Source organism: Arachis hypogaea, chromosome 6 (genome assembly GCF_003086295.3).
Source record: "Arachis hypogaea cultivar Tifrunner chromosome 6, arahy.Tifrunner.gnm2.J5K5, whole genome shotgun sequence".
Taxonomy (NCBI): Eukaryota; Viridiplantae; Streptophyta; class Magnoliopsida; order Fabales; family Fabaceae; genus Arachis; species Arachis hypogaea.
The window spans coordinates 107,945,013-108,017,101 of record NC_092041.1 but is presented as its reverse complement, the minus strand read 5'-3'; the positions used below and the strand labels follow the sequence as shown (position 1 = coordinate 108,017,101).

General features: G+C 33.7%; 1 protein-coding gene and 5 long non-coding RNA genes across 10 annotated transcripts in view; 5 read left to right on the top strand and 1 right to left on the bottom strand.

The window, feature by feature from the left end:
* The window catches only part of LOC114925534 (uncharacterized), a 12,201-nt gene extending 700 nt beyond the window's left edge, over positions 1–11,501 (top strand). Inside the window, exons 1-6 of one of the 4 annotated variants that reach the window (XR_003814848.2) lie at positions 1–8,696; positions 8,983–9,043; positions 9,579–9,675; positions 10,346–10,480; positions 10,891–10,974; positions 11,192–11,501. The exon at positions 1–8,696 is cut by the window's left edge and continues 700 nt beyond it. This is a non-coding gene — a long non-coding RNA (uncharacterized lncRNA). Of the gene's footprint in view, positions 9,676–10,345; positions 10,481–10,890; positions 10,975–11,191 lie in introns of all 4 variants that reach the window. The other 3 variants (XR_011862649.1, XR_003814847.2, XR_011862648.1) reach the window with 3 other exon arrangements.
* A 17,358-nt stretch (positions 11,502–28,859) lies between these two features.
* On the top strand, positions 28,860–30,324 carry LOC112755523 (uncharacterized). Its single transcript, XR_003179024.3, has 2 exons — positions 28,860–28,987; positions 30,027–30,324. It is a non-coding gene; the product is annotated as an uncharacterized lncRNA (long non-coding RNA).
* Positions 30,325–32,714: 2,390 nt separating this feature from the next.
* LOC112755525 (uncharacterized) lies at positions 32,715–33,639 on the top strand. The gene is made up of 2 exons (XR_003179026.3): positions 32,715–32,799; positions 33,185–33,639. It is a non-coding gene; the product is annotated as an uncharacterized lncRNA (long non-coding RNA).
* A 3,207-nt stretch (positions 33,640–36,846) lies between these two features.
* On the top strand, positions 36,847–38,854 carry LOC140173753 (serine/threonine-protein phosphatase 7 long form homolog). The gene is made up of 5 exons (XM_072198326.1): positions 36,847–36,915; positions 37,433–38,175; positions 38,261–38,348; positions 38,433–38,719; positions 38,815–38,854. The coding sequence occupies exons 1-5, from the start codon at positions 36,847–36,849 to the stop codon at positions 38,852–38,854; spliced, it is 1,227 nt and encodes a 408-aa protein (XP_072054427.1).
* Positions 38,855–56,369: 17,515 nt separating this feature from the next.
* On the top strand, positions 56,370–57,759 carry LOC112755524 (uncharacterized). The gene is made up of 2 exons (XR_003179025.3): positions 56,370–56,519; positions 57,425–57,759. It is a non-coding gene; the product is annotated as an uncharacterized lncRNA (long non-coding RNA).
* A 7,633-nt stretch (positions 57,760–65,392) lies between these two features.
* Positions 65,393–67,498, bottom strand: LOC112755522 (uncharacterized). 2 transcript variants are annotated; one of them, XR_003814575.2, is made up of 3 exons: positions 67,003–67,498; positions 65,894–66,118; positions 65,393–65,629 (listed from the first exon to the last, which is right to left on the bottom strand). It is a non-coding gene; the product is annotated as an uncharacterized lncRNA (long non-coding RNA). The 2 variants fall into 2 exon arrangements; XR_003179023.3 differs by having other exon boundaries at positions 65,894–66,085; positions 67,003–67,431.
* Positions 67,499–72,089: the final 4,591 nt, after the last annotated feature.

Sequence of the window (72,089 nt, the reverse complement as noted above, 5' to 3'; positions counted from 1 at the left end):
TATTCTTTTTCTCGCTTCTAACACAATCAAACATATGCCTTACTATTAAATAAGTAAAAGAAATTTCGATTTTTGTGAGAATGGCATACAAGACTAGAGTATCACAATAAGACACCCTGTGATATGAACCACTTTGAGGAAGGATGATATGGTTCACTATGCGGTGCAACTGAGCACGGGAGTGACCCAGGGCTTTGTGAGTTGGAGTGATGCCATCAATCAAAGAAATACGTTCATATACATAGGCCAGAGCATCATGAAAAGAGAGACCTACCCCTTCATCCCACTTACCAGATGTATAGGCACATGCACCAACATTAGTGTCTTTAAGAGAATCACTGATGGTTTCATTATTTATAATTATATCACGGCCTTTTACATAGGAATGAACAGTCCCCTCATGGTAAGTCATCTTAGCATAAAACTCTTTGACTAAAAATGGGTACACTAGCTTTTTGATGTTAAAAAGATTATTCCAGTTCAGAAATTCCAAATTTTCAATAAAAGAAAAATCTTTCTTTTTCAGATTTGGTAAATCAGCAAGAAAAGAGGGGCACAGGGCACGATACTGAATAACTCCTTCATAAAAATCATTATTCATGAAAAACCTAAATCTGTGAGGGTTATAGTTTGAGTGGGAGGTTATGAAGTGTGATTTGAGTGCAAAGGGATCAATGTCTGGTTCCTTAATAGATTTAAGAGAGATACTTGGTTTACCTCTTTGAGGACGAGTAGGAACAGACCTTGCCTTAGGTTGAGTTGGCTCAGGGGTTGGTTCAGCTGCAGCAGGGCGTTTTCCTTTTGAGGAACTGGGTTTTGAAATGCTTGGTTTCAAAGGAGGCTCCTTTGGTGGTGGCGTCGGCTTGGAAGATGAAGGGTATCTAGGTGTGGTCTTGGTCCGTGCCATATATAGGGTCCATGCGAGGAGGAGAAGGTGAGGGAGTGAACATTTGGTCTCGTGAACGGGTAGACGGAGAAGCTTTTGATTTTGCTGGAAGCTTGAGAAGCTTTTCATGAGGAGGTTTTTAAAGAACAGTTTTCTTCCTCATTAGGGTTAACCCTGATTTTCGAAAGAAGTGTAGCACAAAGGTAGTGGGGGTGAAACCGAAGGGTTAGTGGAAGGCTTTATGAAGAGAGAGGTTTAGTAACTGCCAAAAAGGAGGATTCTTGTTCCCATGCAACTGCATCACTGTGACTTGACACTGAAAAGACTTGACATCACAAAAAAATGATTTGATTTTATTAAAAAATAAACTGAAATTAATTTTAAATTTGAAAACTTTTGACTACAGGTCAAAAAGAATAAAATAAAATAAAACACATGGATGATGTAACACTCATTTGGGTCCAAAGGTGGTTTATTTTAAGGAAACATATTAGACCACCCAGAATCTGAATTTTAAGGTTGGCTCAGATGATTCAGTATGTGCACATCAGCCCAAAACGGTTCAGAGAGATTATTCCTCATTTGTCCAGAATTGTCTCATACTAACGATTGAGACAAAAACCTCAACAAATATATTAGCAATTTTCAAACAATGAATCATAACTTAGAATCCCTAGATTAGTCCTAAGCATGCAGAATCTGTCTTCAGCTAGTGATTTAGTGAAAATATCTGCTAATTGGTCCTCTGATTTAACAAATTGAATGCTAATATTCCATTTTTGAACATGTTCTCTTATTGAGTGAAATCTCACTTCAATATGTTTAGTTCTAGAGTGCAAAACTGGATTATTTGAAATGTTAATGGCACTCATATTGCAACACAATAAGGGAATATTTTCAGCATTTAATTTATAATCAGCAAGCTGTGTTTTTAACCACATAGGCTAAGAACAACAAGAAGAAGCAGCTATATATCCAGCCTTTACAGTGGATAAAGCCACTGTAGACTGCTTCTTACTTGACCATACGTTTAGAGACTTTCCAAGGAAGCAGCAAATGCCTGATGTGCTCTTTCTATCAACTCTATCACCAGCAAAATCTACATCACAATAACCAACTGCAGAAAAATTATCAATCTTAGGATACCATAACTAAAATTGGATATGCCATGAACATATCTAATGATCCTCTTTACTGCTGAAAGATGTGACGCTTTTGGTTTTGATTGGAATCTTGAACACATTCCAATACTTTGCACAATATCAAGTCTAGAGGAAGTTAAGTACATAAGAGAGCCAATCATTCCTCTATACTTAGTCTCATATACATCTTTCTCAGTTTCTTCCTTTTCTAATTTTGAATTAGGGTGCATGGGAGTTCCCATGGGTTTGGCATTTTTCATACCAAATTTCTTAACTAGTTCCTTGGCATACTTCTCTTGATGAATAAAAATACCATTTTCAGTTTGCTTAATTTGAAGCCCAAGGAAAAAATTAAGTTCACCCATCATACTCATGTCAAATTCACTTGTCATGAGTTTTCCAAATTCAGTACAAAAGATTCATTGGCTGATCCAAAAATAATGTCATCATCATAAATTTGGACTAGAATGAAAGAATAATTAGAATTCTTAATAAATAGAGTAGTATCTGTGGTTCCTCTTTGAAAATCATTTTTCAAAAAAAAAAGAGCTAAGTCTTTCATACCAAGCTCTAGGAGCTTGTCTTAAACTATAGAGAGCTTTTGATAGTTTGAAAACATGGTTAGAAAATTCTTTATTTTCAAGTCAGGTGGCTGTGCCACATACATTTCTCTATCTATTATACCATTTAAAAATACACATTTCACATCCATTTGATATAATTTGAAACCACAATAAGCAGCATAAGCTAGAAGAAGTCTTATGGCTTCCATTCGGGCAACAGCAGCAAATGATTCATCAAAATCTATTCTCTCTTCTTGGTCATATCCTTATGCCACCAATCTTGCTTTATTTCTAGCAATGCTTCCATCTTCACCAAACTTGTTCCAAAATATCCACTTGGTGCCGGTCACTTTCTTTCCACTAGGCTTTGGAACTAATATCCACACTTGATTCTTTTCAAACTCATGAAGTTCATCATCCATTGCCTTTACCCAAGAAGGGTCATCAAGGTCTTCCTTGACATTTTGAGACTCCATTTGAGAGAGAAAAGTAATGTTTATTTCTTCATTTATTTTTCTAGTGGAAGAACGAGTTTTGATACCTTGTGACACATCCCCAATGACAAACTCCTGTGGATAGTTCTTCAAGAATCTCCATTCACGAGGTCTTGTGGGCTTAGAAGCAGATTTGGTCACTGAGGGATTCAAGGAGCTGGTGGTTTTATAATTTTCTCCAGATTCATGAGATATGACAGAATTGTCTCGTGTTGGATTTTCAGCAGCTGCAGGTTCTGATTGAGTTTGCTCAGAATTTTCACTTTCATGTTTTTGGCTTTTTCATTATCCTTTTGAACTTGATTTCCTGCATCACAAACTTCCAAAATACTTTGAACCAAGTTAGTCTCACAAAACGTAACATGTATGGACTCCTCAATTATTCTAGCATCTTGATGATAAACTCTATATGCTTTATTAGTTGTGGAATATCCTACAAATAAACACTCATATGCCTTTGGATCAAATTTTCCCAAATTGTCTTTGTTATTTAGAACAAAACATTTACATCCAAAGATATGCAAGTTATTTAAATTTGATGGGTGACCTTTCCAAAGTTCATAAGGTGTTTTCTTCAAAAATTTTCTTATGATAGTTCTATTCAAAATGTGGCAAGCAGTGTTAACAGCCTCAGCCTAAAAGAATTTTAGAACATTGCTCTCACAAAGTATAGCTCTTGTCATTTCTTAAATACTCCTGTTTCTTCTTTCCACAATACCATTTTGTTTTGGTGTTCTAGGACAAGAGAAGTTGTGAGATATTCCAAATTTCTCACAAAAGGATTTAAATAAATAGTTTTTAAATTCAGTTCCATGATTACTTCTTATTGAGGTGATCCTTAAATCCTTTTCATTTTGAACCTTCTTGCTAAAAATTTCAAAGGCAAAAAAGGCTTCATTTTTGTGTGCAAGAAATAAAATCCAACCAAACCTAGAGTAGTCATCCACAATTACTAAACCATAGTGTTTACCAACTAAGCTTTGAGTTCTTGTTGGACCAAATAAGTCAATATGTAGCAATTCAAGTGGTTTTTTAGTAGAGATGTCTTCCTTTGATTTAAATGAATTCTTAGTTTATTTTCCCATTTGACAAACCTCACAAGTGATGTCCTTGTCAAATTTAATCAAAGGTAGACCTCTTACTAAACCTTTCTTGACAAGCTTGTTTATTTGAAACATGCTTGCATGACCCAATCTCTTGTGCCATAGCCACTTCTTAGATTTCTTAGAATGAAAACAAGCTACATTTTGATCTTTTAGTTTATCAAGAGTAAGTCCATGCATATTATTACAATGCTTAGCAATAAATAGTACTTCATTTGTCTTTTCATTCACAACACAGCATTCCAATATTTTGAAAGTCACCAAATAATCCAAATCACGCAATTGACTTATACTCAAAAGATTATGCCTCAAGCCTTTTACCAAAAAGACATCATCAATAAAAGTAGAATGATCATTACCTACTTTTTCAACAGCCACAATTTTACCTTTTTCATCATCTCCAAAGGTCACAAAACCTCCGTCATACTTGTTGAGTTTGATGAAGAAAGTTGACCTTCCAGTCATGTGCCTTGAACATCCATTGTCCAAGTACCACATATCTTTTTTGTTCTTGGATTCTAGGCAAATATACATTAAAACTTCAAGTAACCTTAGATATCCAAATTAATTTGGATCCTTTGAAGTTAATCCACCTTGGTTGCCCAACTCCATTGAAATCACAGACAACATTGTAAATTTGATTTCCTACTATTCTTTTTTCAATGAAGCATTGTAAGTATGAGTGACCGAATTTCTTACAATTAAAACAATGATTTTCTGATGCTTGTTGCTGAAATTGACGTGAGTTATGATGCTGGAAATGATTAAAGGACTGAGATTTTCTGGTTTTAGAAAGAGGTGCATTTCTTTTGACAAAATGCATTTTGTTGTGATTATTCCTTTTTTTAAAAGCATTCAAACCAAAATTTTTTGAATGCATTTGGGCCTTTTGAAGAAGAGGTTCTGTCGTTAAAAGATGGATTTTTGAAAATAAACTCATTGGTTGAAATATAGTCCAGATCCGATTTGTTTGATATAGGTTCAGTTCTTAAAAATGATTCAGTTTCCTCAAAATAAGAATTTTCAAATTCCTCTCCACATGCGGAAACGTGTCCCATACCAGATTTGTTAATGAAGGATTTTTTTTTGAGGAAGAGGCCATTAATTTTGTGGAGGAGTTATCAAAAACTGCATCATCTTTTGTCACATATCCTAAACCAAATTTTTCAAACAATGGTCTTTGATTTGTAAATAGTTTGTCCAAGTTACTAGAACTATGAGAAAACTTAGCTAAATCACTATTCAATCTCTTAATCATTTCATTTAATCTTTTATTTTCAGCAATAAACTCTGAGAAGGATCCACAATGTGCTTTCCTTTTAGTTTCTCAAGTTCAGATTTCAGAAATCTATTTTCCTCAATAATGTCCAAAGCACATTCGGATTCCTTCACCTTCTCTTTCAAAAAATTATTTTCAACTTTCAACATTTCTTTTTCAGATTTACATTTATTATATTTTTCCAGTAGTTTTGAAGAATTTAGTGTGAGATCATCAATTATAACATGTAAATCATCTATGGACAAGTCATAGTAATTTACCTCATCAAGTTGATCATCACCAGCCATGAAGCAGATTTGTGCTTCGTATTTGGAGTCTTCTTCCTCATCCAAATCATTCTCAAGATCTTCCCAAGATGCCATGAGCACTCTTTTCTTTCTTTCTTTCCTTGGTCCTCCTTCTTAAATTTTGGACAATTGAACTTGAAGTGTCTAACCTCCTTGCAATGGTGACCAATCACTTTGCTCATGTTCTTCTTGTATTCCTTTGAACTTGACCCCTTTGTACTTGCCTTTGTTTCTCATTAGCCTTCTGAGTCTCCTAGCAAAAAACACAAGTTCATCATCTGAAAAACCATCACTAGACTCACTCTCTTTTGATTCTATTTTTAACTTAAGGGCTATTCCCTTTTTCTTTGAGTCCGGGTTTGTGTGTGTGGCTTCATAGGCAAGGAGTTTTTCTCTCAACTCATCATAGGTTATGGGACTTAGGTTATTACTCTCAACTAGGACAGTGGCTGTTGTTTCCTATTCCTTTGTGATGCTTCTAAGAAGTTTTTTCACTAGGATTTGTTCTGAGTAGGTTGTACCCATAGCATCGAGGTTGTTGATTATGATTGAAAATCTCTCAAACACTTCATCAATACTTTCTCGATCCTTCATATTAAACATCTCGTACTCTTTTCGCAGCATATCAATCCTCATTTCTTTGACATGTTTAGTGCCTTCATGTGTAACCTGGAGTTTCTCCCAGATTTCTTTGGTTATCTTGCATCTAGACACCTTTCGGTACTCTTCAAAACTGATAGCACAGTGAAAAAGGTTGATGGCTTTAGCATTCAGCTCCACTTTCTTCTTGTCATCATCATTCCATTCAGTTTCTTCTTTTGGGGTCAATACTCCATCAGTACTTGTTTTTGTTGGAATCTTAGGGTCGCTTACAACAATCTTCCATATGTTGTAGTTGATGGATTGGATGAAGATCTGCATCCTTTCTTTCCAGTAGGCATATTTTTTCCTGTTGAAGAAGGGAGGCCTGTTGTTTGACTGGCCTTCGGTTAGAGTATAGGCAACTGTGGTTGTGCCCAAGTTGTTCACCATTGGATCTTTGCTCCAAGCGGTAAAGCTTGATTCTTGAGACTTTGGCTCTGGATACCAATTGAAGTTTATAGAAGGCTTAGAAAAAAGGGGGTTGAATCTATGACCTTCTTCTGCTTTAATGAAATAACCCTTTTCTTACTAACTTCCAATTTGAATCTGTTTGAATTTAGCAACGAAAAATTTATGAAATAATTTCATTTTGTCTCATGAATATCAGAAAACAGAACAAAGAAGGGAAGAGAGAAGCAGACACCATCATGTATCCTGGTTTAGTTGCCTCGTGCAAAGTAACCTACATCTAGTCTCCACCACAACAGTGGTGGAATTTTCACTATAGTTAAAGTATTACATACACTAATTTCACAGGATTGACACAATCCGTTTCCTCTAAAGTTCTAACATAACTTGGCTTGGCTATGCTAATACCTAACTCTTCACTCTTAGTGCTTACCCAACTAAAGAAATCTGAAATAACTCTAGACTTTTCACTCAAGTGTATCACTCAGCCTCTTGTCACTCTTAGACTTTTACTTGAGCTCTCTCTTTTGCCTTTTACCTCTAAAAAAATTACAGAACGATGTACATTGAAAATAAAATATCCGTAAAACATGAAGGAGATTGATGCTTCAACAGCCTCATTTGCTATAGGTTGAACCGGATTCACTTGACTCTGATTTAGTTCCTCATTCTGGCGAAGTATCTCTTTAACTAGAGAGCTCTGCTCAAGTTGATGAACTTCTTCAGAGAAAATTTCTTAGAACGAAAACTTCAGACCCTGGTTCTCTCTCCTTGCTTTAGCAGAATCAGAAAATTTTTTTGTATCTTCCTTGCATGTTGTTGAGTTGCTCTCTTCCAAGTCAACTCCTCGAACTATGTGCTACCAACTTAGCCTTTCACTTTCTTCCATTAATCTCCAAATTGAGAATTTGAAACAGATCCCTTTTGTCTTGACCAAATGCCTCAGAATGGCAAAAAAAAATATTTTCAATGGTAAACCCATATCTGAACCCTTGAGCTACTATTTTGTCCCCAAAAAATAATCTTGTCCTTTAATTCACAGTAGTGTTTATCAGAGATCACCTTTTTCATGTATCCCAAATTGGATTGGGATAGAGTCGGAGAAGAAGAGAAGGAAGTAAAATGTTCATTTTGTTCTCTTACCATTCAGCCCATTTGATTTGTTTGATATTTTCTTTTTGGGCTCACTACGCCAAAAGCGACAAATGGTGGCAACCATATACCAGCGGTCTTCGGAAATACCGCTAAAATACTAGATTGCACCTGTCTTGGTGACGATTTGAGATAGGGCTGCTAAATCAAACAATTTGGTTGTGGTTCAAGGGCAAAATGCCGCACACACAAAATCTCTAATCTCCAATTGGAATTAAAAAGGAAACCGCTCCCTCAGTGATTCAAGAAAAAGTGAAAGACACAAAACCTCCACATTCGCGGTTTCTGTCCCTGTCCCTGTCCCTTTCACGACTGCGGGTGTGGTCGTGGCAGTCGGAGTCAGCGGAGGGTTTGGAATCGGCTACGGAATCGGAGGAAGGTCGATTACGAGAAAGGATCTGCTCTTGGCGGTGCTTCTATTTGGCGATTTCCTCCTGGCGACGCTTCTATTTAGCGATTTCCTCCCAGCGGCGCTGGAGTGCTAATTGCTCACGATGGGTTTGGAAGACGGGCTTGGATGGTGCGGCGGAGTTGGTGGCGACGGCGGGGGGTAAGGTGACGTCATCGATTGAGGGTTTCATGGCAGTTGGCTATGCTCCTATGAAGTAACAGAAAAAGAGGAAAAGGGATCGCTTGGTTAATTGCAGGTGGGGACAAGAGAACACACCACAAGACAAGAGTAGCTCAACACCAAGGATCAAAGCAAACAATTTGGCTGTGAACTTTTCTTTAAATTACCTGTAAGTTTTTCTTTAAATAACAATGACCATTCAATTTTTTCTTCCTTTATGCAAATTATTCATCTTTCTCTTTCTCATGGTATAGATATCCAAAAGAAAAAAACATCTAACATCGTCATTTTTTAAGCCACTAGTATTACACATTGAATTAATTCTAACTATTTGGTATTGTTTTGAAAGCTCAAAATGTTGAGGTCTGAACTTTTCTGTATTTTGTGGTATATGTTGTTGTGCTGTGCTTCTACGTAGTTGTAATTGCTAATATGTTGTCTTTATGGCTATCCAGGCTCACCAGGAGATTGTGAAGAAACTAGTCAGTTTGATTGAGAATTATATCTGTCATGGAGGTTGATTTATGGCACAAAATATATTTGAATTTTTTTTAATGATATTACTTTTGCTGGTCACATGAAATATATTATTTTAATCTTAAGAAGATATTTGTTTGATTGTCACAATGGGATTAGTATAGATTGGTAGAATTAGTGGAAGGGGTTTGGAATGAAACTTAAACATGTATGAATGAATGCTGATACGGGACTTTTTATTCAATCAATATTTGTTCTCTTGCAAAGAAACAACTTTTTGAAGTAGGAATGGAAGATATCAATTGTCGTCTCTTCATTTTATATGATTATAAGTTATGATTCACGGTCATGGATACTTCAATATTGCTATGTGTACCTAAACTAATATTTGTATCATGCTCTACAGTTTTTATTTGTTTTTATTTCTCTTAAAGGTTTTATTTTTATTAGTACTTCTGAAGAAATAGCCCAGGTTTGTGTTTCAGGTTTCATTAGAACTTATGATGGGGATATTGTTACAGCAGCAGCACATATTTCGAGACTGAATTTTCTATTTTAAAATTTATGATGATAGGTTGGAACAATATCAGCAAATGGGGAGAGAGAAATTGGTGAGCTAATTGCAAAAGCTATGAAGAAAGTTGACAAAAGAGTGTGTAATCACAATTTCAGTAAGTTTTTAAATTTACAACTTGGGTACTTTATTTTTTCTTTGGTTTTTAGTTTCTTTGTGTCTGATGGTTTTAGATATTTAGGCCCATGATACTGTATCTGTTCAGCTCTAACATTAACCTGTTTCACATGGTGCTCAGACCTTATTGCTACTTGATTTTATTCCTATTATGTTTGTTGTATTGTTGATAAGTATTGTAGTGTTGCTTGATGAGAGTACATGGCTGAAAAGTTAAAAAATGAATGTAATTCTTGATAAAATCCCCTAATTAACCAGTTGTGGAAGATATAAGCTGCTATAGATTCAATATATACATAATATTCGGTGGTTCTGTAGTACTTGTTTGGCAGTCTTGTCTTGTACAGCTGCATTTCTTCTTAAGATTTTATTTTGTATTTCATTATTGAGGAGAGAAAACCGATGATCTTCAAATCTATTATTGTTTTCTCTAGCCCTTTGAACGCTATACTGGTATGCTATAGAAATTGGATTAAATTTGTTTTTGTTGCTATATACATCAAGATTCAAACATTTATCAATTTGCATTTAAGACTCTATTGTTGCTTCCTTTTTTAGTATATGGTTTTATTGATGTAGGTTTGGGCAGTTTATTAATTACTTTTCAAGCCTAATGGGTGATGCTTTGTTTCATTTTTTGTGGGATTCAGTTGAGAAACTTAGTATGGGCTACTTCAAAACACGATGTCTACCTTATCTCCAATTACTTAGTCATGCATTGGTCATCATTAAGTGGCAATTTGTCGGAGATAATAAATTTTGCTGGACACGTAGCACCAAGTAAGGTAATGAAATCTCTTACACAACTTTGTTCAATATTCATGATTTTTAGCTTTAGTTGCATATACATTAATAGTTTTGTCCTTTACACTATGCATCCTTTGGTTTTGTAGAAACATGCAGGAAGTCTGTTGTACAATATGGTGTTGCTTGATTCATTTAATATTGTTCTCTCATCTAGTTAGAAAAGGCTTAGTTGGTTTGTGCTGTCTAGATTTATTTTAACGAATGTCATTATCTGCCCATTATATTAATTCAATGGATATTTATGCTCCACACAGTTTGCAATGTCTCTTTACTCATACTCTCATTATATATTTTGAACAAAAATATTTACAACACTATCTTAAATTTTTCTATTGGTTTGAGATGGTTCTCTAGCAGCAACTTTCTCAGTTTTTCTATGTAAATACAGGATTTTGGAGAGGCAAAGGATCTAGCTTCAGAACTCCTTACATTGCAATAATTGATGCTTTACCAAAATGTGGCTCAGTTAAGGGTATGTTGTTATTTTACTAAAAATTTCTTACTTTTCTTGTTTAATAGAGAACTAGGATAATTTTAGGAAGACCTGAAAACATAAATTGATGTTATTTTGAATTAGTATTTGTGAGGAGTGATAATAAATAGTAACCAAATTCATGTTTCTAAAATTAATGATATGTGTTGGCTTGATTTTCTTCTATTGTAACTGAATTTTTTTATGTAATTGGCAGGTGATAACTGCTCTGGCAGTATATGCTAACTAGAGTTTTGAAGGAATCAAGAGAAGGGGATGGGATTGGGCTGGTGTAATCTATCTATTGTTTATTTAGTGTTTCTTTATGTTAATATCTCAAGTTTAATAAATTTGATGTAAAGAAAATATGTTATAGTAAAGAAAAATGGTATAAACCATTTGAGTAGTTAATTAGTTTTTTTCTCAAAGCTCTTGTATGAACTTGCGGCAGTTTAAAACTGCCACAATTTTTAAGAAAATCACATAAATTTGCGGCGGTTTTGAAACTGTCGCAGATGTTTTTTTAATCCACTACCAAAATAGCGGCGGTTTTGCAACCACCGCAAAATCAATTATTTGATTTGCAGCGGTTGTACCAGCGGTTCGTTAGAACCGCTGCAAAATCATATTACCCCGCAAATCCTTAAAAAAAACCGCCGCTATTCGGCGTGTTTCTTGTAGTGGCTTTGTTTGTAAGTGTTGCATACTATGGAAGCTTCTGATTTTTATTCCATTTATTTGGACTACTGTAACATTGACTTTTGGCCTACATCACTTAAACAAAATGATCAAACTAATTGGATAATTAGCCCAATAAAATTAATATTTGTCATGATTACTTATGTTAGTTAATTTCTTAACTCAACAAACATATTGTTAGAAATTTTCTCATAGTTTTTAAATCAAAATTTTAATTCAATTTATTAAGTTAAATTATTATATAAATCACCATAAATTTATTATCAGCACGTGTAAAATTTAAATTCAAAATTTCATTAGAAATTTTATCATAGTTTTTAAATCAAAATTTAAATTCACTTTGTTAAATTAAATTATTAGTTAAATTACTATAAATTTATTATTAGTATTTTTAAATTTTTTTAATTATAAAGTTACAAGGTATTAATGTTTTTTTTTTCTCTTTTACGATTTTAAATTGTGTATTTTACACTTTAGTCCATAATATAAAATTTATCCACTATATTTTATATACCACATATGATCTGTTTATTAGATAGCCAATTCTTAATTATGGTTGACCACTATTTTTTTAGCCACCAAAAACTGACCCAATAAATTATATGTTTATATATGACAGAATAAATTCCAAAAATAAAAATAGTGTAATGGTTAAAGATGTAAGAAGCGTAACTTAAAAGGTATTAGATTCAATTTTGTTGTTGAGTCTGTTTTATAAAATATATATTAATTAATTGGTTTAAGGTGCCTTATTGCATGATGAACCATTTTTAATAAACTTTCACAGGCTTGTAATAGCTACAATTACGAATGTTATGGATCTTTATTTTATGTTATAGCTAGTTTCATTTTGGCGGAGAAGACGTTACAATAAATTATTAAAAGAATAAAATAACAATTAGATTTTCAAAAATTTTGAAATTAGACAAACTAATCCTTAAAAAAATATAATATCAATTGATTATTAATGATAATAAATAATAGACACATTATGTATTTTTTGAATTCATCGTTTGAAATTTAATTTCGCTAGAAAGACAATAAAAAATCTAAATAATATGAACAATAGACTCTGAATTTGGTCAAATACAAAAAAAAAAAAATTCTCCAAATTACTTAAGCCACAAAATCCAAATAATTATTTCAAAAAATTAACCATTTCAACTTTAATTTACTAAAAGAATTCACTCAAACCCCCCTTTCTCCCTAATCTGTCTGCCACTCTCCCACCCTCATCAATCAACCCACCTCTCCGGCGTTAGAAACTCCTTCACCGTCGATCATCGTCCACCCATGCCACCCATGTAGTTCCCTCCCCCATCACCGTCGCGGGATCGTCATCAAATAACTATCCATGTAGTTATTAAAATAATCATCTGGCTACCTAGTGAAATGACCAGCTAGCATTTGTTAATTGAATATACTTAAACTAAATCAAACAAAGTAACCATCTAATTAAGAATTAAAAAAATAATCTATATATCTAGCAAATTGAACATCTAACACATTTACAGGGTGGAGAGAGTCGACGACAACGCATGGAGGCAGGGGAGAAATTGTCATCATTGAATGAAGATGGGATAGTACAAAGCGGTTCAACAAAATCAGACCCTATTTACCTGAATATGAGGGGTGATGAACGTACGAAAATGCAGCCGCGTATGACAATGTATGTTGATCGGATTTGTTGCGGATGGTGACACTAGGACAGAGAACACAGTGGACTGCGAGGGAGGCTGCACGGGAGATGGTGGATGGGCAGCTCAAAGGACATTGTCCGGGGCTTGTACAGCGCGATTGCACGTTTGCAGAGAGGTTAGGCGGCGTCGGCTGAAGGAAGGGCGGCGACAGTTGGAGTATGGGCGGCAGTGGGCTGCGGGGGAGGCGGCCGTGGCGGGTGGGCATCGCGAAGAAGAATGTCCGGGACTTGTGCGACGTGATCAGACGTTCACGGAGAGGCTGGACGGTGCCTGACCAGAGAGTGAAAAAATAAAACAGCGACTGAGTTACTCTGCAGATTAGAGTTGCGAAAGAGGAGAGAGAGTAGCGTGATAACGAGTGTAACTACATTTGTAATTTGGGTAATTTGAAATTCTTATTTTTTAAATTTCAAAATTTAAAATTATTAATAATTAATTAATAAAAAATTTATGATTTTAATTTTATTTTTTTTATTTCATTGTTCACATTATTTACTATTCTCATTATCTCTCTATATTTTTTCTTTAAAATTTCTTAACTACGATGCTCTTATATACTATTAGCTACAACGATGTATCTGTTTTAAAAAAATCATAAAAAAATAGAAGAAAATTTTATCTATTTTATTAGGTTTTATAATAAATAATAAAAAATAATTAATAAAAATATTATATAATAAAAATTTAAAGGATAATAAATATTTTATTGTAGATAATGTGATAATAACGGAACACGTCATTATAAGTAATAACTAATAATACACATAAATAATTCTATTTTATTTTATACTATTTATATATAAAAGGACATAATGTGTCCACATTTTATTATTTTAAAATATTTAATTAATATTATTTTGAAAAATTAATCAATTTAAAATTAAAATTCTCAAAGACTAAAATGTGACTTATTATTATAAAGAATATTTTTAACAATATTTTTAACCAATTTTAAGAATATTTTAAGAATAATAATTACAAACCAAACTCATATATATAACTAATGGCTAATTATTAAATAGTGACATTTGAATCTTTAGTTTTTCTAAATCCTGTAGTTGACTAGTTGAGAGATTAAATTATTACGAATCTTTAGTTTTTTACTTTTTTTTCTAAATCCTGTAGTTGAGAGGTTAAATTATCTAAATAAGTTGTGCATTTATTTTGTTAGGAATTAATTTATTTGATATATTCTAATAGAAGAAAGACCAATTTATCAAATATTTTAAAGCTAATTTATTCGATATAGAAATTGTGAGAGACTAATTTGATATTGTAAAACTCGGTTAATTAATAGCTAATTAACTCATAAATAAGAATTTATTCTAGAAAGCCCAAAATGTGATTTTTATGGCTAAATGTGATAGAGGAGATTGAGACGAGAATTTCGGTACCAATTTTATAGAAATCAGACCAAGATTGGAACGAACGGGTCAAACTGGGCCAACCGGACCCAAAGTGGGCCCTTGGTCCAACTAAACTAAACCAAAATCCTACTTTTCAGCACTTTCTCCCCTCACACAACACTAATACACGCTGAAAAAGAGAGGAAATGGGGGAAGAACACTCTCCAAGGTTCTAACCCTCACTTGATCTTCAAACCACCATAACTTTTGATCTAGAGCTCCAATTGCCGCACCGTTTGCGACCACGCATTCACCGCGGAGAGCTCTACAAAACACATACAATTAATCTTGAGGTAAGCCACATTTCGCTCTTCGAATTTCCAGCTTTGATTTCGAGTTTCATGAGCAAAAATGTTGAGATTTTGGGCTCTTTGATGTTATAGGACCCAACTCTCTTGAAGAGGAAGGTTAATCTTGTCTCCTTGGATCTTGGGTGTGGTAAGATTCTCAACCCTAGTGTAATTTGTTATTCTATGATGTTTGGGTATTGAGATGTTGTGTATGGGTATGATGATTGTGGCTTAGGTTGTGTGTATGTGAATATTAGAGCTTGATTAGTGATATTAAAAAGCTTGAAAAGGGATTTGGTGATGAAAAATTTGTTCTTGGATGTGTTGAGGCCTTGAGAGCTCGAGGAAAAGTGGTTTGAAAGTGCTCCGGTTGAGCTTGGTAAATCAGCTAAGGTATGGTCTCGGTTTCCCGTATCTAATATGTAATGTGGTAGGAAATACTTGGACTAGAGGCCCTAAGATAGGCATTGAATTGTTGATGTTGTTGAATGATTGATATATATATGATGTGGTCATATATGTGATGATGATTATTGATGCCTTGATGGTATGATGTATGAGAAATTTGCATGTTGTGATATATGCTTGATGATTGATTATGGTCGAATTGTGGGTGAAACCATGTTGATGGTGAGTATGATATTGATTATGTACAATGATGGTTGATTGGAATTGGTGTTGTTAAAAATTGGCATGAGGAAGAGCATATGATATGTCAATGTGTTTGAGTTTGAGCCACTTGGGTGAAGTGGGTTAAAATGATGGGATAGTGATTTTGGTGAATTATGGTAAAGTGTCAATGTGTGAGTTGAGGAGGCTTGATGTTGAATTTGATATATTTTGATTGATTTCAAAGAAAAGGGATGAAATTGGCATGTTTTGATTGATTTGAAAAGAGTTGAAAATGGCTTGTTTTGAAAATGGCACCTTGTGGTTTTGTATGAAAAATATGGTTTTTGGGCATACTTTGACGGGACATAACTTGGACTACGGATCTCTGTTTTTTGCCAAATCTGTTTAGAAATGAAATTGGATCCGGGATGTCCATGCCGTTTGAAGAACGGGTGGAAAACGATTTTAAATGAGAAAGTTATGCCCGTTGGAAGATTGGGGGTTGAATTTGTGAATTCTGCAGCTTTTAACTTAGAAAATTTTTAGCATAATGACCCCCCGCGCGTAGGTGCACTTGGCGCGTACGCGCCGTTCTTCTAGAAAGCGCCATCTACGCGTGTGCGTGGTGTGCACGGGCGCGCCGATGTGCTGCACCCAATGCCCAGCCATTTTCCAGAGAGTTGTGCCAGATTTGTGCCAGACTTGTGCCTGGGGCACGAGAGCACCCACGCGTACGCGTGGCTGACGCGTGCGCGTCGCTTGTCTATTTTTTAATCCATGCATTAGCGTGCATGACGCATACGCGTCGATGAGTTTTGTGTGGCCATCCACGCGTGCGCGTGGAGTGCGCGTACGCGTGGCCCTGTTTTCATCCCAAAGTTGATTTTTGAGTTTTAAAAGCCAAATCTCTTACTTCTAAGCCTCCGATCTCACCATTTATGTCTTAAATCATTATGATATGCCTAGCAATGAGAAAAGGAGCTAGGGGATGTGGTAACTTGCGAGTGAAGCAAGGGAAAAATGAATGATCAATGAGGATCAAGCATGATTATGTGAGATGCGGAGGATGGTGGTGGAAGTGCTTGTTATGCCATGGGCCGAAGGGCCGTAATTGTTAATGAATTGGCTGGTTATGGATTTAACCGTGAGTCGGATGGCTAGATTATTGCCGTGTTACGGCGGAGCCATGATTATAGCTAAGTATAAATGCATATATGCTATTGAATGAATTGTGAATGTTGCACTTCCACTGTTGGAGATGAGAGTTTCCTTGGAAGGAAGCAGTGGCTAGCCACCACGTGCCCCGGGTTGAGACTCGAAACTCTTTTGACCCTATGTCGTTAGGGTGGCCGGGCACTGTGAAAGCCCCGGATGAGCTCACCCCCGTAAATATTCACCAGTGAGGGTGATGGATATGGATCATGATTATGATCAAATTTATATTGAGTATAACTCGAGTTGGGGAGACACGACAGAGGGACAGTCCAATGGTTAGCTACCAGGACTTGTCGGGTTGGCTCTATAACCGACAGATGATATCATCAGCCACTAGGGACAGGCATTCATCATATGCATACTATGTGAATTGATTGAGATTGCCTATTTGACTGCATATTACCTGCTATTTGTCTAAATGCCTTACTTGTTCCTGTTTGTATATCTCTTATCTGATATAACTGTGTTTGCTATACTATACTCCTGCTGGTGGTTGGGAGGTCTGAAGGAATTGGAAAAGGAAGTATTTTTTAGACTGAAGAATCTTTAGTCAGATGCCCTTTTTGGTTTAGCTTGTTTATAAGCTTTGAATTATCTGGGGGAAGTTCTAAGATTGCCTTCGGCTTTCCTCTATTATTATGTATTAAAGTTGGCCCTTGTGAACAGCTTGATGCACTATCTCCCTTCAACCCTTTGAACGAATATGTGGAAGTTGTTACCATGCTGGGGACCTCTGGTTCTCACCCATGCGGATTTTGTGATTTTCAGATGCAGGACGTGAGGTTTTTCGCTGAGGCATGCTGGAGACTTCTAGATTTGCGAATATCCTTTGTTCTCGGGACTATGTTTTGGTTTATATGTTTTGCTTAGATACTTTTATCTCCATTAAATAATAAAAACTGTGATGACTCCTCTTATGGGAGATTTTAGAGAATAGGTTTCTGTATTTGTGTCCCTTTGGGGTTTTCCTTATTCTATCATATGTATATATTGCTATGCTCGGACCGTTATCTTCGCAGCCGGATTTCGGGTCTTGATATTCCTGTTTTTGACACTCCTTTGTATATATATAATCTCGCGTTGATTAATCCCTTGTTCGTTACATTATCGATCGGAGTGTTGCGCTTTTGAGTTACGATTTTTGTTTACCCCTTTTTCTACAAAGGCTCCTATTATAATCAATCATTCATACTACTATACGTACTAAATTTTTATTTTAGAGGTCGTAATACCTTGCCATCTCTGAATTATGGCTTAAGCATAAGACTCTGTATGGTAGGGTGTTACATTATGGTTTCAGAGCAGTTCGTTCCTGTAGAGCCTGAGGGATGGACTGACTATGCTTCTGTGCATTCTCTGTGTGTGTGTTATGTGCTATTAGTATATCTGCTTGATATAATTGGCATAAACGTTCATGAGCATGCATTTGGGACTTTGGAGCACTAGACTTCCGATGTTGAGACTGATCAACTTAATATCGATTGTTTGGTATGTATAGGAACCAGATGGCACCTCGTGGATGCGGTAGAGGTTGTTTGAGAGGTCATACTAATGCTCGGGTGCCAGAGATTAACCCTAATGACCCGGTGAACTTTATGACTGCGTTGGAGAACATGTCTGCTGCTATACAAGCCACTGCTGAGGCTCTTGGTCAACAGATGAACAACCAAGGTAATGACAGAGGTGGAGTTCAGGGCCCGATAACACTGGCAAACTTTTTGAAGGTTAATCCGCCTAAGTTCAAGGGAACTGCTAGCCCGACTGAGGCTGATACATGGCTTCAGGCTATAGAGCGAACACTGCAAGCACAAGTGGTACCTGAAGGACAGCGTGTCGAGTTTGCGACCTATATGCTCACCGGTGAAGCGTCGAATTGGTGGCAAGGTATCCGACGTCTTCTGCAGCAAGGTGATGACTATATCACCTGGAATGTCTTCCAAGAGGAGTTCTATAAGAAGTACTTTCTGACTTCTGCTAGGACGGCTAAGGAACTTGAATTACTACAGCTGAAGCAGGGTACTATGTCCGTATCTGAGTATACTGACAAGTTTGAAGAGCTGTTCAGGTTCTCTCATATGTGCCAAGGGACTCCGGTGGAATATGAGGAATGGAAGTGTGTTAAGTATGAAGGAGGACTCCGGAGTGATAACTTCAGTTCAGTGGGACCAATGGAGATCAGGGCTTTCTCCGAGTTGGTGAACATGTTCAGAGTTGCTGAAGAGTGTGTGAAGAAGGCAGCTGCTGAGAGAGGGAGTCACAAAAGTTCATTCCCACAGAACCGAGGGAAGAGCTTTGCACCTAGAGGTCCGCCCTTCAAGAGGGGAGGCTCTTCCAGGAGGCCCAACAACAACAACTCCCAAGGGAAAAGGTTTGGGAAGCAGCCTCAGAATGATCAAGCTTGTACTAGATGTGGGAGTCACCATTCGGGAGCACCATGCAAGGCTGGATGGGGCTTGTGCTACAATTGTGGAAAGGCGGGGCATAAAGCCGCCAACTGTCCGGAGAAGCAGAAACAAGGTGCTGGAAAAGCACAACAGACTGGTCGGGTGTTCACCACTTCAGCTATAGGTGCCGAGGGATCCGAGACACTCATTCGAGGTAACTGTGAAATGGTTGGTTAAACTTTAAATGCTTTATTTGATTCGGGAGCATCGCATTCATTCATTGCATTTGAGAAAGCCTATGAGTTAGGATTGAAGATTGTAACCTTAGGTTATGACCTAAAAGTGTATAATGCTACCCATGAAGCCATGGTAACTAGGCTAGGATGCCCGAAAGTTTTGTTTAGGTTCAAGCAGCGCGATTTTGTCCATGATTTAGTCTGTTTGCCGATGATCGATCTTGATCTTATCTTGGGATTGGACTGGTTATTTGAGAACCACGTCCTGCTGGATTATTCTACAAAGTCGGTGTACTTTATGCCGCGAGATATAGAAGGGCCGGTCATGGTGAATAATTATTACTTGAATTCGATGACGATGAACTGTTCTAGAACCAAATGTATGGGTATCCTGTTGTTAACCGCGGGTGTTTCGGGTAATGATCAAAGGTTGGAACAGATTCCGGTTGTGTGTAAGTTTCCGGAAGTGTTTCCCGATGATATTGATGAGTTTCCACCTAACCGAGAGGTTGAGTTTGCTATTGAGTTGGTGCCTGGGGCGGGACCAATCTCAAGTGCTCCTTATAGGATGTCACCGTTAGAGATGGATGAGCTAAAGTCTCAGTTAGAGAATTTATTAGGTAAGAATTTTATCCGACCAAGTGTCTCTCCGTGGGGTGTGCCAGTGCTACTGGTAAAGAAGAAAGATGGGAGTATGCGGCTCTGTGTGGATTACAGATAGCTGAACAAGGTCACAATAAAAAATAATTACCCATTGCCGAGAATTGATGATCTCATGGATCAGTTACAAGGAGCTGGGGTTTTCCCCAAGATCGATTTGCGATCCCGTTATCACTAGATAAGGGTGAGGGGTGAGGATATCCCTAAGACCGCTTTCAGGACTCGATATGGTCATTACGAGTACACTGTAATGTCTTTTGGGTTGACAAACGCTCCAGTAGTATTCATGGATTATATGAATAGAGTTTTCCGTCCGTTTCTGGATAAATTCGTTGTTGTCTTCATTGATGACATACTGATTTACTCCAAGACTGAAGAAGAGCATGTGGAACACTTGAGGACCGTGTTGCAGATTCTAAAGGAGAAGAAACTCTATGCAAAACTGTCTAAGTGTGAGTTTTGGAAGAGTGAGGTGAAGTTTTTGGGCCACGTAGTGAGTAAAAAGGGAATAGCCGTAGATCCAACTAAGGTGGAGGCTGTGATGGATTGGAAGCAACCAACCACCGTAACAGAGATAAGGAGTTTTCTGGGCTTAGCTGGCTATTACTGAAGGTTTATTAAGGGCTTTTCACAGATAGCTTTGCCAATAACAAAGTTAACCCGCAAAGACACTCTGTTTGTTTGGACTCCTGAGTGCGAGGAGAGCTTTTAGACTTTGAAGAAAAAGTTGACCAGTGCACCTGTGTTAGTGTTACCTGAGCCGAACGAGCCATTTGAGGTGTACTGTGATGCCTCATTGAAGGGTCTAGGGTGCGTACTGATGCAGCATCATAATGTGGTAGCGTATGCCTCTCGGCAGTTGAGACCGCATGAAGTTAATTATCCTACGCACGATTTGGAGCTTGCTGCGGTCGTGTTTGCGCTAAAGGTGTGGAGGCATTACCTCTATGGGGTTAAGTTCCAAGTTTTCTCTGATCACAAGAGTTTGAAATATCTCTTTGATCAGAAAGAGCTTAATATGAGGCAGATGAGGTGGATGGAATTATTGAAGGACTACAACTTTGAGTTGAATTACCATCCGGGAAAGGCGAATGTAGTGGCGGATGCGTTAAGTCGGAAGTCGTTATATGCGACTTGGATGATGCTTCAAGAGGAGAAGTTGCTCAAGGGATTTGAGAGTCTAAAAATTGGTACTCGAGGAGTATCTGGAACCTTGTGTTTGAGCCGATTAGAAATCTCAAGTGACTTTAAGTCTGAACTCCTAAAGGCTCATCAAAATGATGAGGCGTTATGGAAGGTGTTATCGGCTATTGAGCAAGGGAAACAGTGGAGAGTGTCAGAAGAAAAAGATGGGTTATGGAGGTTCAAGGGTAGGATCATTGTGCCGGATGTTGGCACTGTGAGGCAAGATATCTTAAAGGAGGCACACAAAAGCGGATTCTCCATTCACCCGAGAAGTACTAAGGTGTACCATGATTTAAAGGCGATGTTTTGGTGGCCGGGTATGAAGAATGATGTGGCGGAATATGTTTCAAGGTGCTTAAATTGTCAAAAGGTAAAGATTGAACATCAAAGACCTGCTGGGATGTTGCGACCTTTAGAGTTCCACAATGGAAGTGGGAAAGTATTGCAATGGACTTTGTGTCAGGATTGCCAAGGACTATGGCTGGTTTTGATGCTATTTGGGTGATTGTGGACCGACTGACGAAGTTAGCTCACTTTTTACCCATTCGGATGACTTACACCCTTGAGGAGCTAGCACGGTTATACATAAAGGAAATTGTGAGACTTCATGGTGTACCTGCTACTATAAACTCTGATAGAGATCATCGTTTCACTTCAAGGTTTTGGGGTGCATTTCAGAAAGCTTTTGGAACCCGACTAAGCTTGAGCACGGCTTACCATCCTCAAACAGATGGTCAATCCGAGAGGACGATCCAAACACTAGAGGATATGTTGAGAGCTTGTGTTTTGGACCAACCAGCGAGTTGGGATCGGTATATGCCATTGGTGGAGTTTGCATACAATTATAGTTACCATGCGAGCATCGGAATGGCTCCGTATGAGGCCTTGTATGGGAGGAAATGTCAATCTCCGGTATGTTGGTATGAAGCTGGAGAGAAAGGCTTGTTGGGGCCGGAAATGATAGCTGAGACCACTGAACAAATCAAGAAAATCCGAGATAGGATGCTTACGGCGCAGAGTCGCCAGAAGAGTTAAGCCAATCAGAGGTGAAGGCCCTTGGAATTTGAGGAAGGAGACCATGTTTTCCTTAAGGTTACTCCAACCACGGGAGTAGGTAGGGCGATTAAAGCAAAGAAGTTGAATCCTCGATACATTGGTCCATTTCAAATCCTGGAGAGGGTTGGACCGATGGCGTATCGGATGGCTCTACCACCTCATCTTTCGAACCTGCACGACGTGTTTCACGTGTCACAGCTTCGGAAGTACACTCCTGATGCTAGCCATGTGTTAGAACCTGAATCGGTTCAGTTAAGAGAAGATTTGACACTTCCAGTAGCTCCGGTCAGAATTGATGATACTAGTATCAAATGGTTGCGTGGAAAAGAGGTTTCATTAGTCAAAGTGGCTTGGAGTTGAGGCAGTGTTGAGGAACACACTTGGGAACTTGAGTCGGAGATGCGAACGGATTATCCGCACTTATTCTCAGGTAATTGCAATTGAATTTTGTGGGCAAAATTCCCAATTAGGTGGGTAGAATGTAAAACCCAGTTAATTAACGGCTAATTAACTCATAAATGAGAATTTATTCTAGAAAGCCCAAAATGTGATTTTTATGGCTAAATGTGATAGAGGGGATTGAGACGAGAATTTCGGTACCAATTTTATAGAAATCGAACCAAGATTGGACCGAACGGGCCAAACCGGGCCAACTGGACCCAAAGTGGGCCCTTGGCCCAACTAAACTAAACCAAAACCCTAGTTTTCAGCACTCTCTCTCCTCACACAACACTAATACACGCTGAAAAAGAGAGAAAATGGGGAAGAACACTCTTCAAGGTTCTAACCCTCACTTGATCTTCAAACCACCATAACTTTTTATCTAGAGCTCCGATTGCCGCACCGTTTGTGACCACGCGTTAACCTCGGAGAGCTCTACAAAACCCATACAATCAATTTTAAGGTAAGCCATGTTTTGCTCTTCGAATTTCCAGCTTTGATTTCGAGTTTCATGAGCAAAAATATTGAGATTTTGGACTCTTTGATGTTATAGGACCCAACTCTCTTGAAGGAGAAGGTTAATCTTGTCTCCTTGGACCTTGGGTGTGGTAAGATTCTCAATCCTAGTATAATTTGTTGTTCTATGATGTTTGGGTATTGAGATGTTGTGTATGGGTATGATGATTGTGGCTTAGGTTGTGTGTATGTGAATATTGAAGCTTGATTAGTGATATTGAAAAGCTTGAAAAGGGATTTGGTGGTGAAAAATATATTCTTGGAAGTGTTGAGGCCTTGAAAGCTTGAGGAAAAGTGGTTTGGAAGTGCTCCGGTTGAGCTTGGAAAATCGGCTAAGGTATGGTCTCGGTTTTCCGTATCTAATATGTAATGTGGTAGGAAATACTTGGGCTAGAGGCCCTAAGATAGGCATTGAATTGTTGATGTTGTTGAATGGTTGATATATATATATATGATGTGGTCATATATGTGATGATGATTATTGATGCCTTGATGGTATGATGTATGAGAAATATGCATGTTGTGATATATGCTTGATGATTGATTATGGTCGAATTGTGGGTGAAACCATGTTGATGGTGAGTATGATATTGATTATGTACAATGATAGTTGATTGAAATTGGTGTTGTTGAAAATTGGCATGAGGAAGAGCATATGATATGTCAATGTGTTTGGGTTTGAGCCACTTGGGTGAAGTGGGTTAAAATGATGGGATAATGATTTTGGTGAATTGTGGTAAAGTGTCAATGTGTGAGTTGAGGAGGCTTGTTGTTGAATTTGATATATTTTGGTTGATTTCAAAGAAAATGGATGAAATTGGCATGTTTTGATTTATTTGAAAAGAGTTGAAAATGGCTTGTTTTGAAAATGGCACCTTGTGGTTTTGTATGAAAAACATGGTTTTTGGACATACTTTGACGGGACATAACTTGGACTAAGGATCTCTGTTTTATGCCAAATCTGTTTAGAAATGAAATTGGATTCGGGATGTCCATGCCGTTCGATGAACGGGTGAAAAACGATTTAAAATGAGAAAGTTATGCCCGTTGGAAGATTGGGGGTTGAATCTGTGAATTCTGCAGCTTTTAACTTAGAAAACTTTTAGCAGAATGACCCCCCGCGCGTAGGCGCACTTGGCGCATACGCGCCGTTCTTCTAGAAAGTGCCATCCACGCGTGCGCGTGGTGTGCGCAGGCGTACCGATATGCTGCACCCAATGCCCAAGCATTTTCCACAGAGTTGTGCCAGACTTGTGCCAGACTTGTGCCTGGGGCACGAGAGCACCCACGCGTATGCGTGGCTGACGCGTGCGCGTCGCTTGGCTATTTTTCGATCCACGTGTTAGCGTGCATGTCGCATACGCGTCGATGAGTTTTGTGTGGCCATCCATGCGTGCGCGTGAAGTGCGCGTACGCGTGGCCCTGTTTTCATCCCAAAGTTGATTTTTGAGTTTTAAAAGCCAAATCTCTTATTTCTAAGCCTCCGATCTCACCATTTATATCTTAAATCATTATGATATGCCTAGCAATGAGAATAGGAGCTAGGGGATGTGGTAACTTGCGAGTAAAGCAAGGGAAAATGAATGATCAATGAGGATCAAGCATGATTATGTGAGATGCGGAGGATGGTGGTGTAAGTGCTTGTTATGCCATGGGTCGAAGGGCCGTAATTGTTAATGAATTGGCTGGTTATGGATTTAATCGTGAGCCGGATGGCTAGATTATTGCCGTGTTACGGCGGAGCCATGATTATAGCTAAGTATAAATGCATATATGCTGTTGAATGAACTGTGAATGTTGCACTTCCACTGTTGAGACTCGAAGCTCTTTTGACCCTATGTCGTCAGGGTGGCCGGGCACTGTGAAAGCTCCGGATGAGCTCACCCCCGTAAATATTCACCAATGAGGGTGATGGATATGGATCATGATTATGATCAAATTTATATTGAGTATAACTCGAGTTGGGGAGACACGACAGAGGGACAGTCCAATGGTTAGCTACCAGGACTTGTCGGGTTGGCTCTATAACCGACAGATGATATCATCAGCCACTAGGGACAGGCATTCATCATATGCATACTATGTGAATTGATTGAGATTGCCTATTTGACTGCATATTACCTGCTATTTGTCTAAATGCCTTACTTGTTCCTGTTTGTATATCTCTTGTCTGATATAACTGTGTTTGCTATACTATACTCCTGCTGGTGGTTGGGAGATCTGAAGAAATTGGAAAGGGAAGTATTATTTAGACTGAAGAATCTTTAGTCAGATGCCCTTTTTTGTTTAGCTTGTTTATAAGCTTTGAATTATCTGGGGGAAGTTCTAGGATTGCCTTCGGCTTTCCTCTATTATTATGTATTATATATGTGGAAGTTGTTACCATGCTGGGGACCTCTGGTTCTCACCCATGCGGATTTTGTGGTTTTCAGATACAGGACGTGAGGTTTCCCGCTGAAGCATGTTGGAGACTTCTAGATTTGCGAAGATCTTTTGTTCTCGGGACTATGTTTTGGTTTATATGTTTTGCTTAGATACTTTTATCTCCATTAAATAATACAAACTGTGATGACTCCTCTTATGGGAGATTTTGGAGAATAGGTTTCTGTATTTGTGTCCCTTTGGGTTTCCTTTGGGGTTTTCCTTATTCTATCATATGTATATATTGCTATGCTCGGACCGGTTATCTTCGCAGCCGGATTTTGAGTCTTGATATTCCTGTTTTTGACACTCCTTTGTATATATATAATCTTGCGTTGATTTATCCCTTGTTCGTTACGTTATCGATCGGAGTGTTGTGCTTTCGAGTTGCGATTTTTGTTTACCCCTTTTTCTACAAAGGCTCCTAGTTATAATCAATCATTCATACTACTATACGTACTAAATTTTTATTTTAGAGGTCATAATACCTTGTCATCTCTGAATTATGGCTTAAGCATAAGACTATGTATGGTAGGGTGTTACAGATATTACATCCTTAATTAAATTAGATTCTTAATGAAGTTATATATAAGGTTTGTTTGGATAAATTTTTTAAAAAAAGATGTTTTTAAGTTTTTTTATTTTATAAAAAAATAAAAAGTAAATTTATGTCTAAATATTTTATATAAAAATAATTTTTTAATTTATTTATTTATTAGATAAAAAATATTTTTTTAAGAATTCTTTTTTAAAAAAAGATATAAATTATAATTTTTAAAAAAGATATTTTTTATTCAAATTTGTTACACATACATTTAAGTAATATTGTCATTCAAATTCAACTAAGTAGACCCCCAACACCAACAAAATTCTCTCTAATTAAAAAGAGCATGATTACACACGCACACACCATTTACCTTATCGTCGTCGTCGTTGTCTTCTTCTTCTACGCGTTCCTCCTCCTCTTTTTGCTCCTTATCCTTCTCCTCTTGTTCTTTCTCCTTCTCCTCCTCCTCCTCCTCCTCCTCCTTCTTTGCGTGTTTGTTTCTCATCGTCATTCTTTTGTTGCTGCTGTTATTGCAGTAGAAAGTGAAGGAGGAAAAGGAGAACGAGTTTTGAATTGTGCAGAAAAATGAGTCTAAATCCATCTTAATTCACTAAAAAATGAATCGAAAATATATAATGATTGCAACACAATTAAATCAGAAATGAACCAAAATTATATAATGGATTGGGACATAATTTACCCAGAAATGAACCAAAATTTACCATAATGATTGCGACACATAAACTCAGTTCGAAAACAAGTGCACAAACAAGACTGAATCATGAACAAAAACACATCCAAGATTAATTTTGGATCAGACGAGGTCATTAATATGTTTCTTATTCTTTTTAGTTTGATATTTTCTTCTCTTTGTGTTGGTTTTATTCCTCTTCAGAGAGTGAAACAAGAAGAACTATAAGAAAATAGAAAAAGAAGGAGAAGATGAAGAAGAAAAAAATGAAAAAGAAGAAGATGAGGAGGAAGATGAGAAGGAGTTTTAAATTGTGCAGGACGAGTTCAAATGCACCTTAATTCACTCAGAAATGAACTGAAATTATGTAATGATTGCGACACAATTAACTCAAAAATAACCGAAATTACACAATGGACTGTGACACAATTAACTCAGAAATGAACCAAAATTTACCATAATGATTGCGATAATGATTACCAAAATTTACCATAATGATGAAAAAAAAGATGAGAAAAAATAAGAGAAAGAGTTTTGAATTGTGCATGACAACGAGTCCAAATGCACCTTAATTCACTCAGAAATGAACTGAAATTATTTAATGATTGATACACAATTAACTAAAAAATAAATTGAAATTACATAATGGACTGCGATATAATTAACCCAGAAATGAACCGAAAATAAGAACACAAACAAGACTGAATCGTGAACAAAAACACATCTAAAATCAATTGTGGATCAGACAACATCATTAACATGGCAAAAATTCAACAATAACAATAAGAATAATGATAATAATGATAATGACGATATGTATAATGAAAAGGAAGAAGAAAAAGAACGCATGCGTGAATTTGAAATAAGAAGAATAAGTAGAAGCAGCACGAAGAGAGAAGAAAACAAAAAAAGAAGTGCGTGGCTTAAATCACTTAGATGAACTTAAATGTTAAAATTATTTAGATGTAGCGAATAATTCTTTTTACTTTTTAGTACTTTTTTTTACTACTAAAAATTTGATGCAACCACCCTGACTGTTAATTTGATTGAGTTGTGCGAAGAGGGTAAGCTTGCTGAAACTTTGGAACTCATGGGTCAAGGTTCTGTTGCTGATTATGGTGTTTTTCTCGCCATGTTGAATTTGTGCGAGGGTACGAGGTCGCTTGAGTATGGGAAAAGGATTCATGAGTTCTTGAGAAGATCGAGGTTTCGAGGGGAGGTTGAATTGAACAATAGGTTGATTGGAATGTATGGAAAATGTGGTAACATGAATATTGCACGCAAGGTGTTTGATCGAATGCCAGAGAGAAACATGAGTTCTTGGCACTTGATGATCATTAGATACACTGAAAATGGCGCTGTGGTTTCTGGGCTTAGCGGAGGTGAGAAGAGGGGAAGAAGAAGAGAAAGGGGCGCGGCGGTGTGGGTTGTCGCCGGAGGTTGTGGTGAAGGGAGGTGGCTGTGGCGGTGCTGAGGTGATGGTGATGGAGGTTATGGTGATGGTGATGGTGAAGAAGATGAAGATGATGATGATGAATGGTTGGTTCAGATTGGGGGAGGGTTTGGGAGTGCCACGTAGGTTCGGAAAGGCACGAACCAAGTTCAAATCCAAGGCGGGGCATTTTTGTCACACGGACAACATCTCTCATGGGTACAAGGTTAGTTTCAAGCTATCATGGGTACAAATGTCAGCGTTTTTATCTCTCATGGGTTCAAATAGTCATTTATTCTTAATAGAAAAGTCAACTGACTAATATATATTTTATTCGTGCGTGTTTATTGGCCGAGTAATGAAGTAACCAAGTTGCGTTATTTTTGAACCTTGAAATTGGAACATGCTACTCTATAAATTGAAGTTCAACATGTGCAACTTGTAATCATCCAATAAACATGACACATTACAGGTTAATCACTTTCATGCTTATTCTGCTTGTGTGTGCGCCTTATCTATCTGGTATCTCTCATCTCTTTCTCCCTTAAATCATCTTTCTTTCTTTTTGTTTAAAAAAAAAATTTACATATTTAATGTTTAATCTAGTCCCAATCAAATTTTCGAAAAATAAAGACACTTCTACATTTTTTCTCTTTATTTTTCTTTTTCTCTTTTCTTTTATTCTCTTCTTTTCGAAGGTGGAACTATGTACATTGAAATGAAAGGGAGGTTAGTCACCAAAAAAAAATGAAAGGGAGGTCATAACTTCTCCCAAATTCATAACCTTTTCTATTCTTTTTATTTGTCTTATTTTAGTCTTTTTAGATAAAATTAAAATTTTCTTTCAAAAATATTATTGTTTACTCTATTGTTATATTTTTTTTTATTATATTATTTTTACTCTCAAATTACTACAACAATTACTATGATCATTATAATTATAATTTTTGTTGTTATCTAAAAGAAATCATAATAAAAAGGGATATTTAAAAAAAATTTTGATCAAATGACTAAAATAGAATAAAACAAGTTATTAAGGATAAAATAATACGTTTGAAATTAAGACTTGTTTAGGAACTAAAACAGTAATTTTTGTGTGTGAAAGGTTAAGATAGCAATAATAATAATATTATACATCCAAATTTTTTTATGAACAAAATTTAACCAAATTAAAAAATAATAAGACTTAAAATAATGTTAACCATAACTTATTTTTGTTATGTTTGACTAATTTAATTGGATTTGATTAAAAAAATACTTTGATATATACCATTGTTCTTTAAAAAAATATAAAGACTTAATGTGCTTTTTTATAAAAAAAAATAGTTAAATTTGTGACCTTTAATTCTTTTTTTAACATACAAATTTAAGAGTTAAATTTATTTTTTATTTTAATTTTTTAAATATATAAATATGACTTTTAGATTTATATTTTAGTATTAAATATTTAAATATATAAATCAGTTCCTCTAATTATTACCATAAATTACCCACAATTTTTTTTTTCATATCTAACAAAAATAGCCTATAATCTAGTGGTTGTTAATGATATATATTGCAGGTGCAGTAGGATCTTCAGGGAACGAATTTAATGGAGTGATGATGTCACTCGGAAGAAAAGTGGTTCAAGTTTGCGATCCAGCGTGTTTACCGACGTCCTGCGTTTGTGCCAATAAAGTCAGCCCATAAGATCTGTTTATTGGGATTTCCATATGAATTAAACACAACGTAGCTGATGACGTTGCCTTCGTTAATTAATTTGCTACTACAGTATGCATTTCCTAAATAAAGAAGGGTGTATGCAGTGTATTTGTATGAATATAAATGTTGCAAGTTATGTGACATATTTTTATTTTTAATATTGGATTAATAATAGTATTTTTTTAAATTGTAATGTATTGTATTATTTTTTTAAAATATGGGATGATTTAATTTACAGATTATATATCGGATCGTTCGATTTTTAAAAAGTATAGAAATCGGACCGTCCGATTTGTGTGGATTTGTGTACTCCAAATTATTTTAATTTTTTAAACACAAATCAGACCACTATTTTTAAAATTTTTTAAACACAATTTAAAGGGTCTAATTTATATATCTTCTATAATTTTAAAAAACATCAAAAAATATCACGTTAAAGCATAACATTTATCCTATTTTCATATCTAAATTTTTTAGCCGTTATACTGCTACTTGCAAAATAATTAAGTTTATCTTGTTTATTATTATTATTATTAGGGAAGTAGGGATGAATTATAACAAACGTATGGAAAGATGAGAAGTAAACATGGCGACGAACGTGGGTAGAGGTGTACAAATCTAAATTTAATCCGGAAATCTACTGTATTTATCATATTTGATCTGAAATATATGGATTCGATCTAATTCGCAAGTTTATTTGAACAAATCTAATTTGCAGACGAACATAATAAAAAAACAGATTTTTGATTGTTTTATTTCTGTTATTAAATAATATTTAATGATATTTTGAGAGTAAATAAGTGTAAACAAATGAAAAAATAAATTTTTCATGAGTGAATATTTCATCCAACTTTTGACAATTATCTTGAAATGATAACGAAGTCTCAAAAAAAAATATCCAATCTGGGCCTTGATATTTTTTTTTGAGACTGATTAGCTCCTATGTCAAAAATAACAACCTGAACTTTTTTTTGACATAGAGACCTCGTTGTTCTTTCAAGATAATTTCCAGAGATCGGGTTGGATTTTTTTTGTTAAGAGCCTTATTGTCTTTCGAGCTAATTTTTAGGGTTATTTTGAATTTTATTCATTTTTTATTATTTTGTGAATTTTTAAAATATTTTAAGAATATTTTTAAATTTTTGTTTTTTGTTAATAATATGACTAATATATCTGATATTTAATATGCAAATTTATATATTAGATCGGATCTAAATTAAAAAATATAAGTATAAAATTTAATCTCAATGTTTGAATATAAATTGGATCAAAATTTTACATATTCCGATCCAATTCATCTGCATACATACATTCCAAGTGGTGGTGATGAATGCTCAATTGCCCATGAAAGTGGACAGTAGAGGAGATTGGTGGCGCGTCGTCCCTTTGGCAGGAGGTGAGATTCACGATGTGGTGCTTCATAGCGGCGGCGGCAAAGACATTGTCCGGAAGATAAAGAAGCGCATGAAGAAAACTAGAAAAGGGGTGACTGGAATAGGAGATCAGAGAAGAGAGAGGAAAGAGGTCTCAACCTGCAGAAATAAGAGGGCAGGGTGATGAATTTGAATTAGAATTTTAATTTGCTTCGCATTTATCATCGAAATAATCCAACTATTATGTAGAGTTATTTAAGTAAAATGGAATATTTCATTTAGTTGATCTACCATTAAAAATTTTAACGGTAATATTTTACGCTAATTACATGAGTTTTTACGTTTTATTTTAGTATCAAATCTAGCATCAAAGTATGCAATTCGACAATAATTATTAGCGAAAATAAAATAATTGTCGAGACCCAATGATAATTCCAACGACAATGAGCACATTTTTTTGTAGTGAGATTTCAGACTTTGGATCCAGGTTTTGGAAAAATTAATAAAGAATACTTGGATATTAGTAAATATTTCATGGAAATAGTTTCACTAAAAATATTTGTTTTCGAAGGCTGAGGAGATATAGAAGGGAGTGGTCCTGCTATGAGAGGAAGGCCATGTTGTCTCCATTATTCTTTAATGGATTTGGCTGGAGAACTTGAAGGGATATTATTTTACTGATGATATTGTTGATGCTAGAGCTGCATCATTATTTGTTAGTTGTATCATACATATTATAATATTATATTGAATTATTTATACTATGGAATTAACAGATACCAGTATATTTATGAATCTACTTTTTAATTTGAATATATGAAATTCAAATGAATATGAACTTTGTATACTAATTAAGAGATTTTAAATTCAAATCTTTTAAATAATAAAAGAATAATTTTTTGTGTCCATATACGTCATGAATATATAAAGAATAATATATATAGCTAACGGCTAATTATTAGTATATTAACTAAACTAGGTTATTCAAAATGAATTAAACACGTATATATAAGCGTTGTATATGGTACGCATACAGCTAATGGCTAATTAATATATATAGCAAAGTAAACTTAAATAAATCAATTTTCTAAATTACAATTATTGAGCAAGTTGCATTATTATTTTGAAGTCTTGAAATAGAAGCACGCTTCTATAAATTAGATTTCAACGTATGCAAATTTCAGTGCGATCCAAACATGACACATTACATGTTTATCTCTTTCGTGGTTATTCTGTTGCTGTGCGCCTCTTTTCTCTCTGGTATCTCCTCTCTCTCTCTCTCTCTTATAAATTTGATGAATAATTAGACTATGAATAATTAAACATTTTGTAGAGCTCCACGTCATCAGTTCAAATAAAAAGTACACATAGGCAAATTAACAACATACAAATTATTCTGTACATATTATTATTATTATGTAAATCAACTATATATGCAATGATTTTGCGTCTTTAATTAAATGATGAATACACATACATATTATTCGTTAATGATAAGTATCCTGTATCCTATAGGATAGTAGTAATAAGAAAATTAAAAGAAGACTTGCATATAATATTAAAATATTAAACAAAAAATGCGTTAGCAGGTGTATATGTGTATGATATCGCTCGTCATTAATTATTATATATGTATATATTGCAGCAGCATCAGCATCATCTTCTGGAAACGAATTTAACGGACTAGCTTCACTAGTGGTTGGAAGAAAACTGCTTGAGTGTCCGTGTTGGCCAGTAGTATGCCCTTGTCCGTTGGACTCTAAATCCGCTCCATAAGATTATGAAATAAATACAACGTAACTACTCAACACGTTGTGGCTTCGTTAGTTAATTTTATTAAACAATGAAGGGTGTGCTAGACTGCTAGTGCCAAGTATACATTTGTATGAATACGCGACTCGTCTGACGCACCGGTTAAAAATTTATGCTTTTCATTTTTATTTTCTTTTCTTCAGCCCTCTTGAATTGTTACCTAGGAAGTATATGGACATTTCGTGCTGTTGCGTATTAGATATATTTTAGATACGACACTCGTTCAACATGCATGTTTGCTGTGTCCAAATCTTGTCTTAATAAAAAAATAAAAAAAATTTCACTGAATACGCTTAGACACACTTAAATACCATCACGTGTCCGCGTGTCTAATCTTATTCTTAACATATGTTCTTGAAATAAATTTAAATATAGTCTAAATTATTATTTATTAAAATAAAAAATATTTTAAATACTTAATATAATTAAAATAAGATATTAAAAATAATTACAAAAATTATTTTATATTTTAATATCAATAAAATATCAAAATATTATTACAATTTATCTAAAAAATACTTCATATTTTATATGTATGCGTGTCCCCGTGTCTTATAAGATTTTAAAATTTGCGTGTCGGCGTGTCCTGTGTCATATCGTGTCCCGTATCCGTGTCAGTGTCTATACATCATAAATTGTTACTTTTTATGTTAATAAAAGTATTTTTATTATTTAATTTTTTAATTAAAAGTAAAAATTTATTTATTTTATCATTATTCAAAATATAAATACATAAGTATCCTTTCTTAAATTTTATTTATAAAATTTTTTAAATTAAGACTAAATTTATACTTATTCTTTCTATTTTTACCGGTGCTATTAAAATCGAACCGAATTGATTAGTTTAATACTGATCTGATCTGATATTTGGACCGCATAAAATAAAAAATCAATATAAATTGATCAAACAAAGAGTGAACCGATAAAAATCGGTAAGATTCGATCCAACTGAATTGGTTAGGATTTAAATTTTACCAAAATGTTAGAGATGGGTTCAAACCTCTCCTCTCTAGAAAAGAGAAGCCATACACAGCTACCAGGGCTGCCATAATTTTTATTGACACATATACAAATTATAATATATATAGATATCTTTTATCAAATAGTTTATTTTTATCTAATTTATTTTAATTTTAGTTATAAATTTACTCATTCTTAAATTAATTATATTTTTATTAACAATAATTATAAACTCACTTATTTTTTTCTTTTCATAATTATATCATATCTATTAGTATTTGTTACGTGGGTAATCTGAAAATAAGTGGATTGGTCTTGGAAGAAAGGCCCAAGCATTAATGGGGGAAGATCTCCGACTTGGTGCGCGTCTAGGAGCCTACGTTTGAGTTGCGTGTTTTGAAGAAATGGGGGGTGGTACCTGCAAAGACACTCCGATGCCTAAGTTAGCAAAGGGGGTAAGCAGATTTTTAGAGTATCGGAACTTAGTGTTACCTAAGCATGTCAGTGTATTTATAGTGGAGATCCAATAACCACCGTTGGAGTAGTTCCACTTCCAAAGGTGGATAACCGGCCCTTTATCTTAGGTTGGTTAGGACAATGCTTCTGAAAGTGTGTTGAGAGATTTTAGGGACAGTTACTTATTTGAATAAGTGTTATCTGCCAACTCATGTCGAACCCGACTTCTTTGGGGAGAGGCCTATGTCGAGCCCGACCTCTTCTAAAGAGGTCGGAAGAGGTCGGGTGGGTGGTTAAGGCCAATCTTTGGATTGAGCCTTTTTGGTCTATTTGGACTTGAGCCATAGTGTTGGGCCAGTGGTATGAACAATATTATTTTTCAATAAATACTTGTAGTATATAATAGTGTAATAGATATAAATTAATTAATAAATTATTAAAATTTAAAAATAATAATTATTTTAATATAAAAACAAGATAAAATTATTTATGATAGAATAAAAATAACAAAATACTTATTATTCATGGTCTATATTATTTTAGAATAGCTTGATATTTTTAAAATATTAATAAAAATATTTATTTTAAATTTTTGACTATTTTTTTATTTACACAGTACTAGATCAACCGATTCAATCAATAATTTACTGGTTGAACCAATAATCTAATAACTCAATAACATGACCGATTCAATTATTGGTTCGATTATGACAACTATAATTTTTACTTTTCAAAACATTCGCTTTAAATATCAACATACTATTTTGATGAATATTTCTTGAAACTGGATAAAGAGATTAGCCTCAATACGTTGTGTCTCATTCAACTTTTTAAATTGTACGACAATAAATATAATTTAAAAATATAAATAACATAATTCAAAAGATAAATATGAATAAGAACCATAATCGATATAATTTATGTATATCAAAAAAATATATTCCTTGATTTATTATATTAAAATAATTTATTTTACAAAAATATAAGTTATATTTTTTAAAATTAACAGGGATCTATGAAAAAAAGGGCTGAATGCATAGAGAGATGAGGAACTTAAGCATTAAAAAAAATACTGATTTGACCTTTAATTTTATTTATTTACAGATGGAAGAAAAAAGAATGGATGTTCAAAATGTCTCACCAAATTTATTATTTTTTAAGATAAAAAAAAATACAGAGATAAATACAAAACTTTTTTTATCCAACTTCAATTTGTTTTCACTAATCTTTCAACCATTACTTGTTAATTTGAATCCTAACATAAAAAGATCTCTGTAGAGGATGTTACTTTACCTTTTATTTATTTATTTTCTTTTTTATTCATTATTTCTAAATGTTGTGAAGGTGACATTTAGATAAATACTCCACGACTATTAGAAGAAACAAAATATAATTTATTTTTAATATGCTATTTGAAAAAACCACCAGCATTCTTACAAACTGCACTATAAAAAAGCACTAAAAAAAGAGCCATAAGATAAGGAGACAAAAATTATAGAATAATAACTCTTTTCCGGCAAATTCTATCACAGCCATCTATTTTCATCTCCTTTTTATTTTTATCATATTCTTTTTCCTCAAACACGACATCAGCAGACTCATCACATCTAATAGAAAACAACACTATTAAAAAATAAGGACAATTTACTTAAATAAATAGAATAGGAGATTTCTTTACCTGAATGTGCAAAATTGTTTGTTATTACGTGTATGTGCAAAACTCGATTTCTATGTAATCCGTGGCAACCTACCACGGTTTCAAAACATGCATAAACCGTGGCAGGTCCCAGCGGATTAGGAGCAAAATTTTTTGAGTGTAAACCGTGGTAGGTTACCACGGTTTACGAAGGAAAAATGGCAAGCATAAACCGTGGAGAGTCACCACGGTTTATGAAGAAAGTTTGTTGCACATAAAACCCGGTAACCCACCGCGGTTTATGTGTGTGTACATATATAAGTAATCCGCTGAGGGCAGGGACGGATCATTTGAGACATCAGGAAAAAAAAGGAGGTTGTTGTAGTGTTGAGAGGAATTGGGAAAAATTTGGAGGTGTAAAGGAGGAGTGGATGGTGGAGCCAATGGAGGATGAGGATCGCTTGTACCGACTAAATGGCATCGCTCACGTGGCAGGATATATCGAGGAAGAGGTTAGTTACTATTATTGTTATTATTATTGTTATTAAAATTAATTCTAATATAGCAATTGATATTATTAGGAATATTGTTAGTAAAAATATTTTATTATGTTTATTTGTATTGTGATTCTGATTAATATTATTTACATAAATATTGATATTATTATGGTTATTGTCAATAAGAATGTGAGCTGTTTATTAATATTGTCTACGCAAATGTTAATATTATTATCGGTATTGTTAGTAATGCATATTTTATTATGCTTATTTATCTTCTTAGTGTGGTTAATAGTATTTTTGTACAATATTTTATTATAAATATTAATATTTTATTCAAAGATATTTTTTTCTGTATTTATATTGTTAATTTGTTGTAATGAGTGCATAGTATTCTTAGCTTCACTATTTATTAGACAATAAGAGAATCAATGAATTTAATGTGATGAGTCTAATAAATTTTACGAAAATTATGTTTGGTGTTGTTTGTAATGGTTGTATGTTAAGGGATTTTGTTACCCACGTTTTACAGCCTAGTAGGGTTATTACCGCCGTTAGGCGGCAGCAGAATATGCCCTTACATGACCGGATTATACCATATCTGGAGACTGCGAGCTTGTATCATCTTGCTAGGCTAAACAGTCAGTGGTTCTGGGTTGATGAGTCTCTCCTTAGCGCATTTATTGAGCGGTGGCGTCCGGAGACCCACACGTTCCATATGCCGTTTGGTGAGTGCACAATTACTTTACAAGATGTTGCGTATCAGCTGGGTTTGCCGATTGATGGTGCGCCCGTTAGTGGGTGCTTGACTGAGTTTGAGAATCTGATGGAACACGGAAGACCAGCATGGGTGTGGTTTCGGGAGTTGTTCGGGGAGTTACCTCCACAGAGTAAAGTCAAGCAGATGACAGTGTGCTACACATGGTTCCACGAGAGGTTCCGGGTTCTCCCTGCATATGCTACTGATGAGACCGTGCGTGTATACACACGCGCTTATATCCTGATGCTGTTGTCGTCTCAGCTGTTTGCGGACAAAAATGCAAACAGGGTACACCTTCGCTGGTTGCCTTATTTGGCATCATTGGACGACTTGGGCAGATATAGCTGGGGCTCTGCTGCACTAGCCTGGTTGTATAGGTGTCTTTGTCGTGGTACAAACAGAAACGTCGTTAACTTGGCTGGGCCGCTACAGCTACTACAGTCTTGGATTTTCTGGAGGTTTCCCACTCTGAGGCCCACTGGTTTTGACCGGTTCGGGTTTCCGCTTGCTTCCAGGTATGGTTTAAAAATTTCCGTTCATAAATTGTAAAAACAGCATGTGTTATGGTTTGTTTTGACATCATTTCAATTTAAATTGTAGGTGGGCCGAGTTTGTGCCGAGGAACGATGCAGGGGCACAGAGATTAGTTTCCGCACGCCTTGCACTGGATCGACTGCGTGTCCACGATGTGAGTGATTTATTTATTACTGATAGTTGTACTAGTTTTTCTTACATGTCACTGCCTCATCAAACTCTTACTGTTTCTATGCAGTTTGTGTGGGAGCCTTATTCTTCTACTGATGTTGCTGCTGTTATTCATCCGGAGATACTAGCTGACGAGCACCGACGGCTATGGACGGCCGTCACTAGCCTGATATATTTTGCTGCGATCGAGTGGCACCAGGTCGATAGGGTTCTACCCCAGTTCGGCGGTGTTCAGCATCTCCCAGATGGAGCTCTGAACATAGATTGGCTACATACGAAGGATGGTAGGGGTGGGGATCGGTGGTTTCCTACATATTATCAGGAGTGGCACCAGCTTTGGAAGAACAGGCTTCAGTCAGTCATATGGGTCGATCGAGTCCTCGACCCCGGTCCATCAGCAGATTACCTGGAGTGGTGGTGCCGTGTGGCGCACAGATTCCTTTCCCCAGATGTAGCATTTCAGGATCTGAGGCCGATTGTGTTGACTGAGGAGGTGCGTCACAGAGGGTCGTCCCAGGCACCTCCTAGAGTGCACGTTTATGACAGACCAGATAACAGACGAGTCGATCGGCGTTCACACATTCACTGATGTTTGTGGTCATGTGCCCGAACCGTCGACCAGCATCCTCATGTTGGGTCCATTTGTCATACTCCATACGGTTGGCCCAGTCACACATTGCTGGATTCTCAGTCCGCATGATGTCGAACCAGTAGTAAAACTCTGCCTCAGTCTTGGCGTAGGCAGCATTGACTAGCAACCGCCTTGAGTCCTTACCTTTGAACGTTAGGGCAAAATTCACAGCCACATGCCTTATACAGTAGGCCCGGAAAGCACGAGGAGGCAGCCATCCAGTCTCAGGTGCCTCAAGCGCTGCCTTGATCCCATTATGCCTGTCTGAGATAACAAGGATACCCTCCTGAGGAGTCACATGCTCTCGGAGATTGGACAAGAAGAATGACCACGACTCTGCATTTTCGCCCTCCACAAGGGCAAATGCTATCGGCAGGATGTTCGAGTTCCCGTCCTGAGCTATCGCCAACAGCAGCGTCCCTCCATACTTCCCATACAAGTGGGTACCATCAATACTGACGAGGGGCTTGCAATGCCGGAATGCCTCGATACACGGTGGAAATGTCCAGAAAATCCGGTGAAAGTACACCGTGGACTCATCAACCCCACCACCAATCTGAACAGGAGACGTCTTCAGCACCGTGATTGTTCCCGGCATTGTCGCCTGGATCCCTAGCATCCAACGTGGCAACTCCGCGTAAGACTCTTCCCAATCTCCATATATTTGTGCCACTGCCTTCTGCTTAGCCATCCAAACCTTCCTGTAACTAGGCCTGAAACCGTAATCAGCTTCTGTCGCTTGTTGAAGTACCTTTACCGTAACCGCAGCATCCGCCCTAACCATAGGAAGAATCCTCGCACATATAACGTGATAATCCAGCTGACGGTGATCACTTGAAATAGAAGTTGCGAGGCATGTGTGTGGCCCGTTGTACCTCCTAACCTCCCAAGTCCCTTTTCGTGCACGAAGCGCTACACGAATCAACCAAGTACAACCCTTGCCGAATTCCTTGCATTTTCCATGATACTTCAAATGATCCGATTCGATGACTCTGTACTCAACACCTCGCCAGATGCTATAGTCCTTTACACTCAGCACAGCTTCATCTTTACTTTGGAATGATTGCCCAATCTCAAATTCTGTAGAAGATCTCCCCACTCTGTTACCACTGTCTTCCTGTTGACCAAGAGCTTCCAAGTTTAGTGTGGAGAAGTGTGGAGGGTACTGATGAGAACCAGAACTTGAAGGCTGATGCTGCGCATGTGGATCGCCACCTGTGTCATTGTCGCTGTCACCATCGATATGAACAGGCTCCTGGTCAGACTCATCGTCACGTATTGCATTCTCTACTTGATCAGGTCCACCAAAGTCTTCGATATAAGGTACGAGGCCACCACCGGTGCCCACAACGTTGGGAGGCTCAATGACTGCTGCATTCTCGAAAGGTACAGAACCAACAACCTCTGTTCGGTATAAATCAGCCGCAAATGAAGGTGATTGAACCGACGGAAGATACGGTCTGACCGCAGGCATCGAACTAGATGCACCACCCGCGGAAGCTGGGCAAGGAACTGGAGCGGATGCCCTAGAACTATCGACACCAACCTCCAACTTCGCAAACAACTCATGGATTCTGATCTCCGGAAAACTCCTTACATAGTAGAACAGAACCCTAATATCTTCATCAGCCTTAACCGCAAAGGTTTCATACTGAACACCGGTCGAGACAACCGCCATGGGAATCTTGTAGAATAGTTTCTTCACCCACTTGCAACCCAACACGCCAAGCTTCTCCAAGATGTTGTTCTTCAAATCTGACAAACTCATCGACGAACTGATAAAAATACTTAGTGGTTCTCTGTCGGTGAACTTCACACCTTGGCTTTTGCTTTTTTTTTTATTTTCCCAGAGCAATGCACCAGGGCAAGAAAACTCTCTTCCTCACTAGCCATTGTGAGAATGATCTCTTATGGAGCTTGAATCACCCACATATATATAGACTTCCCGTCATAGTAAACCGTGGAAACCTACCAGGTTTTCTGGCCATTATTTAACCTACATAAACCGTGGTAACCCACAGGGGTTTTATGTGCAACAAACTTTCTTCATAAACCGTGGTGACTCTCCACGGTTTATGCTTGCCATTTTTCCTTCGTAAACTGTGGTGACCTACCACGGTTTACACTCAAAAAATTTTGCTCCTAATCCGCTGGGACCTGCCACGGTTTATGCATGTTTTGAAACCGTGGTGGGTTGCCACGGATTACATAGAAATGGAGTTTTGCACATGCACGTAACAACAAACAGTTTTGCACATTTAGGTAAAGAAATCTCCCATTCTATTTATTTAAGTAAATTACCCAAAAAATAATGATAACAAAATGAGATTGAATAAATTATGGAGAAATGAAATTAGATTAATTTCTCAAAAATAAAAAATCGAAAATAGCATAACATACCAACTAAAAAATCGAGATCTTCTTCCGTCTCCAATAGTTTAGCCAAGGGAGTAATTGTAAGGCCAAATTTTAGGATAAAATCAGATGTATCATTCTTGACAGTGGTTCTAAATTGAAAAATCAGCTTGCACTGATGTTTAATGGCTCTATATGGTCTTTGATTTGAAACAATAGAGAAGAGCTTTATCACACATACTTAACCTTCGGATAAAATTTCTTTAAACTTATGAATCATATGCCTTCAAACAGTAACTTGTATTTTGAACTCCCGTCAATATACAAGATAATATGTATAAAATTTAGCATCACCGACCAAGAGAAAAAAATGTATATAATTCACACATTAAATGAAATAAGTGGCAAACAAAAAATTGACCTCTTAACTACAGAAACAGAAGACAAACTATAAAGATGGAGATAGATTGGTAAATTCAAAATCAATTTTAAACGAATAAAATTATGACAATTTAAGACTCAATCAAACAAATTCGATAACACATCAGCCAATTAATAATGATACTGATGGCTTGGCAGATTTTGAGGGATATGAAGAGAGTTATGAAACGGATTCTGAGCTCACCATTCTATGGAATTATAGTTATAATCCTAATGGGCTGGTAAGTGGGTTAAAAAGGATAAAGGTATGAGAGCTTCAGATTGGGCCCATAATGCTATTGTGTTTTGGGCCAAGGGAGTCCAAGTTCATTAGCAATTGGGAAGGAAGGTGTTGTGGTTGGCTATCGTATGAGAGCTACTGTTCGGGCCCATCATGATAATTATAACAATAATTGTGTTTTGGACTAAGGGAGTCCAAGTTCTTTAGCACATGGAAAGGAGGGTGTTGTGGTTGGTTATCCTGGGCTGGAGCAAGGCTATTTGGATGGAAAGCCTCGTGATTTGGGGGGCCATGGAGAGAAGCTTGTAGGCTACCAAGTCATGCTTTCTGAAGATGGTGAGGAGCGACGTCAGTTGGACAGAATGGTGGGGGTTGTCTCTGCGCAGTACGACGGTGCCACCGGTGGAAGATGACGACGTGATGCACACGGTGGTGCATCGGGTCTGGACGGTGCGGTTGGTGAGAAGAGGGCGGGAAGAGAGGCCAAAACGGTGGTGGCAGGGGGATGCCGGTTGGAAAAAGAGCCTGTATGGGTTGCTGGGCCAGTGTCGGTTTTTGAGGGGGTTCAACGGGAAGAAGATGCAAACGGAGGGGTTGACGACGGACACGGTGTTGGTGATATTCATAGACTCGGAGGTGGTGCTGATGCAGTGGTAGTTAATAAAGACCTGGGATTTGGTTCGTTTATTGATGACAGAAACCCACTGGGTAAGAATGAGGGAGAAGGTTACGGTGACAAAGCAAACCATATGAAGGAAGGAGGGTAGGCCAATGATGATGAGGACAAGGGTGATGAGGATGCAAGTTTGGATGAGCGATTGTTGGAAAATCGAAGAACTTGTGATTTAGCAAAGGAATCAGGAGCAATGTTATGTAATGAAGAAGGCAACATAACGGTTATTTTTTAAGAATAGTTGCACAGAAAAAAAGAAGGTTAAAGTAAGATGGAGCAGGCCCAAAAGTCTTAATAAGATGTGTAATAATATTTTAAAATGATTCTTAGTTCATAGAATGTTAAGGGATTAAGGGGTGACAGAAAGTTGAGAATAGTGAAAAATATGTTAGGCCTGATAGAGACTAAAAGACAGTTAGTGACAAGGTTTGATATTTTAAAAATTTTAGAGAATATTTGTGCAGGATGAGAGTATGTGGGGTCTGACGGTGCATCTGGAGGATTATTGCTGATGTGGGATGAGGATTTTTTTAAAATGAGAAATTGTTATAAAGGTGAGAGTTGGCAATGTGTTGAAGGGGTATTATCAGATGATTCTATTAACTGTGTTTTCTTCCTGGTTTATAGTGTGCATGCTAGAGATAAGAAACTTGTTGTGTGGAAGGAGTTGAGTTATATGGCTGATTTGTGTTAGGGTCCTGTTGTTTTTTGGGGGACTTTAATGAGATTACACAGGTAGAGGAATGGCAAGGCTCTGATAGCTTACCTTTACCGGTGCAAGATTTCAAGTATTGGATAAAGGACATGAGTTTAGTGGACTTGCCGATTACTGACTGTAAGTTTATATAGTTCAGAAGATGTTCATGTAGTCGTATGGATAGATCTCTGGTTAGCTTGGAATGGCTTGAGGCGTTTCTAGGTACTTGCTTAAGAGGTGGTCCACGAAATTTGTCAGATCACTGTCCTATTATAGTGAAAGATAAGAGGATAAGGGATAGATCGAGACTGTTTCGAAGTCTAGATTTGTGGTTTACACATGAAGGGTTACTAAGAACGGTTGAGGAGGAATGGAGAGGGTTGGAAAAGGTACAATTCATTGATAAATTGAAGGCTTTGACTGTTCTTTTAGGAAGATGGCACAAAGACAATTTTAGTGACATGGACAAGAAAATCATAAAGTTTGAAGATGAGATTAAGAAGATTGATGACATGGTGGGTAATGGGACATATAATGCAACAATGGAAGTAAGAAGGAAGACGTTAGTTATTTGCTGCGAGAAATGGTATGTGAGGAAGGAACTACATTGGAAGCAGATATCGAGGTCAAGGCATACGAGGCACATGGATAAAAATACGAGATATTTCTATAATTTAAGATTGCCATCAGAGAGTTTTATAAGGAGTTATATCAACAAGAAAAGTCTCCTATGGTGGATTTTAGAGATGGTCTGGTGAAAATGATCGACGAGGAGGATGCTATGGCTTTAGAGATTTACCAACATTTGAGGAGGTTAGAAAAGCAGTGTGGGATTGTGAATCATCCAAGACTCCAAAAAGTGACAGCTATAACATGAACTTCATAAAGAAGTGTTAGGATGAAATTGGCTCTGAATTCACGGCAGCGGTACTGGATTTTTCCAATCTTCAAGGTTGCCGACAGATGCTAATGTCACTTGGGTGGCGCTGGCCCCTAAGTTCACTGGTGCTAAGGAAATCAAAGATTTGCGTCAGATTAGCATAGAGGGGTGTGTGTATAAGGTAATCTCGAAGATGCTAGTTAGGAGGATGAGAGCAGTTATGCTAGGGTTAGTAGGCGAGACGCAGAGTGCATTTGTCAAGGGGTCGGAAGATTCATGATGGGCCCTTATCGCGTGCGAAACAGTTCAGTGGTTTAAAATGAGGAAGAAGAAAACGACAATAATAAAGCTAGACTTTCAGAAATCATATGATAGAGTAAAGTGGAGTTTTGTAGACTGTGTTACAGAAGATGGGATTCAGACGAAGATGGAGGGAATGGGTTATGGAGTGTGTGAGTACGTGCTCTATGTTAGTATTGATAAATGGCTCGTCTTCTAAGCCAGTCAAGAAGGAAAGGGGCCTGCGACAAGGTGATCCTTTGTCTCCGTTCTTGTTTATTCTCGTTGTTGATGTCCTACATAGAATGATTGGTGAGGTTGTTAGGAACGGTTGCATATCGCCGTTGTTGGTTAGGAGAGATCATATTGAGTTATCGCACCTTCAGTTTGCAGATGATACTATTTTGTTCTACCCTCCCGAGGAAGAGACCATTAAGAATTACAGGAGGCTGCTTCGTTGCTTTGAGTTGATGTCAGGCTTAAGTATTAATTTTGATAAGTCGAGCTTGATTCATATTAACTGTGACGAGCAGTGGGTACAACGTATGTGTAGTGTGTTAGGCTACAAGTAAGACACTGTTCCAGTTAAATATCTGGGGATCTCTTTAGGAGAAAACCCAAGGTTGGTTAAGACGTGGAAGCCAATAATAGATAAGGTGGAGAAGAAGTTTAGCCTCTGGAAAGCCAAGGCACTTAATATAGCCGGGAAGTTGGTGCTTATCAAATATGTGTTGAGTAGCCTTCCAGTTTATTATTTGAGCATATATAAGATGCCGAAGGCTATTGTAGAGAAAATGATTTCTTTGTAAAGAAGATTTCTATGGAGTAAGGAGTATGGGAGGAATGATATAACCTTAGTTAAGTGGAAAATGGTGCAGGCTCCTAAGAAATTAGGTGGGTTGGGAGTTGGGGATGTTATAGTTCGCAACACAGCTCTTTTGCTTGAATGGTGGTGGCGATTTTTTAAGAAAAAGTGCTCCTTGTGGAAGAAGGAGGTTTGTTCCTGTAATAACTTGAATCCAAATGAGCTTCTTTCTACTAAGAAATTACCTGATCTGAAAATTCGTAGAAGGATATTTGTTAGATATAGTTCAAGAATCAAGAAATTAAGTAGAAGATGATTACTGAATTGTCTATGGAGATGGGTGATGAAAGTAGAACTCGGTTCTAATTAGTTGAATTGAATTGTAATTTATTTACGATATGCTTTGTGTTTATTTCTCTCCAGACTTTTCTATAGAGTAAAAGGTTTGCTGGCTTAACCGCCTAAAGTGGATTTAGATTGTCAAAATGAGGTTTGAAGTTGGAACTATTAGTTATGCAGCAGCAATAATTCTATTTTGTGATATTTTTATTTTCTTAATTTTTAGATTAGTTGGCTTATTATATATATGCTTATATAATAATTTATTAATGAATATTTTTTTGATGACATCTTTATATAAAGATGATATTATAAATTGTTAGATAATTTAATATATTTAATTAAATTATTTAATAATTTATAATATTATTTTTATGTAAAAATGTCATCATGTAAATATTTCTCTAATTTATTACCTTCTATTTTGGTTGTACTAAACCTTTATTTAGGACTTGATATACCGTGTTTTTCATTTTTCACTTAGACAGATTTTTCATATTAAAATTTTAGAGTGTATCTATTATTCTTGTTTCTCAGTTTTTTAGATTTGTTTTGTGTGTGAAATTTTTAAGGTTTAAGTACGATTTTGTTTTCTAAGGTATAGGTTAAAATTTTTTTTGTCTTTAACGTTTTTTTGCACACAAAATCGTCCCTAAGATTTAACTTACTTTTAAAATCATTCTTTTTACTTAAATTATAGTTTTATTACTAAATTACCCTTAACTAAATAAATTATATATAAAAAAACAGAAACAGAACGGACAAAAGGAAAAGGGGAAAGGGGAAAAGGAAAGAAGAGGGAAGGGAAAAGAGGGGAAAGAAAGGAAGAGGGAGAAAGGGGGAATGGTGCCGACGAGGCTTGGAGCCGCTGTCAGCTGTCGAAAATCAGAGCCAGAGGGAGAGAGAACTTGCGAGGGAGAGGGGAGACCCATGCCTTGCCGCCATGCCTTGCCGCAACGCCTTGCCACCACGCCTTGCCGTCGAAGAGCTCGTGAAGAGAAAAAACGCATGGCCAGGGAGAAGGAGAGGGGTGCCTCGTCATCATCGCGCTCTGCCATTCCCGCCGATGCTACTGACCTTGCCGCCGCTTCACATTCTCGCCACTGGTTTATTTTTCTACTTTGTACGTACATCTTTTTCTAATTCAGGTGCAAAGTCCCTTTATTTTTATTTTATTTTTCATTATCGAAATCAAGAGTTTGGCTACACTTTTGGCATCATTTTTTTTTACTTTTGACTACACTTTTTAAGTGTATATGAATAGGTGTTTTTCTTGTAGTGCCTGCTCTATTTTTTTGTTTCCTTCCTCCTCCATTTTTCTTTTGTTGCTTCTTCAGGTAATCGTGACCCTCAATGAAATTTTCTTGCTATAATCATGAGTTATAGGAAGGTTTTTTTGAATCCAAAGTGGTTCAATTCTTTTAACCGAGTGTTTTTTTGTTTCTAATTTGTTGTTTTTCTTATTGTTCTTATGATTCTAATTTTATTATTTTGTACTTCTGATTTTGATTTTGTTTTTTTGATTTTATTGTTGTTGTATTTTTTTTTATTGTTCTTCTAGTTCTAACTTGTTTTGCTTCTGCTCCTGATTGTTCTTTTGCTTCTGTTTCTTCTATTTTTTATTTTGATTTTGTTTATGTTTTTATTTTTTATTATATTTTTTTATGTTTATTACATTAATTGTGTTTCTGATTTTATTGTTGTTGCTAGTGCTGAGATGAAGAAAAAAGTAAAAGAAAAAAAGATGCTATTATTGTGATGGAAAAAAAAAGAATAATAGAAATTGAATATATTAGTAAGAAAGGAAAAAAGTATTTTAGTCTAAAGAAAAATTTTAAAATTAAGTTAAATATTATGGATGATTTTATGTAAAAAAAAATTTAAAAAAAAATTCCTTATACTTTATATACCAAAATTATATTTAACTCAATTTTTAATTATATTATTGTCAATTACTACTGACATTTTTATTTGGCGTGGGAGTATAATATTGTTGTTTTTCTTATTCTTATAAAAAAAATTATTATTATTGTATACTAAGTATATAGCAAGGGTCAGAAATGTTCACACGTCATGTCAAACAAACTATTAAATTAAGGGTGATTTTAATATCACTATGTTATGGTAGTTATAATGATTATAATATTTTAAAAAATATTATTAAAATTAAAATAATATTTTTTTATTTAATAATATTTTTTAAAAGTATCAAAAAATATTATCAAAATAAAAAAATGTGACTTTGATTTTTAAAATACTTATATAATTATCATAATCACTATAAATTTAGACATATTAAAATTCACCTTAAATTAATTGAAATTAAAGATGCGCAAACTTATATATAAATTTATGGCGCAAGATACATCCAATTGGAGAAACAAACAAACTATTTCCTTTGATAGATAAGTTATGAATTCCAAAAAACAGAGGGAATCCAAACAAACTACTTCTTTATTCTAATATTATAAACGAGTATCTTTAATTAAGGTACATGTATATGTATGTTAAAATTTTAAAAGTGGTAATAATTTATTGCAAATGATCAATATACACATATTTTTATAAAAATATGCCACTTTTAAAACCTGAACAAATTATTTTAAGATACTCGTTAGTAGCAAAGATAATTTTTTTTTCTGTCTCCAATTATTATTAATTATTTTGATGGAAATATAGTAAAAAGGTGGAGATGGAAGATCAACATTGGAAGAAGCAGAAGCAAGTTGTTTGAGAATGATCACAGGCACCAAAAAGTGCACTCTCAGCGACTATGCATTGTCTCATGCAACCTTCCAACTCACAAGGCCCTGACCATGTTGTGCTCACCTTTGGACATGCATCTGCTTCTGCAAATTTCACTGAAAATAAAATAACAAAACAAATTCAAAAAGAAGAATCAATAATCAATAATACATATATATAATAATTAAATGATACTTAATCCTCTTTAAGATGATATAATGTAGGTTTAATTATTTTGTTGACTCTTATAATTTTACTAAATTTTTAATTAAGTTCTTATATATTTCTTTCAATTGGTCCCTATACTATTGTTAGTTTTATAATTTGGTCCTTCGTAATGTAAAAAATATTAAAGTTAAATGAATGTTTCTTCACAAATTAAAGATATTTATAATTAAAAACCTAATTATAGATATTTGACCGCATGTATTTGGGAGAAATATTCTATTAATTTTAATGTTTTTGACATGAAAAGACTTAATTATAAAATTAAAAATAATATAGAAACTCAATTAAAAAGAAAAAAAATACAATTACCTAATTAAAAATTTAATAAAATTATAAGACCAACAGAACTATTAAACCTATAATATATCTAGTTACCAAAAAAAAAACCTATAATATATCTACAAACAAAATCCCCTAACTAGTTGTTCTGTCTAGTTGTTAAGATAACTTTGGGTTATTATTTTCCTAACATAACTCTTTTTGTAATATATATATATATAAAATCTATTACATTATAACAATAAACTTTCACTATATTTAATCATTATATATATATATATATATATATATATATATATATATATATAAATTACTAACTTATTTTTATTTTGCTTGATAACAATTGAATTTTAATTGAGTTAATGTGACTAATAATCTACTAGTAATAATAAAAGAGGTTTGCATATATGAGTATTTTATGTAAAAAAGACCACCAGTATATTATGTGATTATTTACGTATATCATCATATAAATAAAATAGCGGAGAATAATAATAAGAATAGAAATAAAGTATATGACAAGAAATTAAAAGTTTGAGTTTGTGTTGTACCCCATGAGGAAAAAAGGAGAAGCGCAATGCAGAGAAAGTAAAAGATAGTGAAAATTATTTTACGAGAAGAGGAATAATAAGAAGCCATATTTGGTTAAATATATGTGTGATTCTACGCTTATATATAGCATGGCATGGAATGAGATTATTAAAAGATAATGTTCCATGATTCCAACAACAACAATATGGACAGTTTTAAACAGAAAAGAAAAGAAAAGAATATAGGAATAGCGAGAAAATTTATGGATACTTGATATCTATGTCTAAGTTGATTTAACTTAGTGCGAGTATATAGCCGTATATGTATATTCCATTCTTTGGAGGCATCGTATGTCGGTACGTGCTTGCTACAAGAAAAGAGTTTCACAATAATGACATCAATTAATTATTTGACTCTTGTATATCTATTATTTATTAGTTACATGCATGAACTTATATGAATTAAGGATGACAACGTGACGGGAGATGTCTCTTGCTTTTCATCTCTGTCTTTAAATTTATTTTTTGTTTTTATTTTCGATTCCCACTGTGGAGAATATTGTCGCTATTTCTATTTTCTACGGTTTTATTGTTTACAAAATTCTATTCTCATGACTGATTATTAATTTTTATAGAAACAGAATTATAAGTATCTATCCTATATAAAAATAATAAAATTTTATACAAAAATACTAAATGGCAAGCGATGACTTCTTTTAAACTGACGCGGTAGAAGGATGCAATGACGAAGCAGAAGAGTTGACGAGGTGGGGAACATGACAGTAAAGAAAAGAATGGATGAACAGGACGGCAGAATTGCGAAAAGGAGCATGAATGCACCTTCAAAGAGGAGAAAGAATGCCGCTAATAGAGAGAATGGTGCGTTGAGGGTTGCGGTGCGGTAAGAAGAAAGAGTGACGAGGAGTTAGCTGCAGAGATATTGGATGGAGTATGAATGGACTAGAGATCTTTAAATTGAAAAGTTATACAAACAAAAATTAGGAATTTAGGGTTTCTCTTTCTATATACGTAGCATGTGAAATGATTAAAAATTATATATAAAAATAAATAAATTATTAAAAACAATTAAGTAAATTTATGAATTTCGAAAATTATTGGAGACGGGACAAAAATTCTCACTCAGGTCCCATGTCTGTCTTAAAAAAATTTTGTTCTCGTCTATCCCTACCAAAAAAATTTTACACAATCAAATTTTCATTCATAATAATTCTTGCATTTCAAAAAATTTTACCATCTCTAATATAAACATCAAGTAATAAATATTATTAATCCTTAAATTAATTGAAAATTTTGAATGAAATAAAAAACTGTTATTTACAACATATGATGACAACATAGCGCCTAAGTACACTTTATGTTATTTTTTTAATATTATTTTTTTTTCTTCTTCATATTTTTTTATCTGTTTTAAATAAAAAGAGAGCAAAACCAACAAAAAAAAATTTAGAAGCTCATATAAACCAACTACACCAGAACATTAATAGAAACAAATAAAAACAAAAGGTAAAAATTCATATACATTTATCTTTATTTTTATATAAAATTAATAGTTAAAAATTGTTAGACGATAATTTAATCAAATTGTTAGATGCAAAATTATTAAATTATCTAGTTAATAATTCTTAAATATCAATTTCATACGATGACAAGAGCTTCTATCTAACAGAAACTACACACTATATATCTTTTCCTCTTATCCCCTTTTCTTATCTTCATAAAATCTCCGCTAATAAACATTTTAGAGTGCTGTGTTGGGGTTTTTTCTCTCTTTGTGAGGTTCAAGCCCAACTTTTTGGGGGTGTATTCTTACACCCTAGTGTCACAACCTTAATTCAGATTTTGGAGATCTTTTGAGAGAGGTAGTGTAGCCATCAAAAAAAAAAAAAGAGAAGGGGAAAAATAGAATTTTCGTTTTTGCCCAAAGCAGTAAATTTCAAATGGCAGTTTTTCAGTTGTTCACTGTTGGATCGGCTTGAAATTTAAACTGTGTGTTCCTATCATCTTGTTCTTCATTCTGGTTGGTGGAGATGTTGATTGGAGATTTACAGTGAGAGAAATTGGCTTCGCAAAAAAGAATTAGGTTTCCCATTTTTACACAGAGCAGCAATCTTGAACTGGCAATTTCTCATTGTTTCACCGTTGGATCAACATGAAATTTGAACTGTAGATTCTTCACATCTGGTTATTCATTCGGAACGGTGGAGATTTGAATTGGAGGACTGTAGAGGGAGAAATTGACTTTAACAGCAGCTCTATTTTTTGGGTATATTTCATCTTCTTGCTTCTCATTTATGAGCTTTGGTGCTTTGATATTTTTGCTGGTTATATACACGTTTTTGTGCTTTATTTGAGACTCTCTTGTACCTCATTTGATTATAGTGGAGCTATTTCATTGGTATGGACGACCCGTGATTTTTACCTCTCACATTGAGGGGGTTTTCCACGTTAAAATCTCGGTGTGTTCTTATTATTACTTTACTTGCTATATTTGCTTGTTATAGTTGCTGCCATATTGTGTTGTGAGTGCTTCCATATTATTCTTGTGTTGGATATTTGTGTCGTTTCCGCTACTAGACTCTTTCATGCTGAGAATTTAAATCTTGCTTTGTGTATACAATTATTTATTGATCACTGATAAATTAGTAAGAGAAGTGTTAGGGGCCAGTAAATTTTATGATTTGTAGCCATCAATTAATTAGCGATTATTAGTATTTTTAATTGTGTGAGATTACATCGAATGGTGTGAGATTACTTACTTTTCTTTTGCTGGTTAAATGCTGATCAGATTTTAATAAAAATACTCATCCCCTAAACTTTCTCAATTAGTAATAGACGGACCAGCCTAATCAGAGAATGGTGAATTCTATGATGCCTTTGTTATGGTGCCTAAATTGTCTAACTTATCTTTTAAAGTAAAAAATAAAATATTTAAAATAAAAAGTAAATTATATAAAATTTATTAAATATTAATTATTTATCCTTTTTAATAACTTAGATATAATGTGATAAGTACCATAATATTCATCTTAGAGGATAACCTAGGAGAAAAAAAAAAGTGACGTTTGGACAATTGGTTCCCCCATGAGGTGTGACAAAACAATTTTGTGGCAATTTCCAACCATCGGCAGAATAACCCCTTGCTACACCAAAACTATGGCAGTTGTGTTTTTTGGTTATTTCTAATCATCGCTATTGGGTAGACTGAAAAATGTCACTAAAACAAGATTGTATCAAGAAATGAGGAGGAGAGTCATAAATTCGAATGTAAAATCTTAATTTATATCGGATCTAACATCGAAAAAATTAAATTATAATGTGAAGTTTTTTAAGTAAAATGATGCATTTTATTTAATTGATTTATTATCCAAAAATTCGACGGTAATATTTCGCACCAACTATATGACTTTTATGTTTTATTTTAGTGTTAAATCTAAGCATTAGAATGTACAATTCCATGGTAATTATTAGTGAAAATGAACATGGCCCCAATAGTGATTCCAACAATAATGCACACGTTTCTTGTAGTGTGAGTTTTTAGACTTAGAATCCAAGTTTTGAAAAAATTAATAGAGAATAATTGAATCTTAATCCACATTTTCTGGAAATGATTGCAATAAAAATACTTGTTTTGAAGGTTTGGAGATATAGAATGGAGTGGCCATGTTGTCTCCATTCTTTGGATTTGACTGATTCTATATTAGCTAATTTATCCATCCCCAAAATCTGAACAAGAAGAGGTACTTGTTGCTATGTGGTGACTAAATTATTGCCATCAAGCTTCTACGAAATCGGGGCAATGGTGGTTTTAGTGAGGATGCATAATGCCATAGAAAAAGCTATTTTATTATTTGAAGGTTTGAATAATCTCGTCATCATAACCAATGACGGATCCAGAAAATTTTTGTAGTGAAGACAAAATATATATAATATAATAATTTTTATAATTATACTATGATATTATAAAATAAGAATATTCTTTAAATTATTTAACCAATAAATTAAAATAAAATAATAATTTAAAATAATAACAAATAATTTAGAATTTCATTATTGTAGGTTTCATATTTTGAAAAGATTGAATAATTTTTTTATTGTCAATACAATCAAATGTCTCTCTTTCTATGCATGTCACTAAACAATCATTTAAAAATTCATTTCCCATACAGTTACGAAGTCGACTCTTTATGATGTTCATAACAGAAAAAGTTTTTTCAACTGATGCAGTTGCTACGGGCAAAACTAAAGCTGACTTCAAAAGAAGAAATATTAATGGATAAACAATATTTTTTCGAGTCTCAACCAACTTTTGAGAAAGAGCACCAATTCCATTTAAGTCTGAGAATAGATCATTAGAACGCACATCTAGTATAAAGTTATCAAGTTGACTGTCAAGTGCTAAAAATTGAGTAGAAAAAAATTTTAATGGATAAAATTGAGCTAACTGGATCAACTTCTCCATATCAAATACAAAAAATAAGTGTTTTGGATTCAAAATTACAAATAAATTTCCAACAATATAAAATTATAAATACAAAATTAATAAACATATGTCATTTAAATAAATTTCCAACAACAACAATAACTAATATCCCAATTGGCTCTGTATCTTTTTGTGCATTTGTTGAATATTTCTGTTTGGATTCGGTTCTAATAAGGGCACATAGCAACTCCATTGAAGAAATAGTCAATCCTGTGTATGACTTCCTAAGTCATCAAAATGAATCTGGGGTCTCTAAAGAATCTTGAACGTGTATGCAAGAAACCAATTATTCGGGTTGGGTTATTGCCACCTTCACCACAAAGTAATGATAAAGACAAGGATGAAAATTGGCCCAAAATTCTTAAGTGGTTAGATAAACAAGAAAAAGGGTCAGTGATTTATGTAGCATTTGGAAGTGAGATAAAACTAAGTGATGAAGAATTCAACGAGATAACTATGGGATTAGAATTACCTAATTGTCCATTTTTTGGGCTCTAAAAAGGAAAAATAGTCCTAATAATGATGTCAGTAGTTCAATGGAGACAATTAGACAAATATGATGGACTTCTACTACTCCACAGTCTCACAGATTCACATAAGATTTTGCAGATTGTATTAATAAATCTTTACATATTAGTCTCCATTTTTTTCCATCTTAAGCAAGTAGTAAAGACGCAACCTTTATATATCGAGTAAGAGAAAAAAAATAGAGTGTAAATACAGTCTTCAAATTAAGTCAATGCACAAAAACAATTAACAAATAAATTAATCAAACTAAACTTGCAATTATATCAGAACAAATTCAGATATTCACTCATATATTCACAATTAACAAACCAACTAAATTAATTATCAAACAATATTTACAACAATGAAACAAATAAGTGAATAAGCAGAATTGCAGATCGGTGAATCATGATTCATGAATGTACCAAAAAAATTCAAGATTGAATCTGAACAGCTGAATTCTAGGAACTAAGAAGCAAAAGTGTAGAACCCAGTAGGCAGTAGCCAGTGATGGATCTGTGCGGCGTTCAGTGGCAGCAGGACGAAAAGCAGGCGTTCTCTGTTGAAGCCTGAAGAGGGAAGAGTGAAAACCGAAGAGAGAAGAGGATCACAGATTTACAGTATTCGAAGAAGAAGGACGGACGTAACCAATCGATGAAGAAGAAGGCAGAAGGGGACGCGGAGATGCGGAGACACGGTGCCGTGACTCTGGAGACAGGAGGACGGAGAACCGGAGACGTTAGCGGGGAGAGAGCCGTGACACTGGTTGAGACGCGGAGTGGCTCTGATCTCTGGAGACAAGAGTGCCGACTACCGAGTGCGGGCTGCGAAGGCTGGAGGCTGTGAAGCTTGGAGGCTTGGAGCAGATGAAGAAGATTGGGGAAAAAGAAGAGTTAGGGATTTGCTTTGGGATGGGGTCAAAACTAATTATATAGTGGGGGCATTTAAGATATTTTACTAAGAACTACTAAGTAATTTCTAAAATTTCACTGGGCAATTGCTCCCACTACTCAATGAATGCATCCGTCTCTGATCATAACTAAGTTTTTTGTCATAACTCTCAAACAATCTCGTTTAATGCCTTTTATAGCGCCAAAATGCATATGACTTCGTTTTAATATATCTAATATGACAAAATTTATTTAAGTCACTTACTAATAGCGTTAAGTTGAGTTTCGATGATAGAAAATACATGAGAGATTACATTAGTGTATTTTTTTTAAAAAATTTGGAGATCAAATTATAGTAAATAAAAAATCAAAGACTAAATTAATGTAATTCGACAATAAGACTAAATTGGGGCTTAACTTTATATAATGCAGTATTCGAAAGCTAATAAGAAAATCAATTTTAATGACAAATGAAACCTTTTTAATTTGCAATTCACTAAGGTTCAGTTTAGATAAGTAGTTTAATTAAGCTCTTTTGAAAAAATAATTTAAACAATAAATGACTATATAAAAAGTAGCTTATATATAAGTTATTTTGTATCTGAGATTTTAATTCTAAAAATATTTATTTTATAGAAATGTGATAAAAAATAGTAGCAGTATAAAAGAAATAATTTTTTTAACTTTTCTATAAACTCCTAAATAATTTTTTTAAAAATTATAATTTAATTTTAAAAATTATACCAAATATAAATATTACTACTTTTCATAATTTAAAAACTCAAAGAAATTACTCTTTAAACTTTTCAAAGGTACCCTAAGCAGGTAGCACCATTACTTTTGGCGCGTTATATTGGCCATGTTGCATTATTTTTAAATATATAATAATAATATAATGTAACGTGACGTGAGTATATGGTTAATATGAAAGTCAACTTCAAGAAATCAACCCTTTAATTCTATAAGTATAAGCTCATTTATTCTGGCGACCCAGTTGCATTATTTTTAAAGTTTTAATTAAGTTGGAGTAGGGTACTATAAATTGGAGTTCAGCATATGCAACTTTTAGTAGGATCCAAACATGGTACAATACAAGTTAATAATAATCACTTTTATGCTTATTCTGCTGCTGTCTGTGCCTTCTTATTTCGCTGGTAGGTACCTCTCTCTTAAACAACTCATTTAAAATTTTTTTTGAAGTAGATTCTTATTCTCTCTCTCAACTTATTTAAAAGTAGTTATAACCATACAAATTTATAACTTTAGGCATAAAGTTATGAATTTCTCTGTTCTGAATTAATATTTTTATTCAGACAGTAAAACTGTATCTATAAAAGATTTCAATTCTCATTTAATAATGGTCTAAAAATTAAGGATTAAGAGTAAATATCATGAACATATATAAATAAATAATTTTATTTTATTTATATATATAAAAAATATTATTATATATGTTACAATTATGGATACATAGAAACTTTAGTGAATTAGAATTTGGATAATTAAAAAATTTATAAGAGCTTTGTATGAGTGTTGAAAGGATATAGATTAGAGTATATGTTGCAAGACTCCGAATATATATGGCGTATGTATGTGTAATTTTGTTATTAATAAGTATCTTATTGGGTATTAATAAAAAACAAAAAGTAAGAAATCAAAAGAAAAATTTGATAAAATAAAAAATATTTAATTATTATTTAACTTTTTATTAATTTTACGAAATTTATAATTAAATTTTTATATTTTAAAAATTATTAATTGAATCTTTATATTAATTTTAAATTTATAATCATATATTATTTTTATTCCAAAAATATTTAACTTAACCTAAATATGTGTTAAGCATATTTTTATAATGTTTATCGTTAATAAAATTTAATTATAAATTTGAAATTGGTATAAAAATTATATAAAATAATAGAATAATTAAACCTATAAAAAATAATTTTTAAAATATATTTAAATTTTAACTAGTATATATTTTACTTTATTAGCTAAACTTAATAGATAACTCCATATATAAAATAGTAAACTTGACGGTGGTTGTAAATTATTGTAGCAGCAGCAGCATCATCGTCTGGGAATGAATTTAATAATGGACTAATAACGTCATTGGGAAGGAAACTGCTTCAAGATTATTGCATTGATTTTTGTGTATTGGATTGGAATTGCGAGCAGTCCCCTTGTGGAAGGGTTTGTGATTATAGTCATGGCTTTGGTCCTAATTATGGCATTTGTGTACAGTAATTGTCATGGTTCTTAAAAATGGTGCTTAATTTTTATCTATCACTACTATTTAATTTCTTAAATAAAGAATGATGTATGTACTTAGTATTTGTATGAATATAAAAGTTGTAATTTATGCCTTGTGTAATAAGATGATGATGTCAGGTACTTTGTTCTTTTAATCAATATAATGTATTAAATTAAAATATTAGAATCACTATAAATTATATATGTTTATATATGACACAATAAATACCAAAAATAATTATAATTTAATGGTTAAAGATGTAAGCAGCGTAACTTAAAAGGTGTTGAAATAAATGAATAATTTTAGATGTAATAAGCATGTATTTATAGATGTTATACATATATATAAATTATTGATGTTAAATTAAATAAGATAACTTTAAGTTATTATTTTTCTAACATTACTCTTTTTGCAATATATATAAAATCTATTACATATATAACGATAAACTTTCACTATATTTAATTATTATTTATATATATAAAAAACTACTACTAACTTATTTTTATTTTGCTTAATAACAATTGAATTTTAATTGAGTTCATGTGACTAATAATCTACTAGTAATAATAAAATTAAAGAGGTTTGCATATATAAGAGTATTTTATGTAAAAAAACCACCAGTATATTATGTGATTATTTACGTATATCATCGTATAAATAAAATAGCGGAGAATAATAATAAGAATAGAAATATATAGTATCACTACACCAAATTAGATATATAGCCACATTTTTTTTGTGACCCTTTCTAATCATTGCATTTTTTCATTTACAGAGGACAAGAGTTGCTTGTGAAGCAATTTTTGAAGCTGGATACTGTTGAGATTGAAGGTGAAGCAAAGTTGCAAAAAAAAGTTGACGATTAAGTTACAAGAATAATTGTTAGTTTTATATGTTTGAATTTACATTTTATGGATTATAACTATGTAAAACTTGTAGAATTTAATTTTTGAAATATATTGTTTTTATTTTTGTAAAACTTGTGAGATTGAGTTTAAATTTGTTAAAATATAATGTCATTTATTATTTTGTTGATAGACACAAATTATTTTTTATAATAGAAATAATTTTTGCCATAACTAATAAAAGAAAGTATTGATGTTGGAGAGATTATGACAGTTTAAAACAGTTACTAAATACAGGAAAAAGCTGTCATAAGAATTAGTAATTTAGGTAGCGTTTGTTTTCGGGGACAGGACACGGAGACATGGACAACACTTGTTTAAAAAGTGTTTGGAAGCAGAGACATGGACAGTGGACATATTGTCTCCGAGACAGTTTTTGATACTTTTGTGTCCACTCTTTCACGAAGGACAATGATGGATACGGAATTTGGAAGAGTGGACACGGACAATTTTATAAATTTTGTTTTCCTTTTTTTTCACCATTACCCCTTCTTATTTTTCCTATTGCGTTGTTCAGAGATACTTTTTTCTTCCTGTTCTTTCTCTATCTCTTTCTTTTCCAGGTACTCTCTCATTTCTGTAGAATTTTTTATTGGGGGTAGATAATTCTTTTCTTTTTATCGTTTTACTTCAATACCATTTTAACCTTATATTATATTATTTGATTTGTAATAAAAATAATAACAAAAATAATTAATCTTAAAACTTTTGAAAGATAAATATTATCAAAAGTAAAATTGATCTTTTAAAATATTAAAAAATAATTTATAAATTGTAATTGATTTTATATAATTTAAAGAAAAAATCAGTTTTTTATAAAGAAAAATCAGTTTTTAGATAAAAAAATTAATTTTTTTAAATAAAAATAAATTTTTATATGCAAAAATTAATTATTTTTTTATTTAAAAATGGATTTTTTTTAAATTAATTTTTTATTTAAAATTAATTTGCCTTATTAACTTAAACAAAATTTTTTATTAATCAAACTCAAATTTATTTTTTTTATTAATCTTAACCATATATATTCCTACATATTAATAATAAATTTTAAAATAAAATAATTATATTTATAAATTTTATTTTAATATAAATACTAATATATTTTTTTATTAAAATTTTTTACCTCTTCAAATATTTTTTTTAAGTTCCGTCTGTACTCCTATGTACTCTCATTTTTTATTAAATTAATTTGTATTGATGTAAAAAATTTGAAATCGCAAGACTATTTTAGTCATTTCATATAATATTTTAGTCTTGTCCATGTGTATCTAAACATAATACTAGACATTACATTAATGTCTTGTCCATCGTATCCAAACACAATACACAAAAGATAATTTTTAGTGTCTCCGTCCTATTGTCTCCGTTTCAGTGTTATGTTCTGTCCTGTCTCTACAAATAAACGCAGCCTTAGTGACGGTTTAAATCGAAAAACCGTCATTAAAAATATTGTGACGGTTTAAATAGTCATTAAATATACCTAAAAACTGTCATAAGAACTAGTAACTTAGTGACGGTTTAAAATAGTCATGAAATATAAGGAAAAACTGTTACAGAATTTAGTAATTTAACGACAGTTTTAAAATGTCGCGAAATACAGCATAAAAAATACCTTTACAAGTGTTACATATTAGTAACGGTTTTATATTTAAAAAACTGTCACAAATAATTTAGCGACACTCCTTACCAACGGTGGTCCAAAACCGTCACTATGTTAGCTGGCGATGCTCAAATATGTGACGCTTTTTTTAACCGTCACAAAACCATTTAGTGACAGTTAAAACCATCGCCAAGCATTAAAAAAACCGTCGCCAAAATGCTGTTTAGTCGTAGTGTATATGATAAAAAATTAAAAGTTTGAGTTTGTGTTGTACTTGTACCCCCATGAGGAAAAAAGGAGAAGCACAATGCAGAGAAAGTAAAAGATAGTGAAAATTATTTTACGAGAAGAGGAATAATAAGAAGCCATATTTGGTTAAATATAAGGATTAAGGGTAAGTGACACTACGCTTATATATAGCATGGCATGGAATGAGATTATTAAAAGATAATGTTCCATGATTCCAACAACAACAATATGGACAGTTTTCACGTCAACGAAAAGAAAAGAATATAGGAATAGCGAGAAAATTTATGGATTCTTAGCTTGATATCTATGTCTAAGTTACTTTAACTTAGTGCCAGTATATAGCCGTATATGTCACTACAACAAATAAGAATTTTTGCAACGGTTTCTTAGTGTCAGTATATAGCAAATAAGAGTTTTTATAACGGTCAAAAATTGTTGCCGTAGATTGAAAAACCATTCCTAAAATTTTTGGTAACGGTTTTTGACTTGTAGTATATGCACTGTTGCCAATGCTCAAAGGCAACGGTTTTTTACCTAAGGCAACGGTAATAAAAAAATCGTTGCCAAAGGTATTGGCATAGACAACAATTTTGAAAGAAAATTTTAAACAACGGTTTCAAACTGTTATTCGATAAGCAACGGTTTTAAACTGTTCTCTTTCATAATCCAACGGTTTAAAACCATAATTGGATAGGCAACGGTTTTAAAGTGTTTTAGTTTTATTATTCACAAAGGCAACGGTTTCAAAGTATTACCGCTGGTGTCATTTTTTGGCAACGATTTTAAAACCATTGCTATTTTGTAATCATCTTTGACAACGATTTTAACACCGTTGTCTTTTGTAACTTTGGACAACGATTTTTTGTAATATATAATTCTTTATTTACAATAGTAGTTTTCTCGTGAATGAAATTTATTTCAATTTTTTTAATTATTTAGTGTCAATAAATAATCTAAATACTAAATAATCTAAACTATTTGAATCAAGTCACTAAATAAAAATAATTGAATCCAAATATAAAACACAAATATTATTTGCTAGTAAGAATAAAATGTGTGTACATTTTCTTAAGTTTCTAAAAGAAACAAGACTAATATTCTCACTTGAACATATTCCCAAATAGCTTCTTTATCTTTAATCCCCTTCCTGTTTGTATAAATTATTAGACAAAAATCTGAATTCCTTGCCACTGTGTCAAAAAATTTGCTCAAGTTATTTACAACTTCATCAGTAGGACCAATTGCCTCTCCTTCAACATCTAGAGTAATTTCTTTTCTATCTTCCAACTGTCTTGCATGAATCTTCAAGCATTGTGTAGGTCCTCGTGTTTTCTCACTGTTGTATCTATACAAAGAGACTAATTAAAATTACCATAATATATTTAAAGAGACTAAAACATTAATATTTTTAGCATTATATACCATCCCTCTTATTGATTTATATATATTTAATTGAAAAAAAACAACTTCATTCATTTAGCCAAATGAATAAAATTCCATAATTTCACTATTGCAAATGATTTATTTCAGTTGCGTAGGAAACTAGAATCTGCTTCTAAAATTAAAGTCAAAGTGTAAAAAGAGTCAAAGATATCCTTTTCTTATATCATATCATAGTATGTACATATACCTTTTCTTGTACAATTAATGAGTACAAATCCTATTCAAATATTGTTCCTATTCAGATATTGATCTCATTTCAATGACAGGTTTATCACTTGATAAAATATAAACTGTAATGTGAAAATAGCTCACCATATGCAGCAATATATATACATGAACTGAAGTGTGAACTTGTGCGTGTGTGGGGAACTAGCCCACCATATACAGCTATGCAAACATAATAATTTTACATGAACTGAAGTGTGAAATTGAAATAAAGAAAACTTAAAAATATTATAATAAGTTATGAGCAATATCTATTTTGCTTAAATTGATATCGGCCTCATTTGTGAAAGCTTTTTCTCTTAATTCAATGAATGACAAGCAACTAAAATCTTTTCCAAAAAAGAAAGAGGAAAGAATGAACTAGGACTAAATAGAAAAGATGCAGCAGCTAGAAAAACAGATAGCTTACAGTGAAAGTAAACTGAACTATTATTTAGAAAAATGATAGCAATTACACCTCAATTATATAGAGAGTTATTTATATCCTAGTGCACCAAGAAAAAGTCATAGACTCTTACAACTGCTATAAGAAAACTAACTATTTAACACTTGAGTCTTAATTTTCTTGTTCAGATTTTGCTATTTAACTTGAGTCTTGATTTTATTGAAAGCCTAGCTCAAATTAATCAATTCAAGTAAATTAATTGTGCTTATTAATGAAAATAATAAAAAGTCATGTCCTCACATACAACCATTTTCATCATCATGCTCACCAAACACTCTTTTTCAACCAACCCTGCCGCCCCCACCAATTAATAGATCCAATAAATTAATTATTAAAATATATCCCTATTATACAAAGAAGTCATCATATATAAATCTTTCACAGCAGTAAATTTAAAGAGAAATGATGTCATAAAAGATTTTTAAGGAGACAAAAAATTTACCTTTCACAGTATTATCTATGACTTCAGCCTCAGTTGGATTAATATAATCCTTGTCCTGCTCCTCTATATTATCTTCTTTATTCTCATCCAATTGCTCTTCACCATCAGGTTCATTGTTAAGTTGAAAAAATATATCAATCGGCATTGAAGTAATTTGACGTGTTTTTCCCTTTTTAGTTGGCCTTTCTTGCAAGCTGCCACACTCTTCAACATCATCTATAATTATAGTCTCTTTTCTCTTTTTTCTTTTCTCTTTTCTCTACCTGCACAAATAGACAAATTCACTAAGTGAACCAAAACACTTTTTTGATTTATGACATCCAAAAATTAACAACAAAATCAAACTTATTTGCATTGAAGAGACTCAAAATAATAGCACATGAGTAGAAGCCACCAAACTAATCAACCATATACAAATCTTCATAATTGTGATAATATTTTTCTATTTTAAATCAATGACCAAAACAGAGCATTGACTAAAATCAATATTAAAACTAACACAAAATCAGAACAGCATTTTCAGATAACCAATTACCAAATCAAAATCAGAATAGTACTATACCAAATTAATATTAAAATCAAAATAACATTTCCAGAGAACCAATTCCAAATCAAAATCACACAGCATTATACTAACACTACAAGAAAAAAGGCCTATGGCCACGCTTTAAAAACGTGGCGATTGAATAGAGATTTGGCTACATTTTTTCTCGCCACGCTTCAAAAGCATGGAGAAAAGGGTCAATGGCTACGCTTTTGTAAGAGTGGCAATTGATTAGAGATACAACCACATTTTTTTCTACCACACTTCAAAAGCATGGCCATAGAGAGAAACTGGGACGTTTTGAAAGCGTGGCGACATGGTTTCATTATGGTAACGCGTATAAAGCGTGGCCATATCCTAGTACTCTTTTGGCATGCTTTAAAAGCGTGGCCAAAAAGTTTTTAAAAAAAACCCTAATAACCCAGCCCCCAACCCAATAACCCTCAAACTTGGCCAAAAGCTTCGATCGGGACTCTCTTACTCTCAACTCTTACCGTCACTCTCATTAATGGCAACCCTGGAAGAGCTTAGATCCCCGCCATCACCAGCACAGGCCTCGCTGCGCTGTTAGCCTTGTCTCCTCGTCGCCTCTACCCTAGCATCCAACAGCGTCAGCGTCATTAGCCTCTTACCGTCTCCTCCTCGGCCATCTGCTCGCCGGAAGGCAGCAACATCTTCCCGACAGTGCGACTTCTTCTGCGGCTGAAGGGCGGCAAGGGAGGGTTCGGATCGCTGCTTCGAGGTGCATCGACGAAGGCCGGGCCAAAGAAGATGAACAATTTTGATGCTTGTAGGGACATGAGTGGAACAATTTTCTAATCAGTAGATATAAAATGGACTTCAAGGGTTAATTTGATAAATAATGATAACATTTTATATGTACCAGAAAATTATGGAACTTGAGAAGCGCATGATTAGCCTAAATTCTGATGATGAGAATGATGTAAGATCAGTGATTGAAGAATTTTCTTCAGAAGTCAAACTTGATGAAGAGAGTATCTTAAACAAGTAATCACTATTTCATCAATGATATCCAAATTTCTTTTCTGATTAGCCGAAAATTGCACTGTATTAATGACAGTATTTGGAGATTTTTAGGCATACAGTAATTGATGAATGCTTCTCTAAAAATTCCATTGAAGAAATTATTAAATCTTTGGTAAGTTTCTTACAAGTTATTTACACATGTTATTTTCTTATTTTATGTTCATGTCCTCTTTCGGCTACATATGACTGTATGCTTTTTATCTAAAGGAAGCTGAAGCAAACAAAGAAGGAAATGAATGGATAGCTACATTTTTTAAAGGAATGAAAAGAACATCACCGACCGCATTGAAAATAGTATTAAGATCAGTAAGGACTTCGTGATATATATTTCCCATGATCTGAGACTAGATTCTAGGACTCCATTCATTTCATTATTCTTATTGAAGCATATAAAATTCACTTGTTTAATATATTTGATTTGTTAATTGAATTTACTCTCTCTTAAACTGGTTGTCTTCTAATTTCTCAATTTAGTATACAAAATGTCTCTTTACACTATTTTGATGCTTATGAATCTTGACAATAATTGAAGACTCAGAACCAAGTGATCCAATTTGATCTATGACATTGTAATTAGATATGAAGATCTAGTGTGATTGCTCAAAGAACCTTACATTGGATTAAGACATGATATTGGTGAAGGTTTAACAGTAATTAATATAGTAGTTCCATTTGGCAGGGGTGAACTCAAGTCTTACTTATTATATTGGCTCACTTATTATATTGAGTTTTTCATGAAATGTTAACACACACTTATATATTATCTCTCATAGTTTGCTTGATTCTTGCAGCCTCAGTTCATTTAATGTCTGTTTCTGAAAGACTTAGCACTAAGATTGAGAGAATAATGAAAAGAGAGGAGAAAATGAATTCTGCAGAATATAGAAATTATGATATTGAATATATGATTTGTGTTCTTGATTACATTATACAATCATGTCATCCACTTTATACACATGTATAAGAGATTGAGTTGGTCTAAGAGTATAACAGAACGACTAACTAACTAAGCACAAAGGGAAATTAGTTAAAACAGATATTTTTGAAGGCTTTCTTGATTGCTCTGTCACTTGGTCCTTATGCTTTTCTGATGCATTGCTCTTATATCTATCAATATCATATACACATTAAAAATTAATTAGTAAATTAGATTTTGTATATTTGTGTATAATAAATGTATTATTGAATTCATTTTCAATATATATTTTTGCATTTTAATATATATATTTGATATAAATAATTTATTTGATAGCATGTCGAAACATTTACACTAGAAACAGGAGTTAATGTTAATGGAACAAACTATATATATTATGATTGAGTTGATCCCATAGTTTTCTTAGATTATATTATTTTATTTCTAGAACATACTTCATGATTGGGATGACGAAGAATGCTTGAAGATATTAAAGAATTGCTGGAAGGCTATACACCGAATGATGGAAAGGTGATTGTGGTGGACAAAGTTTTTCCTGCAGTGCCAGAGCAGACAGATGTTGCTAAGATGGCTTTCAGGTTTAATGTTTTCATGATGTTTCAAACGCCAAAAGGGAAGGAACGAACCTACCAAGATTTGTAAATCCCACCTTAGTAAATCTGTATAATGATTGTCAAATTTGGTAAGCTAATTGAAGTATTAGATAGCATTGTATTTTTTGCTCAAGTTGAAAAGCTTGTTGAGAAATTAGAGTTTTGAACTTGAGATTTATTTTGTATTTGAGTATTAATGTATAAAACAATTATAGCAAAAATTATATGTCAGTAATTACTATTTGATTTATCTTGTAATAAAAATTGCATACTGCTTTGGTAATAAAAAAGGACTGAAAATTTATATTGTGTAGTGATGAAGGTAAAGTCAAAAAAGGAATTTTTTTTAATTTGATAAGGCTATCGCCACGCTTTAAAAGCGTGGCCGTATCTCTCCCTATCGCCACGCTTTATATCTCCCACCTACAACCACGCTTTTAAAAGTGGCAATTTGTAAAAAAGCGTGGCAAAAAAAGCGTGGCGATAGGACAACCGCCACCCTTTCAGAGGTTACCCTTTCAAAAGCGTTGCGGTAGCTCAAAAAGCGTGGCGAAAAGCTATCGCAACGTTTTTTCAGCTTTTCGCCACGCTTTAAAAGTGTGGCAATAGACAATTTTTTCTTGTAGTGTAAATCAATATAAAATTAATGTTAAAATCAAAACAAAACCAAAACAACATTTTCAGAGAACTAATTATCAAATCAAAATCATAAAAGTTGCATCACTCAATCACCTAGAATATTATCATTGAGATAACCCATCATTTTAACTCAGAGAACCAGTGACCAAAATAGGTAGCGTTATACTAAATCAATATTCAAATCAAAACAGAAACCAAATCAATTAAACTCTAACAATAGTGACCATGGTTACAGCAAAACGGAGAATTCAAACTCAATGGAATCGAAAATATAAATGAATTCATTGGAATTGAAAACAGAGACGGCTTACAATAAAAGAACGAAGCAGCAGCAACAGGAGAGGCAGCCCCCTTCTTTCCAGTCCGTTATTCCGGCGACCAGAGGCACGGCGGTGTGTTCTCCTGTGACAATCGACGGCGGCAGCGGGTCCTCTTTTGGTGGCGACAAGCATGAACGGCGGCTCCTCTCCACAGCCACGGTGACGGACCTTCGATGGCGACAGTGGAGATTAGACGCGACGGAGCTGGGGGAACAGGCGGCGTCTTCTTTCTCCCCTGCGAGCTTCCTTCCTCACACATCTATTCTCCCTTGCGACAGCAATGACATCACGGCAGTGGCGGTGTGACGGGTTCGGCGGAGGCACAGCGACGGTGACACGACGGTGCGGCTTCGACGGTGTTCGGATCCTCGGCGGCTTTAGATCTGACGGCGACGTGAAGGGCTCCGTTCCTCTCTTCTCTTTCTCTGTTGTGTGTGCGTGGGTTGAAATAGAAAGGGGGGTGAAGGGCTGCGTGTTTTAGAGGTTGGAGAATGGGAAAAATGAGGGTTTCTTTGTTTAATGTGAAAAATTGGAGTAAAATGGAATTGGAAATTTAGAGTTAGGAATTTGTTGTAACAAATTATTAATTGACTTTCAATTATGTGTTGTTATTTAAAATTATAAGATGACAAAATTAATTTTTTTTATTTATAAAATTTAAATTATTAAATTACAAAAATATTAATTATTTAAATCAAATAATATAAAATTTTTATTATTTTATAACTATTAAATTTTATAATTTAAATATAAAAAATTATTTAATAATTATAAATTATATAAAAATTTTAATTCAAATAGTCAAAATCTTATTATTTTTAAATTTTTAAAACTTTAAATTGTAAATTGAAAAATATTTAATAATTGTAAAGCTAGGTAAAAACCTTAATTTATTTCAAATTCAATTTATCAAAACTTATTTTAATTTTTTTCTTATAAAATAATTTCTGAAATCAAAGTCTCTAATAAATAAATAAATTTAAATTAGCTTATGATAAATTTTTTCCAAAAATTAGCTCATAATATTTGTTATTTATTTATAACAATAATTTTTTAGTTTTTTACTAATTTAATATTTACAGAGAATTATTTTTATATGTATCTTTTAATTTGTATAATTATTTAACTATTAAAAAATTATTGCTTAATAAAAAAATTATTGTAAAGGTTATAAAACCGTTCATTCAAATAGTCAAAGAGAACGGTTTTATTTTATTGCTATAACTTAATGAAAAATTAAACTTCAACAGCAACACTATAAAAATCATTGTCCAAAATCATCTAAGGGAACGATTTTAAAGTGTAGCAACTTTGGCAACGGTTTTTAAGCGTATCTTTTGTACAATTATTTAAACAACATTAAAAAATCGTTGTTTAAAAACAAATTCTAGTAACAGTTATAAAACCGTTCTTTAAAATAGTCAAAGAGAACAATTTTATTTTGTTGCTAAAAAATGATGAAAATTGAACTTCAATAGCAACACTATAAAATATCGTTGTCTAAAACTATCTAAGAGAACGGTTTTAAGGCGTTGCAGATTTTGGCGTTGCTAAAGCCCATATTTATTGTAGTGTGTATATTCCATTCTTTGGAGGCATCATATGTCGGTATGTGCTTGCTACAAGTAAAGAGTTTCACAATAATGACATCAATTAATTATTTGACCCTTATATATCTATTATTTATTGGTTACATGCATAAACTTATATGAACTAGGGATGGCAACATTGCGAGAGATGTCTCCTTGCTCTCGATCTCTGTCTTTAAATTTGTTTTCTGTTTTTATTTTTGATTTCCGTTGTGGGAGAATATTGTTTCTATTTCTATTTTTCACAATTTTATTGTTTACAGAATCTCATTCTCATGACTGATTATTAATTTTTATAGAAGCAGAGCTGTAAGTATCAATCCTATATAAAAATAATAAGATTTTATACAAAAATGCTAAACGGCAAACGACAACTTCTTTTAAACTGACACGGTGGAAAGACGCGATGGCGAGGCAGAAGAGTGGACAAAGTGGGGAACATGGCAGTGAAGAGAAGAATGAATGGACACGACGGCAGAGTTGCGAAAAGGAGAATGGATGCACCCTCAAATAGGAGAAAGAATGCCGCCAATAGAAAGAGTGGCGCGTTGAGGGTTGACGGCGCAGTGAGGGGTGACGGTGCGGTGAGAAGTGAGAGTGGTGAGGAGGTAGCTGCAGAGAGATTGGATGAAGTATGAATGTACTAGGGATCTTTGAATTGAAAAGTTATACAAACGAGGATTAGGAATTTAGCTAGGGTTTCTCTTTCTATATATGTAACATGTGAAATGATTAAAAATCATATATGAAAATAAATAAATTATTAAGAACAATTAAGTAAATTTATTAATTTCGAGAATTATTGGAGACGAGGCGAGAATTCTCAGTCAAGTCCCATGCCTGTCTCAAAAAAATTTTGTTCTCGTCTATCTAGGGTGGCAAACGAGCCTAAACACGCTGGGCCAGCTCACATAACCCGCACCGCTTAAACCGCGGGCTTTGGTAGGGTGGGGCTGGCTTTTCCGCCGGGCTTAGTTTTTTTTTTACAATGGGGTATTTTTGTAATTTTTTTCCAACCCAACTTACAAGAGTATGAAGATGAAAATTTAGTGTTCTAGATTCTGTTTATGTTGTTTTGGAGACAATATTTATAATTATGTTTTGAATTATGTTTATTTTGTTTTGGAAACAATATTTATAATTATGTTTTGGATGAAAATTTAGTTTATAATTATATTTATTAGATATTTATAATTACAATGTTTGTAAATATAAAAAATATAATTTTTTTATGCCTTTAAAAATAATAAATTTATTAATATAGTTGTGAAATTATATATATTATTTAGTAGTTAATAGTAAAAAAAAAAAAAGAGCTTTGACGGGTTTAGCCCGCCAACCCGCAGTTAGACGGAGTGGGATGAAATTCTAGGACCACCTCATTAGGTAGGACAGGGCGGACTTCCCCACTTGCGTCTATCCCTACAAAAAAAAAAAAATTTACACAATTAGATTTTCATTCATAATGATTATCCTATTTCGAAAAATTTTGCCATTTATAATATAACATCAAGTAATAAATATTATTAATCCTTAAATTAATCGAAAATTTTGAATGAAATAAAAAGCTGTTATTTACAACGTATGATGACAGCATAGCGAGGTTTTTTATTTTAATAAATAAAATAATTATAATAATTACTGAAATAAATAATTTAAAAAATATTTATCGAAATAGATATTGTTTTATTTCGTTTACACGGTAAATGAGATATTTTTTATGTATCTTGTTTATAGTATAAACGAGATATATGTATATATAAATAATTAAATATAATTTTTGAAAATAATAAAAAATATTAATAATTTAAATTAGATCAAACTCTTAAAAATGGAACGTTTCAAATAATAAAAAAGATGGACGATTTTAAATAATAGAAAAGATAAACAGTATATTTTAAATAATAGAAAAGATGGACTGTCCATTTAAAATAAACACATTAACACGTTTACTCTTTTTAACCGTTGAAATAAGTAAAAGCATACATAAATACACCGTTAAACTGCTCACTGCTATTAACACAATTATTTTTTTTAACTAACCATTATTAATACTATTGCTTATTTCATTCACTTAAAACTTTAAGTAATATTCTTAGTATATTGTTAGAAATAAAAAACTAAAAACTTTTTATTGAAAAAATAATTTTAAAATTCTAATGATAATAATTAATAAAATAAAAATACATAGGTTTACTTTGTTTATAAAAACTTTTTTATATTTTTATCTCTTTTTCAATAATTTTTTTGTTCAAAAATAATTCAAAATAATTAAAATTAATATTTGCATTATTGTTTGTGTCTATTTTTTATATATTTTTATAATATAAAAATATTTTATCTTATCTTTTCTTATTTTAAAAATAATTTGAAAGTGGTTGAACAAAATTTACAATAGAATAGAAATGACAGATACGAAAATGGAGGAAGCAGTTGAGAATGGAATGCAATTTTTAAGGATGTTGCCATCTTCTTTATTATTTGAAAATCATTCTATTAATTATTCATGTCTCCATAAATTTAATAAGGGAAGTGCTAGATAAACAATGACCATCTTGAACAATATGAACAACTACCAATCAAATAAAAATACATTACACCTCCAAATTAACAATTTAAATCTTAATATTAAAATAACTATCTGTACACCTAGTAAAATAAGCATCTAATATATCTATTATTCACATTATTTAATATTTTTATTGTCTAACTATATTTTTTCATTCAATAATTATGTCACTACAGCACGTTTTTCTATTAATGACTGCTTCTCTCTCCTTTAGTTTTACCTTTCCAAAAAAGTTTTTTTTTCAAATTTAAAAAAACAAACCACAAAAACCCTTCACCTCCAACTACAAGAACTCCATTTTCTTTTCACCGTTCTCTTCGGCAACAGTGACTTCCTCAACTTTCTGATTCTTTTCCTTACTCTTCTCATTCTATCTAGTGATCATTCTATTTCCAATTTCATATTTCTTCTTTTTCCCTGATTTCCCTTTTCTATAACAATGACTTCATCTAAAGTTCCAGAAACTTCATCATCCAATTTTTTAAAATTGTTCATCTTCTCTGTTATTTGAAACGTTTAATTTTTAAGAGTTTGGTCCAATTTAAATGATTATTTTTTGTAATTTTAAAAAATTATATTTAATTATATATATATATATATATTATTTACACTATAAATAAGATACATGCAAAATTATATTATTTACAGTGTAAATAAAATAAGAGAAAAGTATTTATTTCGGTAAATATTTTTTAAATTATTTATTTTGATAATTATTATATTTATTTAATTTATAAAAATAAAAAATCCCAGCATTGCGCCTAAGTACACTTTATGTTATTTTTTTAATATTATTTTTTTTATTTTTCTTCTTCATATTTTCTTTGATCTGCTTTAAATAAAAAGAGAGCAAAATCAACAAAAGCATTCTTAGAAGCTCATATAAACCAACTACACCAGAACACTAATAGAAACAAATA

Bases quoted from the DNA above. Each gene is read 5' to 3' on its own strand.
- LOC140173753 (XM_072198326.1), top strand. From the start codon at position 36,847: ATGGAGGATGAGGATCGCTTGTACCGACTAAATGGCATCGCTCACGTG. The intron at 36,916-37,432 runs GTTAGTTACTAT...CACGTTTTACAG, and splicing joins CAGGATATATCGAGGAAGAG to CCTAGTAGGGTTATTACCGC. The intron at 38,720-38,814 runs GTCAGTCATATG...TCCTTTCCCCAG, and splicing joins CTTTGGAAGAACAGGCTTCA to ATGTAGCATTTCAGGATCTG.